This window comes from Cygnus olor, chromosome 5, assembly GCF_009769625.2.
Source record: "Cygnus olor isolate bCygOlo1 chromosome 5, bCygOlo1.pri.v2, whole genome shotgun sequence".
Classification (NCBI taxonomy): Eukaryota; Metazoa; Chordata; class Aves; order Anseriformes; family Anatidae; genus Cygnus; species Cygnus olor.
In genome coordinates, this window is record NC_049173.1 from 3,642,074 (window position 1) to 3,714,162 (window position 72,089).

General features: G+C 46.8%; 1 long non-coding RNA gene across 2 annotated transcripts in view; it reads right to left on the reverse strand.

Moving 5' to 3' along the window:
- LOC121071402 overlaps positions 1 to 214 on the reverse strand; it is an 8,856-nt gene extending 8,642 nt beyond the window's left edge. The window contains exon 1 of one of the 2 annotated variants that reach the window (XR_005820570.1): positions 76 to 211. This is a non-coding gene — a long non-coding RNA (uncharacterized LOC121071402). Of the gene's footprint in view, positions 1 to 75 lie in introns of both variants that reach the window. The other variant, XR_005820571.1, reaches the window with a different exon arrangement.
- Positions 215 to 72,089: the final 71,875 nt, after the last annotated feature.

Genomic DNA, 72,089 nt, shown 5'->3' on the forward strand with positions numbered 1-72,089 from the left:
AACAAATAAAGTTTTGTGCAGAAATAAAGGTGTCCATAGTTATTTTCCCCATCACAGACAAGGCTGTGGACTTACCTGCAAGCCACGTTGCCCCTGAGTCCAGGAGCACCCTGAGGACTTGTGCTGGAGACGATGTCCTGCTGTCACCAGGAGCAGCCCTGTAGGAGTGCATGGGGAGATCCAGAGTGCTCCCTCCTCCTGCTTCTTGCCCCATCGCCCCCCAGGAGTGCTGCCCAAGCCATTGCCTCATCCTGACCCTACCTCCTGGAGGCCTGTCCAGCAGCCAAGGCCCTATTTGCGAGGATCCAGGAGCTTGTTAATCACCCCGAGCTGTGAAGTTCCTCAAGTGGAACCGGAGGCTGGTCAAGAAGCATCTATTTGTTCCCTCGCTCCATCCTCAGATGCCAGAGCATCTCCAGAGGAGGTCAGAGCGGATTCCCAGAAATGTGACCCATCCCCTCAGCAATGTGAGGGTAATTCAGAGCGGGCCGTGGGCTTGCCGGCACCGCCGGAGTTTGCTGCCATGACTTCACGAAGCGCTGCACACCCCCAGGAAGAGCAGGCCAAGGAGGAGGAGTCCGGCGGTGCCTCTGCTGCCCTCGGACAGCAGGGGCTCGCGGTTGTGTAATGTTTACATGACCACAGAGCTCTCCATGGCTACACAGACCTCAGGAACAACAGCTCGAGCCCTTGTGCTCGGAGGAGAGCAGCCCTCTTCCCCTTGAGCAAGAGGAGCCTGGGTGAGTAGCTGAGAGCTGCCTGCGCTGCGGGAAGAGCCAGCAAAGCCCCACACATTGTTGTGTTGGTGTTCTCCATCTCCAAGCCACAACAAGCTTCCAAATGTATTGTTTTCATGGCTGGGATTCCTGCAATGCCCTTGTCCCTCCTACAGTGCACACCATGTAGTCCCCAGATCCCTCACTCACACTTTGGATGTGTTTTGGGAAGGTGTTGGCAGCTGCATGTCCTCCACCCCATCTGCACTGCAACATCACCAGCGGTGACCGGAGGAGGGATGAGCCCTGCCGATCTGCCCACCTGAAAACAGCCAGATGTGGTCCTTCTCAGCTCCAGGGCCCTACTGGATTTTGGCACAATCACTTCACTCCTCTGTCTTGAGGCAAAGTATAGGTCCACTGTACTTCCTCCATCTACTTACCAAGCTTTGTTCCCTGTCCACCCTCTAAGCTCGTCTCGTTTCTCTCATGAAGGTAGCACAACGGTGAGCTAGGAATGCTGCAGGATGGGTTCTACCATCCTGCCTATGGCTCACAGTGATGTGTGATACACATCATTCACAGTGATGTGTGATACACAGTGATACAGGTCAGATTGGCTTCCATCTGAGGATTTGAATCAAAAAAAGATGATACAGGCTTTGTGAAGTGGGTGCTGGGGCATTCATGGCACAGAGGACTAGGTAAAGCCTGGAGAGGTTTGGTTCCTTGCAGAGTTGAGACCTAAACTGCTACATTTTAGGCCTTTTCTTGAATTTTCCATACATTTCTTGATTGCATCTCCTTTGCCTGCCACCATATTCCCAATACCACAATGCATTATCGGCACCAGAAATATGACTGTGTATGACTGTGGTGGCATGAAGTAGCTAGCAGAGGGTACTGAACCCACTGAGCATATGCAGAGGATGAGTGTGCTGACCACCCAAACAGACCAAGCTCTGCACCCAGCAGGATTTGGGCAGCTGCTGGGCTGGCAGCCAGCTCTGGTGCCTGGCAGGCTCAGGATCTCCAGCCAGGAGAGGGCAGTGCTGTGTGCACGCTCCCGAGCCAGAGCATTGCTGGCATTCCTGCAGACAAACCTCTGGCTGATTTTGTACCAATGGAGATTACGGGCTCACCCTGACACAGAACAATTTCCCATGGCAAATCCTGGGGTGGGATGTGTTGGTCACTTGGAAATTGTTTTCTTTAGTTTTTTTGTTGTTGTTTTTAATGGAGATTTTTCCCAGAGTTTTTAGTGATGGTACCTTCTTGACCTCCAAATTTGGGTGAATGAATGTCCTGGTGAACAACACCAAAATCTTTGCCAAACCATGTTGTCTAGGGAAGAAGGAGGTCAGCCACTGAGGCAATATCTGGGCAGCTTCACGGGGACAAGTCATACACAGTACTATTCAGAAGCCTCTTCTTTGCAATTTTCCTAAACTCAAAAACTCACAGGACTGTCCTCTGTCTCAGGGGGACTCTTTTTTACCATCTTGGGGAAGGATTTTTCATCTGGAGTCTTTTGGAGCATTTCAGGCTTTCCCAGCCCCTCATACGTGAAGGCCCAGTGGTCTTCTTAATGCTGCAGGCTGCCTTGTCCGCCTTCCCCTTTGCTCCCAGGGTGGCTCTTTCCCTGCCTCCTCTCAGATGGCTCTCTAGCATCAGGCATTCATTTACTCCCACTGCATGGCCAATCTTCTATTGATCCTTATTTCTGAGGTACAATACACTGTGGTGGCTTCTTTTTGCAAAGATCTGCAAGACCTGGAGGGCTCTTCCAGTCTTGCTGAGCAGCAGTGCACTGAAGGAGCTATTTAACCCTGGTGAACAACCCAGCCCAATCCTGTGGGGGTGATAGGGATGCATGGTCATTCTCCTCCCAGGTAAAACCATGCAATGGTGTAGAGAGAAAAGAACCAGTGAAAAGGTTTCGGAGGTGTTTTCAATAACTGGTGGCCATCACAGTGGAGCACATCTCAAGGTAAGGGCCAGAAGTGGAGTTCAGGGAGAATGAAGGCTTGTTGACATGGCTTTGCCATGATGCTGGGAACCACCCAGTACAGCAAGCCCTGCTACAGGGCTGAAAAACTTGCTAGCTGGGACAGATTAAACCAGTTCCTCTAGTAGAAAAGGCTCTCTCTAGAAGAGAACTTTTTAGGAGGACGCTGTTCAAAGGCTGTGTTGTGTTTTTTGTTTGTTTGTTTGTTTTGTTTTGCATACTTCAAAGTTCCAAATGAGGTTGATAAAGACTCACTCACCAGGAGTCACGGTCACATAGATCCCTGAGTACTGGTACACGACAGCCCCCTAGGTTAAACTCTTTGCCTGGTATTTAAGGCAGGAAAACATAGAGGGAAAACACCAAAAAAAAAAACCATGGGGACCATGCGCCACCCACATGGAGAGCTCCAGACGTTCCCAGCACCAGCCCAGCAGCCACCAGTCTAATACGCACTCATTAGCAAGTGTAGACACTGGCAGCAGCAAATTTTGGGGTCTGCAGTCTGGAAAACTCCCTCTCTCCTCCCTTCCCAGCTCTTTCTTTGAAGATCCCCCAGTCTCCTGTTGACACACATCTTGTGGAGATGCCTCTGGCGAGAAGTTCCTCAGCACCACCCGGTGCAGTGAGGGTATAGCCTCTAAGGATGGATGGTATCCAAATGTTTGGCAGAAATTCCAACTTTCCTTACTTTTAGGCGTATCTGTGGCTTTTTGATACTGTAAACAACTGACATAGGCATGGAAGAATAGTGTATCTGAAACAGTTTATACAAAAGAATTCCATCTGTCAGTCTGTTTACAGTTCACATGTGAAAAGGCAAAAATCTTTAAAAGGAAAACCCCGGGGGAAAAAACATTTATATATATATATGTATATATATACCCCGTACATATATATGGGATATGCTACAAATAATTGTTGAAGTGGAACAGTATCACTATGGATTTTTTTTCACTTAAATAGCAGTATTTTTTTTCCCCTGGTGTAAATTAAATTTTCCCAGTTTGCTTTTTAACTTATTCAAAACAGCACAGAGAAAGCAAAGAAAGCAGACTGGAATTAAGAGGGTGGTTTGGGTCCTTTTTCTTTTTTTTTCTTTTTTAAACACTTTCCAGTTTCAAAATTGTCCTAAAGCTTATTGAAATTGTGCATTAGATCATGGTATTGCAGTGAAGAAGAAATACTGCTATTACGCCCTTGAGAATAACCTTGAAACCTAGCCGCTGTGTTATCTAGAGGGGGATTTTAGAAATTGCTGTGAGAGCTTTAACTTCTGCTTGGACAGCCACCAAGGAAAGCCAGAAATGATCCAGATTTCATGTCTTTTCCCAGGGGAAGAAAAAATCCTGTATAATTATCCACCTCACTCCTAAACGCCAAAGGGCAGAACCCTGGAGACAAGCGCGGTAAATACATGATTTTGTAATGTTTGTGCTGAGCTGAAACAAGCCTGGATAACATACAAGATCATACATAGGTGTCACATAGGTTAGAGGCACAAGCAGCTAGGGATGCTTTTAGTTCTTCCGTTGCTCTCTCAGAACCCAGTCCTGCCAGTGCAAGGTGCATGATGAGTATTAAAACCCTTTGGTGCTCAGCAGCAATGAGGGCCTTCTTGTCCTTGGCTGAGAGGACCCCTGTACTTCTGGTGGTAGAGATGTCCTGAAGAAAAAAGCTCTTGATATAGCACTGGGAAAGGCAGGTTCAGACATGATTCAGAGGTTGGACAAGGGTTTTCCACCTCTGGAGCATGAGTTTTTACATGGGTACTGTGATGGTCTTCCCAACCACATACTCAGTGGGACCCCAAGAAAGCTGGGGTGCCAGAGAGAAGAGGTTCTTCTTTTCACAGAGACACCACCAAGGGTTGATGCAGTTGGCAGACAGGCTCAGGACCACTCCACAAGCATTCTGCTGATCCAAGGGCCAGCAAGTGTCCCAGCTCAGGCTGCCCTCAGCCTCCTGCCCCCACTGGTTTGGCTGCTACTGAAGGCACCAGGGAGACACAGCCTGCATCACGTCTCAGACCTACTCTAACAGCCAGGGTTGAGTTTGGCCGTTTGATTTTAGGAGCTCCACAGATGAAGCAAGATGGCTAACAACACAAATATTTACATGTGGCAACCGTTTGTTTTAATTGCACAGGCTGAAACCAGGGTTTTTTGGTGCCCCCACAGTAATGGGAGGAAGGGGGTGTTTTTCTGCACATACCAGAGCCCAGCCAGCCTTGGGAGCGGAAGGAACGACATTGCCCACCAGCTTGACCAAACATGTGCTCCTCATATTCCTCCACCATGAAACAGATTGCAACTTTTGTGTCTTGGCAGAGAGATGAGCCTGCAATCACACTGCAATAACATCTCACTTCTGGGAAACTCCACGGGGCCAGATTCTGCCCTTATGTCTTACATGGAGCAGCAACAAACTTGAAGCAGTAACCTGTGCTCCCTTTTCTGCAGATGTTATGAGCTCTTGGAGACCCTCTTTCTGCTTTGTGTTTGCACAGTGCATAGCAGAGGGCAGTCCCTAAGACCAGGAGAAATAATAAATACATTGAGGTTTCTAATGGAAGATCGTTGCCTGATGGGTTCATAGAAATGTGTTTGGTAGCATTAAGGGACAGATTGGTTGGGGCTGCAGTTGGCTACAATTATTCCCATTTCAAATTAAAAATTCCAAGCAGCAAAAGGTCACCCTTTTGGAATTTCTTGTATTTCAAATTGCTTCCTATTTCCTTACCCCAAACTGTGTGCTACCAAAACTTTTCAGCTGCTAAGACAGGATGAAAAATTGAATAAAAGATAGTGACTGTTTAACATCACCAAGTAAATAAATAAATAAAAAGGAAGCAAAACAAACACACAAACAACAGCAAAACACACGAAAGCCAGAAACAATATTTTTAGAAAAGTGTTTGTAATAATCTTGTTCCCATTGTTTGCCATCTTGTGTCCTATTTTACATCCCACTGCTGAAATGATATCACTGAATCTCTAAGACCAGGGAGATTTCTCGTAACAAAAAGTACATCTTAGAAATACCAACATTTTTTCTCTCACTGTTCTGGGAGATGCTGACATGATCTTACAGTCTCTGGGACCTGTACTGCTCTGATGGGAGAAGCCAAAGGTAGGGAAATTAAACTGAAATTTAAACTCTTCAAGTGATATTTTCTGGAGAGGTGAGAAAGTAGTTTTCACCAAAGCTATTTTTCCCAGGTAAACTCAGATTATATTTGGGGTGAGGACTAGTTCTGGACTACTCTCTTCTGCCAGATGAGAACGTCTCTGTGAGAGGTAGTTGTGCTGCTGTCCCCAGAGAGGTCTGGCCTGGGTCACAAACATATGGACATCTGTGGTATCAAATGGGTGTCTTTGGGCTCAAAAGATTTTTGCTTCATCAGTACACAGGACATTCCCAAGCCAACCCAGCTTCAGCTGAGGAGATCAGACGGAGCCCAGTCTTGCAGCTCATTAGAGAGTGTTTTAATTTATTTGCTATTCAGGCATGTGAAGGCTGAATTCCTTTTCACCTGCCACACAACCCTTCTTAGAGGGTGTTCTCTGTGCAATTAACGCTATTATTTTTAGGATGGGGTCAGGAGCTGTGACTTATGCATTATTTATTTTTTTTTCTTGTGTTCCTGCTACCTTTAAAGTACCCTCCATCTTTGGGGCACTGTTCTTCTTGCTTAGCTTGTGCAGGCTGAAGGCAGGTGGTAGGCTCCTGCCCAGACCCCTGGAGCTTGAGGCTATGGGAGAGGTGACCAGGGACGAGGACTTCTTCTGACACCAAAGCAAATCACCACAAAGCTCTCCTCAGTCAGGAGGTCTGGAAGAAGCTTATGGGGCTGGAACTAGATGATGAGGTTGGAACTAGATGATTTCTGAGGTCCTTTCCAACCCAAGCCATTCTATGATTCTATGAAATCTGGCTCTGAAAGAGGCTGGTATAGCTATTACTGGATTTCTTTTCAATTTCTTCTCACCAGTCTGTTTCCCTTGCTTCACTCAGCCCATGTCTGGTTGTCTTAGATATTGACTTCAGCTTGGTTCCTCTTCATGTCTCCACCAACCTGTGCGCCAGGCCAGATGTCATGCACAAGTGGAGATGGGGACACACTTCTTAGCTCCAGGTTGTTTTTCTGGGGATGGTTTTGTGAGTGGCTGCCTCAATCCATATTGCAGGCCAGGCGAGAGGGGTGCAGATACTGAGACTGAAGTTGAGGCCAGCCTGTAAAGTCCTTGGTTTTTTTTTGTCACTGCTGTCTGGTGCTGATGGAGAGCTTGAAAAATGATTTGGTCTGATGCAAAAATGATGGATAGAAAAAAATAGCTAGCCAAATCACAAGATTTTGCAGTGAAATGGGGCACAAAATGCCCGTAGCAAAAGAAGACACTTGACCACAATAGGATGCCATATTATTGGTGACTATCTGTCCGATACAGCTATGGAGCAGATGAGGCAAAGCAGGTAGGGAGATTATTTCTTTTCCTTGCAAATTAGAAACATAGTATTTTACAGAATGGAGTAGCCTTGACCAAGGAAAGATAAAAATGCAGGCAAATCCAAAATGTTTTATTTGTTTGCTAGCACACTAGTATGGATTCATCCTATAAAACTGTGAGATGCAGGAGTCAGAAGTGTAGGAGCCCTTCTGATTTGACAATGAAACCTCAGTCAATGGATGATTCAGGTCTGGAATGGTCCTCTGCGCTGTGCAGGTTAGGAAAAATGAATATAACCAAGCTGGCTGTGCTGATACATCTCCTACTTCTCCACTGGTGACGGCAGAAGCCACCTGGCCAGTAAACTTCGTGCCAGTGGTTCCTCACAGTTTTCTAGGCCTGGTTTCCCTCCCAGGCCCCCCATCCCACTCCTGGTGGCAAGCCTGGTGACAGCAGTGGGAGGCCCATGAGCCTCCCAACCCCAGCACCCCTCGGGCTGTCCTCAAGCACAGTGCAGGTGGGATGCTGCGATGGCCCCGCGATGATGGAGTGCACGGAGGATGAAGATGGGGTGGGAGTGTTGAGGAGTGTGGGAGACTTCCAATTTCACTGCCTCGTCGGCGTCCCCTCCCTCCTCGTCACAGAGCAGCCTTGCCATCCTGGCTCGGAGGGCCGGACGCATGCACGCCTTAGCGATCTCGACAAACACAGCCGGCCGGGGCACATTACATCAGTGCTGGGTGGGGTGGCCCGGCCGAAATGGCCTCCAGACAGCGCAGGATGTGACCCGCTCCGCTCGAGTCAGGGCTTTGAGCGGAGAGATCGCACACACACATAGCCCTCACGCCGAAATCCGCCCGCCCGCCCTCCCTCTTTGCTTTTAACCTCTTGTTTCTAAAGTGGTTTCTAAAATAAGCCCAGCTCACAGCAGCTGTGAAAGCCGTTTGCTGTCAGAATTGGCCCCTGCGCAGACGGCCTGGATATTACAGGCGCTTGTTTTGCATTTTAAGCCTAAACATTTTTCCCCCCCTGGCTTTTTCAGTTCAACTCTTAGTTTTTAATAGTCCTTGTCATGATGGAAAGTGCCAGACTCCAGCTGTTCTTCCCAAACCTCTGGGAGAGGCCTGGTTACATCTAGTTCTCATAAATCTTGAATCCAGTTCTAGCGAGTCTCTAAGCCTGACCACCACGCTGCCCAGGCAGCCCATGATTGAAAACAGGAGCAGAGAAGGAAAAGAGGAAAGGGGGGAAATCAAGAAAAGACCATGCACACTTACAGGCTGCTTCGGGAGAAGGCTCCAAGAGGCACAGCATGTGAGGCACGCTGTGATGAGAGTCACGGTGTTCTGTACAGTTCCCAGCTTGCCTTATAAATAGCTCGTGGCATTGGAGGGAGGGTTGGTGGAGAGGGATTGCTTGGAAAAACAAAGGGGAATTCACCTGGTTTGTGCAAGAAAGGACTGGGAGAACATTCTTGTGTCAGGAACTTCGAGGACCTGTATAACCCAGATATGGAGACCCTGGATCCCCCAAAGATCTTCAACTGGGACAAACTGGTCCAAGCTCTAGTGGCTGCTTGGCTGATCTATATCTGTTGTGGATTTGGCCCTTGCGGTTGCAAAAGAGAAAAAGGAAAGAAACAAAATGTAAAAACACATGCTGCTTTAGGAAATATGTACCCGTTAGTGTAGCACATCTGCCCTCATGCTTCATAAGGAGTGAGAGGTTGTTTAAACAGGGCAGAGCACTAGCATGTCTCGGCAGGGTTATGCCTTGAGGGACAGCCCCAAGCTGTGCAACACCAGGCTGGCCAGGGCTTGGGCACCCTGCGTGCTCTTCAGTGGCTTAGATCCAGTTCTCCAAAACCCATGTTGCAGTACGAGGTGGATCCCTTTACATGGCAACTAGCTACTCCTGGGGTGGAACTTCTGTGTAGCTGTACCTGTGTGGCCATGTAGGCTGGCAGGGCATCCAAAATACTAGGGTTTCAAGAGTGGGGGAAAATGTGTTTCTGTTCAGATGAGGAAGCCATTCCGTGGCTTAGAAATCATAGTTGGCTTCTGTGTAAGGTGCACAGGTGTATCTCAGAGAGGATCAGTGCATGAGCTGGCAGCTCCAGGGCAAGGTGGTAAAACACATGGCGTAGGCTTGGGCTCATGTGAGCACATGGGAAATGATGGATGGAGCCCTTCCTGGGCAATGGCTTTTGGTTATGGTTGTTAAACTCTGGCCTTTCAGAAGCAGTGCCAAAAAAAAAACCAAGGCCACCTCAACTTCCAAAGACATTCTGTCCTCCATAGATGAACAAAGTCTTCAGAAGTTTGGTCCTGCTTCTGCCAGCCATATTCCTACAAGAGACAGGATTTACCACTCAACTGGGAAATTTCTGCCTCTCTTTCTGTAAAAATACAGTGCTGGAACAGTTTTCTTGGGGGTTACTGGTGGTAAACAGGTCCTCTTCAGTTTGAAGAAGGAACTTGTTGGGGGGGATCATATTTTCCAGTCACTATGCAGCACTCCGAGAAACTGTTCCCAGACCTCTGCAGTCTTTACTAGAGATGTGTCAAGATGCAGGAGACAATCGGGACATTGCTGTGTGTCCAACCCTCCTCCTGACTTGGAAGAGGAAATGTCTATGTTTCTTAATTGGGAATAAGATAGAGAATAGGAAACTACCCCTCTGGCAAATATGACCAGGGCAGCACTGCACTTGCCTTCATAAACTAAGAAGGACTGAAACCTTGGCCAAATTAATTCTAATTCATTCATGCAAACCTCTGTTGTTTGTGTCCATGTGGGACGCTTCAGGAACCAACATGGAGAGAACCACAAGAAGAAAGGTATATTAAGCTGGAAAAAAGCCCAACCTTCACTCAGTTACAAGACAGAAATCACTTCCAGCAAATAACAGTGAGATTAGCCAGTAGCATTGAAACAGGCACGTGTTTGGAGCACGGAAACCAGTAACTCGGGGGAAATGTGGAAGTCAAGGGCCATGTGATGGATGAATGGACTATGGCTTTTTAAGTATATGCATTTCAAGGGAGCATAAATGTTTGTTTCTCCAAGTGCAATTTAACCTCATCTGACTCTAGGGGCGTCTTTCCATTGACTTCAGTGACTATTGGATGGGGCCTATCAGAAGCACAAATTTCCATGGGTAAGCCATGCACTTAAACAGCTACATATTTAAATACTTAGATGAGCCTCCTTCCTGGATTTCCCAACATCTGTGCCTTCTCTCCTTGGAAGCCATCCCCCTCTTGGATCCGGATGCTCGGATTGTGTGGAAATGAATGAGAGCAGCTAAGGACAAAACTTCGGCTGTAAAGCATTGCTCTCCTTAGCAATATGACAGCACTGCAGCTGGTGGGTGCTCTATAAGAAGATCTGTGACCAGCTATAATTGCCTTATTGCCATTGCCAGGTGAATTGAGGTGTACTCCTGCAGAGCCTGGGGAAAATGGCAGAAAGGACAGTGGAAGAGCATGGAATGAGGCACAGTGTGCTTCTTCTTCTCTTCCTTTTGTCCATAGCCTGTCCCGGGATTGTCTTGCCCCCAAACTCCTAATGAAAAGGCAGGGCAGACAGACTCATGCCAACACAGGCAGAGCAGCAAGGATGGTTTTGCAGTGTATGTGTCCCATTTATTACTATGGACACATTTCTAGCGCTGTTATAAAACTTATCTCCTCCTGTTATTTCCCAATATCAAATAGGAGTAAGAAAACAGATTTCCCTTTGCTTAACACAGGTAGTGTTACGCTAGGGAGTGTTAATGGCTTAAGCAAAGATTTTTCCACCTACAGGCAAGTGACTGATAGTTTATCCATCTGCTGCATAAAACCAATGCTTAAATCCCAGTTTTAATGGGTCGTGTCACCTGTGGTTTCCAAATAACTCTGATTTTCCCCTGAAGTCAGATGCAAAATAATGAAAATTGGTACTCAGAAGTCAAACAGATTTTCTTCAGTTCAACAAACAACCGAGAGCCCATCACTTCTTCAAGTTAAATCATCTTGAGTGATTTTGTTGTAGGTCAGGAGGAGGTCAGACGAGTTAGGCTCGGTCTTGTTCCTGTGTTGTCATCTCTCAGCAGGAGGAGGAAGTGTACCCCAGCAGGTGTCATAAACACCAATTTCCCCAAATTTCATAATCATTTAGATCTAATTACAAGATACACATGGTTTTTGACTTTCCTCAGAAAGACTTTGGGGAGCACCCACTGCTAAATCAAATACAAAGGAGTTTGAGGAGTTTGCTTTCATTTTGCAGCACTGGGTGGATTTGCATTTTTAATCCAGCAGATTCAATTTAATTCCAGAAAATTATTTTAACATAAAGAACATAATAAAGTTCAGGTCAATTCACTTACAGTAGCATTGCAGAGACAAAGAGGGGAAGAACTTTGCTTTGGTGTGTCCAGAATGAAAATAGCAATAATACTGAGCGTGGGACATGGGGTGGCCTCTGTGAAGTTGCTTCCATTTCTTGTCTCTACAACAGAAACTCCCCTCCTCAGTAGCAATTTGATCCAAAGCTAAAAGGCTGAGAGAAACCCCAAAGGTACCAAATATGCGCTCTCAGTTCATTTTAAGAGGGTAAAACATGTCAGGAAACAAAGAAACCCATTTGCTCTGGAGGTCACCAAAAGCTGCATGAGTGATGGTGCCATTTTCAGCAGCAGGTAACTCACAGAAGAGTCCTCATGACCTTGCCTGAGCTGTTTATGGCTTTCAAGGGGTGACGAAGATTAGGTCACTTACTTAAAAGTCCCGTTTTAGGTACTGACTGGCAGCTTTTGTCTCAATTCGCTCCACCCTTCAGAGCTGCAGCACCTCACCAGTGGCATCTCTCCTTTTGAAGGCCACACTGAGGTGACCTCAGTGCTGGTCCTGGTGGGCCCCACGGTCCCTCTCCACCCTTCTGCCAGAAGGAACACTTACCTGCCTGCAGCCCCCAGGTGGGTGCTGGTACCTGAGACTTTTCTCACTTGTAGACAGTGATTTGCCTTAATGGAGAGCCTCAGGGCAGGGACACCCGAGGTGAGGCTAACCAAGATTTACTTCATCTCTGGCTGGCCCTTTGGAGGGAGCTAAGCCACCACAGAGAGGAAATATTGCTAATATGGATGCTACAGTTATCCTTATCTCAGCTTTCTGTCCTTGCTGGTCATTAAATTATCCCACAGCCTTCACAGACAGTGCTGCTATATCCACAGCTCTATTAATAAACCTTCTGCAGCAGTAAATCCCCGTGCCTGACTGCAGACTGTCAGTACCTCCTCTGATTTATTCTCCATTTACCCGCCATTTGCTTTATGGATAAAATGAAGCAGCCGCTGGTTTTACTCCCTTCGTGACCCCGCAGCGATAGCAGTGACAGCCTCTGAGAGAAGGTGCTGAGGCCGCCCAGGGTTTGCAGTTGTAACTTTGTGCCAAAAAAAAAAAAAAAAAACTCCTGAAATGGAGACGCACAAATGCGGGATACCCAGAGAAAGGCAAAACAAAGGACATGGAACAATTGGCCGCTGCTGAATGGGACTCCAGCAGATCCTCATGTATTGCTCAGCACCACTGCTGCAGCTGGAAGGGGCTGAGGGAGCAGGTAGGGCTGGGGGCAATGGGACAGGTGAGGGCCTATACTGCACTGGGGAAGGGGCCATGCTGCTGCACATACCAAGGAGGAAATCCCAAGCCAGGCAGATGTCAGGGCAACTGTTGGCTGTAGGTGTCTATGTCTGTCCCTCCAGGACAATGCTGGAAGATGGCAGAGGAGCTCATTTAGGGTATGTGGAAAGTTAAACAGAATTTACTGAGGGAGGGTCCTGACCCAGAGGTGACTCTAGCTCAAAGCACCAGCCACGCAAGCCAAGGCACCATGCTTCAGAAAGGAAACTGGGCAAGCAGGATGCCTCTGATGTGCTTTGGGGTCCTGTCTGCATTAAGGCAGAACAGCCCCACTTTTGACAGTTCACAGCTGACTTGTTCTGTGTGGGGGAAAGTTTAATAGTCTGTCTTGGCCTGGACAACACTTAAACTCATTTTCTGGACTCCAGAGGGATTGTGGTTGGCCTGTATCAGCCCCAAACACACTTTGATTCATTTTATTTCCTGGACTCCTGAGGGATCCTCTTTTGGCCTGTTTTGGCCCCAAGCCCTCTTTGATTCACTTATTTCCTAGACTCCCAAGGGAGTGTGGTTGGCCTGTTTTGGCCCTGTCTTGCTGTCACTTTTCCACGCTGGTATGTAATGCATCTGCACTCTTTAGATTTCTTCACTCCTTGTGCTGTCACTGTAGGCCAAGCCTGGATGTATTTTGCAATATTTCAGAAAAGATAAATACACTTGGTCTGTCTTCACTCATTCACCTTGCTAAAATTTTTCACCAGCAGGGGCTGGTGACCCCTGCTCAGCACATGTAAAGTGAGAGAGTAAAGCATTACCCACTGTTCCTACCCTAGCACCACTGATGTTCCTGCCCTGTGTTACCTTACACAGCCTATATGTGAATGTCCACGGACAGGTCCCTGCTTGGAGTCCATTATGATGGTGCAGCAGCCCTTCCTCTTCACAAAAATTACAACCCCAATGCGCTGGGCAGGAAGCTGATACGCAGATGGCCTCCACTCCATGAAGAACCTATGAAAAGCAAAGCTCATTAATGCTCTGTCCTAAAAGGAAAGGGGTTTGTGTGACAGTGTCATCTACCTCTACCACACCAGTCCCACACCAGTCTGTCACTGGAAATCAGGGCAGAACAAGCTCAAGGCTGTTGCCATCCTCCCACCCCTCCTACCTCTTTTTGTACACCCTGTGGACTTCCCTGGACACCCTCAGTTGGTATTTGCTCACTGCTGAGATCTATAACTCCACAATAACACTCTGCTCTTTTCTACTAAAATTTCAGAAGAATTTGCCAGGATATAGACAGGCTTCTCCTCCATTAAAGCCCTGAAGTGCAAAGCTGCCTGGGGCAGAATCCCAGTCCAGGCTTGTGCCCTCCAGAGCACACAGAAGAATAAAGTCTCACTTTCAGTAATGAGAATATTTCACACAAGCCACAATAACGGACTTAAGTTATTTCTTTTATAGTTTACAAACATTGCCATAGTGCAAACTCACTGCATATCCCAACAGAAGCACACTGCTCTCCATTCAGGCTGTGGAGATAAATGTTTCAGCACAGAATTTATTGTTTATAGAGCTTACTCATTTACTGTACAACTCAGTTTTATCAAGATCTAGTTTCAGAGCCTAAGCAAGAAAGAAATTCAAAAAAGTCAAGAGACTGTTAACAGTGTGAGGAGAAGGCAGCTCCTCATTGTGTGAGAAAGTTTTATTGTCCAATTGTCCCAGGAAATTTAAAGCAGAATGTGTTTTTGACAGCTTCGTTAATGTGACTTTTTTTCCCCTGCCAGAAATCCAAGCGTAATTGAGACATAGTGTTGAACTTCAAATGTTTCCCTGAGACTCGAATAGAGAACTTGATGAAGCATGTAATATGGCATAACCTCCCAATTATTCACACGTTTAGATAACTATAATCACACAACTCCTATCACAGCAAAAGGGTTATTGTAGGCAGATATTGGCAGGGGCTAATGGACAGCATATTGCAAGGGCAAGGAGGGTTTGAAAGGAAACATTAATCAGAATTTGGTAGCAAAGTCATCAATCACAGCTTAACAAAGCTGTCACTCACTGCTGCAGTCCCAGGACCTCTATCAACTCAGAGTTCAACTCAGCAATCTCAAAGAACAGAATGTATCAAAGAAGAAATGCATTGCTTAAGTGTGACTGTCCCCAGGATACCCAGCCTTTCACGGCATGGTTTCTCTAGCAAGGGAATTCATCACCAGAATTTGTAGTAATTAGGGCATGTACTTTTCAGTCAAATGGCATCACTTTTCATTATTATTATTTGACACTTGCTCTGGGCTTGAGAAATGCAACTGCATTTTGCTGTTGGAAGTTGTTCTAGCCTGGAGCTTTTCTAGTTGCTTGCTGAGGCTCCCATAGCAAATCCTGGCAACTGAAGAAATGAGGACTGTAGAAGAGGAGAATAGGCCACAGATGAGGCACTGTGGTTATTCCGCACACACATTAAAACTTGGCTGGGATGCAGTGTCCGGGTTTGGATCCCCGGTGCACGTGAAATGTTGATAAACTGGGCTGAGTTCAGAAGGCCACCAAGATGAGCTGGAGTACATCCTGCAGGTGGATGGCAGAGGGATCAGGTCTCATTCAGCCTGGAAAGCAGAAGTTCATAAGGGGACCTAACATCAGCCAAGATTTGTACTTCTTGTCCTATACTCTCACATTCAGTTGCAGGAAGGTACCTTTGTTGAGGCTCTCCTCTGGGGCATAGCTACACAGCAACACAGGAGTGGGGCTTTTTTAAAATTCCCTCCATAGCTGGCTTCAACCTGCAATGCTCTTGCACACAAAGAGCAGGAGGTGAGAGGTGTCTGACTGCCTGACTGCAAGAAGAGCCTCTGCAAACAAGTTCCTGAAGTCTCAAACTTTCTGTACCCTCCTGTGCTGGCTAAGATGCTGTTTTTTGATGAAAAAAACATGGAAAAAACATGGAAACCTTGATCCACCCAACGTATTATGCTGAAAAACTTCATGCTTTGGGTGCATAAAGTTTTCCACAAAAACAGGTGGGAGTCTGGCATGGCCAATGTGATTTGAGGCCAGTGCATGGTGTTTTTTAACACTGCGTGGAAAACTTTGGGTGCTGACTGTCTTGTGTGGGGTCAAGTGAGTCATTATTTGCATTGGCTTTCCTCCGGACAGGGTGTCCCAAGGAGCTTTGTACCTCTTGAGCCACCTACTTCCCCCCGAACCTCTGGCACCTGTAGGCCACCAAAACTCCCTTCTGATGCTACTGCACAAACGCCACCAGGGACAATCCCTGCAGAGAGGTCACTCCAGCAGTACCAGTCTCCTCTGCATGCACTTGCAGGAGCTGAAAAAATGCTATCATCTTGGTTGGTTTGCTCTGTCATCAAATTGCCAAGATACGATGTCGCTTATTTCTTTTCTGATACCTGAGTCACTCTAAAAGAAAAAACATGAGTGTGATTGGGCTGTATCTGCCCTGGCTGGGATAAAGGGTGGTTCTGTAGAAGGGAGACATCATTGTTGACACATGGTGTGAAGCAAAAAGAACCCGGGAGTTTAGTCATATCCTCACCCAGTCATGGTTCTCTTGTGCCCCAGAGTTCCCCCTCCCCAATAACAGAAAGTAAAAGTCCTGCTGAAAACCTTCATTAATGATCTGGATGATGGGCAGAGTGCACCCTCAGCAAGTTTGCTGGTGACACCAGACCGGGGGGAGTGGCAGATACACCCAAGGGTCCTGCTGCCATCCAGAGGAACTTGGACAGGCTGGAGAGATGGGCTGTCAGGGACACCATGAGGTTCCACAAGGGGACGTGCAGAGTCCTGCCTCTGGGGAGGAACAGCCCCAGGCACCGGGGCAGGCTGGGGGCACCCAGCTGGGAAGCAGCTCTTTAAGAAAGAGCCTGGGGGTCCTGGGGGAAACCAAGCCAGCAGGTCAGGAGAGGTGATCCTTCTCCCATGCCCACCACTGGGGAGGCCGCACCTGGAGTGCTGGATCTGGTTCTGGGCCCCCTAGTACCAGAGAGACCCAGGCATGATGGGGAGAGCCCAACATAGGGCCCCTGAGGTGCTGAGGGGCCTGGAGCATCTCCCTATGAAGAGAGGCTGAGGGAGCTGGGGCTGCTCGGCCTGGAGAGGGGGAGGCTTGGGGGGATCCCAGCAATGTCCATGACCACCTGCAGGAGGGAGCTGAGAGGCTGGAGCCAGGCCCAGAGGCCGTGGGCCCAGCGCAGAGCCCCGGTGGCTCCCCCTGCCCCTCAGGCAGCACTGCTGGGCTGGGCGGGTGCCGGAGCCCTGGCACATGCAGGGGCTGGGGGCTCCTCGTTGGGGAGCTTCAAAACACGCCTGGATGTGGTCGTGGACACCCTGCTTTCTTTTTCCCTGCTTGAGCAGGAGCTTGGACCAGATGGACCCGGATGTCCCTGCTAACCTCGACCATTTTTCTCATTCTGTGAAAAAACTCCTGAGGAGACTTAACATGTGCTATTATGGACATGATGGACAGGAGACTTCAGGACTTTCTCCAGTGGCCACCTTCATTTTCACAGAACACTTTGGGTGCTCTCTTATACCTGCAGCAATGGGAAAGCTGCCCGAAGAGCCAAATTTGCTCTGGAGACAGAGTCTGCAGCTAATGCCTTTGGTGTGGGGAAGAGTTTTTCATCCAAGGATTTGGGACAGGAGGATCTCCTATCAGCCAGTCATGTTTGTCTGGAGGCCAGAGGATCTCCAGTATGCAAAGAGAGTGAGAAGGCAGAGACAGCTTGGCCAGACTTGCAGTTTGAAAGGCCCACAGCACTGTGGGTACATGGACACCTTTCCCCTCACCATCTGTGGACTGGAAGAGCATGAGACCTACCCCATACTGCTGCTGCAACTGGCCTACCCCAGTTCCTACAAAATCAATGGACAGAGAAAATGAACCATAGATGTCAGGCAGTCTGAAATGCTGCCTGTCACTGTCCTTCCTTGCTCAGGGAGCTCAGTTGGGTGAATCTGCATGAACGACTCACTCATCCTCCTCTTGTATTTCATGGATTTGCAGGCATCTCTGGATGTCTCAGGTAACATCTGGCCTTCCATCCTTCCTAACACAAGCAGAGTCTTTTTGTTCACTGTGGGCAACAGGAGCCTTGAAAAACTGGACACGAATCAACACAAGACAAGTGGACAGTTCTGCACATAATCTGCAACTGTGCAAACACAGGAAACAACCACAAGCCGAGCACAGTCACCAGTGCACACATCCTACCCTGACATATAATTAGCAGTGAAGTCTGTAAGCCAGGCAGGTCCCCCGGACTCCCCCCAGCACGGAAGTAATGTTTGGGCTCTGGGTCCAGGAAAGACAGGAGCACCTGGAGATGCTCCAGAAAGGAAAAACAAGGGTTTGGGACACATCACCCGCAGGGAAAGGTGAAAGGACCTCAGGTGGTATGTGAGCCCAAGTGCCTAAACCTCTTGTTAGAGCTGCAGTGAGGGGCTCAGGCATGGCCCAAAGCCTGCTCTGCACTGTGGTTGGATGGGTGCTGGTGGGACGCCGGGAGAGCCTGGACATGGAGCAACCCTGGTGGCGTGGAGCCATGGAGAGGGCATGGTGAAGGCTTCCCAGCCTGGGGCTTGCCAGCTGGCACAACCAGCAGTGTCCAAGGGAAGGGTCTGGGCATGATCCCATCGGGTCTTCTCTAATGTCCCCAGGCCAAAGGGCCAGATACCACTGACAGCTGGGTCAAGTGGGGACAGCTTTTACCGTGAGCCAAAGCTCCTCCTCACACCTTCTTGAGTGGAAATGAGAGGTTTTGACTGCTCTCCCACCACACCCATGAGGGGAAGGGAGGGGACAGGGTGGGGAATCGTTATTTTAGTCATTAGCTGATGGGGAATTTACTGAGGAATACTGAGCTCAAAATCCCATCACTTTTTTGTTGCAGAAGTAGCTGGTGTGAGGAAAATGGCACGTACTCCAGGACAGTGACAGAGAGGAGAAAACCCTGTTTTGATAACTCTGCCAGTCTGAGCTCCCATGCCCTGCACACATTGCAGCTGGTCCAGCCAGTCTGCGTTCTTGCTCCATGACACCTCCTACCTCCATGGATTTTTGTTATTGTCGTTGGTGTTTTTTTTTCTCATTTTATTTTGGATTTTGTCATCTTCAGGCTGCAAGAAATGAGCTGTTGCTGCAGCCTCTCACTACAGCTAATGGACCAAACCCAGCTCCGCCATGGAGGGAACCCAGACCTGGGCAGGAGGCTGCATCACAAGCTCAGTGGTGCAAAACAAGACTGCTTGCAAAGGCATTTTGGTGATGACCCCTCCATTGTCACAGAAAAACATTAGGCCCCTTTGCCTAATGTCTGCACTCGGAAACCATGCTCACATGTACTTTTTCTTAAAACTTGCTTGGGGCCACAAAATTCCCCCTCCCCAGGCTTTTTGATTTCATGCTTTACAGGTGGTGGCTCTGGAAAACTGCTTTGCTCATCTGGTGGCAGACTGCGAACACGTCCCATCCAACCCGCAGCACGAGCCACCAATGCTCACTGCTCCTTCTGTTTGTTGATATATCCCAGAGAAGTCACGTGAATGCTTCCCGCGCTGTTATTGTTCCAGGGCTCATGATGGAGTATAACATTACATGAAACTGGGACTGTTTATTTAAACAGAGAGGGTCCCATCAGGGTCACAACCTGACGTCTCATTTCCCACCCGCTTGATGGTGCTGTGGGGAGACCAGCAGCTTGCGTTTGGTCTGCTTTCATATCCAACACAGTAGGCAGAGAGGGAAAGCCGATTTGGGGGTACTTCGAAAGAACAAAGTCAAGCCATGCTTCTTGCACCAGGCACATCTTGGGAAATTGACTGCAGATAGGAAAAGTTGCAGATGAAGGCATTTAGAAGAAGAAAGTGAATTTGAAAAGCTTTTAAAACCCTTTCAAAAGCTGTCATAAAAAGCCCTTGGCCAGCTTTCTAACCAATGCAGACTGATCTAGCATCCTAGAGTCTAGGAATACAAGTTGACTTACGCCGAAGGAGGGTCTGCACCATCTCCTGGCCCCAGCATTAAGTGATGACTTCCAATTTCCAAAGCACTCTTAGAGGCTGCCTAGAGTCATGCAAGATATAAGAAAGGGGGCTGGATGTCTTGCAGGGTAGGCTGTGACCCCAAAGCAGAATATTTGCCCTTGGAAATGGAGGAGATTCACCAGTGCGGTTTCCACCACTGGGGCTCTGTGCCCTCTGTGCTTCTGATGGGACAGATGCTCTAGCTCCACCTTGGGTGATCCTACAGCTGCATCCAGCCCCATTGGCGTGCCCTGCCACATTCAGCACATGTGAAAGACCTCCCAGGAGACACCAAAATGTGGGATATTGGTCATCCAAGAGGAGGAAATGCCCATTGGCAGGTGGCCATGGGTCTGACCTCCAGAGCAGGCCCCTGTTTGCCCTCGGCATGCTTGGTGGCCTTGAGCACAAGTCCTTAGGCCCTTCTCTCCCCTCTCCCCCTGCCCTGCCATGGCTGCTTTTGGAGCAACCTTTCTCTCTCTGGGTGTTTGTACAGTGACTTGCATAACTGGATGATTTTAGCTCAGGGTTTTCAGTCTGGTGATAAAGCCTGTAGTAATCGAATGCAGCAAGCGATGCAACGGAAACAAACCAGGAGTGTAAAAAAGAGAGATGCCTGTACAAAAGGAGGAAGGAAAAGCTTGTTGATTTTCTTCTCATAATGAAGTTTGTCCTGAGTTTACTTTAATGTAGAGGAAAGACAGGAAAAAATGAAAAAATTGGAAAAGACCTGTTAGCAGAGGTTGTATTACAGGCTCACGTAATGGGGGGAGAACGCACTGCTTTGTGTGTGTCTGTGTTTAACAAGCAAATAAGGCAAAGATTTCTTTAAAGATACCAAACCCAAGTACACCACAGCTGGGAAGCACATATGAGCAATAGCTTTCACATGCTAACAAATAAAAGATCCTTGCAAAACAGATGCTGAGGTTTGTGGGGCTGGCACAGGCTCGCTGCTGGCAGGGAGTTAACTCACAGAAAACTGAAAGGTTCAGAGATGGAAGAGTATCTAGAGACCGTTTGTTCATAAACACAGCTGAGGGCCAGCAACCTGCTTTATACCCTGCCCGAGCTGCACTGCCGGAGTCATTCCTTGCAGGGTTTCTACAAGAGAGAAGGCAGATATGCAATTCTTCTGCAGCCCACGCTCTAGAGAAATAATTAAACAGTTTTTCTTAACCTCTTGAACTTTTCATTTATTATTGCCATCCATTATGTCTACCTTCTCAAATAGCAGGATCCTGAAAGCCAGCTCCAGGGGTCAAGGGTTTATTGTTTAATGGAGATAGAACATTCTGTAAATTGCACAAAGTCACAATGTTTAGAAGAGAAGCTTCTGGTGTACTGAATCTTTTCCATTTAACAAACAGTGAGCTTTGACATATGTTCTTCCTCCATAGCAGGAAATTTGGGATAAGTGCAGTACTGGCATGGACATGTTACCAAATCCTTCCTGTAAACCAAATGACATCTGCATTCAAATAAAAACATTCCTTGCACCAAATACCAGGAAATACTAAAAGTATCACTATTCTTCTAAGGTCATGCTAAAATGAAGTTTTTGGCTTTTAGAACACAAAGTAAGTTTGTACAGGGCCAAGACGTTTTGTTCAACACACATTTGCTGTTACAAATCCCAAGAGACATCCTTCTGGGTCAAATATGTGCATGTGTCTGTAGAATTTTGCAAGCATTTAATCTTCTTCATATGAAAAAAGAATAAATATTTTAGGAGCGTGGACTTACATTAACAAATATTCCTGTTGCCTTTGTTTTTACTAGTGCTCTGCTTTTCAAAGGCAGAAAAAGGATTTGCTTAAAACAAAGCAAACATCCTCAAAATGCACTGCGCCAAAATAATCAAGGGAATAAATACCTGGGATTTACAAAATATGAATATTCTTCAGTAAATAAACTGAAGCAAGAGCAGGCAGGGGGAGAATGCTGCTGCAGTGATGGGGAGGGAGTGCTGAGTGTAAACACTTTCATCTCATAGATGGCAAATCAAGAACATTTAAAGAAAATAAATGTATGCAGAGCAGATTCTTCCTTCTCATGTTACTTTCAGGGGATTTTACTGCCGATAGTTAACGCCACATAAAACCTTTCGAATATTATGCTAGCAGATGAAAAACTACAATGGCAGAAACAGCTTCCCATGGATAATTAGCATAAATATCTGCTTAAAGCTGAGTAATTTGTTCACTGTACAGGATGTACTTCAGCAGTTTTATGAGCTAAAAAACACAGGGAATGTTTTGAATGACTTACATTTGAAACAGCACAGGCAGATACCAGGAACTTTTCAGGGACTGCCACACAAAAAAGAAAAGGCTGCTCAGAGTGAATGAGCATCCGATTCCGACAAGCTCAGGGCCAGACATCCCTGGGAGGCTTCACCCAGACACATCCTTGAAACTTCCCACTCAAAGGAACATTTTCCCTTACTGGAAGGACTGGGGAATCCAGACACTGAAAATGGAAAGGAAAAAGGAGAATGTAGGAAAGAATAGAAAAAAGAACAAAAAGATAAAAATCAGTGTTTTCTGATGTCCTTTGGGGAAAAAATGCAGTTTCCAAAATGGTCACCTTTTCATAAAGGTCTTTAGAAAAAAATGACATTTATTCCCTCAGATGCTGTGCTTGACAAGTGTGGTTTGAGAAAGTACAAGTCCAGTGGGGCTCCCCATGTACCCGTCACTTCCACCTCCAGACCCAAGGAGGTTTTCTTCAGGCTTCCTTGGTGTATCCCTCTCCTCCAGGGCTCGATTTGGGTTTTGTAAGGTCTGTGTTTCCTGGACTATGGAGTCTCCAGCCTTCCCAGCCTTTGCAGAGGCAAAGGGGTTGGGAGGAGCAAAAGATCCAAGTGGAACTACCTGAAGAGGTGGTGATGGACAGCCCCATAAATCTCATACAATCCAAGTCCTGAAAAAGGGCCTGAAAAGAACCTGATGAAAGCATGGGTTTCCACCCACAGATAACAAAGCCTTGCAGCCCACAGCATAGTACAGCTGAAAACACATAGATATTCAGGTTTTAGAGGAGACTCCCAACCCACTGAGAAGGTTGCACATTTCAGGCAGATTTCCTACCTGGCTTTGGAGTTGTCTGTGGTGCTCCCAGGACCAGCCATAGCTCCCATGAGTGGTACGACTTCACTGAAGTGTCTCAGGCCAGGCACAAACAAAGCAGCAGTGCCTAAAGAGGACTGAAGCAATCAGAAATGCATATACCCTGCTCTTCTACCACATGCACCAAGTTGCTCTGGCCCTGAATGCTGCTGAACACTTCAGGAGCTTTATCTCCTCTTGACATCTGTGCACATATGGGCTGTGATGCCTATGGTCTCCATCTCGGACCCTGCAACAAGACCTGAGGGGATGGACTGCATGTGCACAAATGGAAAAAAAATAACTTATGTTCTCAAGGTTGTATTTTTCTTCTATTTTTAATGATTTTATTTCTTTTTAAACTTTTTGTTGCAATCCAAGCAGTGGGAAGGGAGATGAAAAGAGTCCCTGTGCCCTACTAGAACTACCTGATGTAGGCAATATGACTGCTCCATTCCACTGTATGACTTGGAGCTGCCCATTGGTCTTTTGAAGAAAATTCGTAGGGATGCAGGTAGATATCTTTGGAGTGTGATCAAAATACAGCCAGGATGGGAACCCCAAAGGAGAGGGCTGAGGTCAGCAGTGACTGCCCACCTGTATGCAAGTCCCCTTGGTACCCCGGTCCACCCAGACCCCTCAGCACCCCAACACCTGCCTGCGACCCCATTCCTTATCCCAACAAGAGTCTCCCGCTAGCTTGGACACAGCTTGCTGCCAGCTGCCCACATGCTTCAGCTTCAACAGAGCAGCTCGGCTGGTGGCAGCCTGCAGGGAAAGCCCCCGTCTGGGTTGCGATCTTGAGGTACCGTCAGAGGCAATCATCTCCCTGCTGAGTTAAATCCCAGCTCCGGGTTGCAGCTTTCTTTCCGAGTGAGAGCTTGGAGCTGCTATTCAGACCTTATATTTAGAAAAATGTGGGAAAAGAACTAGATCCATTTCAGGGTTTGTATTTTTGTTGGCAGGATATCTGGTATCATTATGGAGAGCAAACCAAGGGTTTTTCTTTTTCTTTCTCTTTCTCTTTTTTTTCTTTTTTTTTTCTTTTTTTTTTTTTTTTTTTTAAACTATGCATTTTCTTGCCAGAAATGTATAGAAGTGGGATCTGATGGGGAATTTGTGGGTGAGAAGCCTGAAGGAGCAGCAAAATTATTTCATTGTCACATCCTTCATGTGCACAGACTTGTGGGTCTGAGAGCTGGGAGGACTCCAGAGGTCTCTTCTTCCATCCTCTGGCCCCATGGTAGAACCAGCTTGACCTCCTCACCCCAAGCTTTGGTTAATGTCCTCTCAGATCCCTGCAGTGATGGAGACACCACATCCTCCCTAAATGTTCCCATCCTGAGATTGTTATCATCCCTGCTAGACAGTTCCTTGAGTTTGCTGCATGCTGAGTCCAGGATTGCACACTGGATGTAGGGCATGCAACCCCAGCATCAGGCCACTAAATAGCATGGCTGAGAGCTCCTGAGGGACGTGCAGAGCAAGCCAGGCTTGCCCAGCCACTCTGAACACATAAACACATGAGACTGAGGTGGGATTCATTTTGAAGCTAATTTTTGCAAACCCAACACATAGCATAAGGACAAAACCCTGGCAGTCGATTTGACATATGTACTCTGGCAAACCTATTTGCATGTCACTATTAAAAAGCTTGCAAGACATCTGTTCTTCCAGAAGTTTGCTCTTGCAGATGGGTCAGTGGATGGCAAGGATGGAAAAACACAATGACCATGGGAAAATGACACCCACACTTTTCCCCTCCTTAAGAATTAACAAAGTCACCACCAAAATGCTGGATTATGGGCTTAAAAATCAGAGAGGGAGCCTTTGGAGAAAGCCAGCTGGCCTCCAGCAACAGGGACTCATCATGTGTTGCCCACTAAGCTGTCAAGTTAAGGACTTGTGCTGCTATCACTCAGTCCTCAGAAGGTCAATGACTGGATTTGCTTATCGCCCAGATGCACTTTACTCTGGTTAATTGGCACCCCTGGTGACAGGGTGGATTGATAGCCTCCCATCAGAGCCTTTAACAGCAAGCCCAGGAATGACACAAAGCTCTCTCTCACCCTCATCTAACTGGCTTTTACAGCACTTCCCATGAAAACTGGAGAGCCCCAGCATGTGGGACAGGACACACTCATGGGGTATGTGTCCTGGATGGATGGGAGTAATGTCATGGATGTCAAGGGAGCCTGCCATGAGAGCAGGGTGGGAGAGCAACCTTGGACTTGTCCTTCCTTGTGTCCATCCATGGTACATGCTGTGCTGCCTGGAGAAGGGGCATGTTGCCTTCTCCTGGTCCTTCCTATTCACGTTCCCTGGCATGCTGGAGGACAGGCTCCTCTGGACACTTCACCTCTTCCAGAGGAATATTCTTTCTATTGGTGATTACTGAAGAGGACCAGATGTTACCTTTTAGCTCCCTATTGGCTCTAATCTCCTTTCTTCTTTGATCCCAACACCACTTAAAAGAAACCTTGTATTTAGCTCCTCTTGGGTGGTCCTCAGGGAAGGCTTAGCTATTTCTAACCTCTTTTTGCTTTCTCAGGGCTCATTCCCAATGGCATATTCCTACCTCCTGGCATGGTAGGAGCAAAACAAGCCATGACTGCCCCAGGGCTGGGAGCAGGTTTCTATGGCGGGGACTTGGTAAGAGCCTCGTTTCAAGTGACTCCATCAGGGTAGGCAATTCAAACAACCTCTGCCCTCTCCTCTGCTCTCAAAGTGCCAAACATCTCATTTCTGCCTGAAAGTCTCCAAACATCTTCACACTCAAAGCACACTCTCAAAACCAGTTGTTTGTTGGGTAGCACTGGTGGGGCTCCCCAGACCTGGAGGGACCCTTGGAGAAACCTGTCACCCATTCACCTCTTGGGCGTTCATCCTTGCTCACACTGTTACCACTTCATGCATGAGCCCCGATGGCCCGAGCTCACAGCACACACATGGTGTTAGTGACCAAGATCCACCATCTGTGTCGGCAAACTGCCGCAAAACCAAAGACAAAGTCTTGCTTTAAGCAAACAGAAATGTCCGGGACATACCAGACTTTGGGTTGGAAATCAGAGCCATATTCTTCATAACTCTGGCCCTTTGTTCAGACGCCCTTTGGAGACCTCCCGCAAAGACCTCACTTGGACTTCCAGATGCTAGAAATTAATTTTATTTTTTAATTCTGTGCCACAAATCCTTAATTTTGGAATGTGCACATTTCCTGTGCGGTCCCTGGCTCCTAGAGACTACAAATACATGTGAAATTGCAACAGACATTGATAACAAAAGTTTGAGGGCAAACCAAAAGCTTTTCAAAGCCTTCTCTAGATAATTTATCCTAGACTGGCGAGTCGCCACAAACTCAATGGTGGGGAAGGAGGCTGCTTTTGATTTAGCTGATGTTTAGGTGTGAATGAGAAGGAGAGATATGCGATTAATCATTGGGAGCAGGGAGATGGTATTATTTTGATTCATACTTGACAAGTTTTCTAGGAATGCTGAACTCGAGTAGAAAGGCATGGCGGACCCAGCTGTTCAAACAGTGTGATTAATTAAACTGATTCCATGTGAAAAACAACACTGACTCTCACTCTCAAATTGCAAATCATTTTCAATATATTGGGGAAGGGCCAGCCGAGTTTTATTAATTGCTTTGGAGGTGATGAATCAGGGTTGTCTACAGAGACCCACACAAGTGCACATTCCTGAGGACGTACGTGATGATGGACTCGTTTCACATTCGCTTGGATCGGCGAGGGTTGCTTTCCCGGAGATGCTGCCATTTACACACAAGGGGGGGATGAAACCCCGGCATACATGTGCTCAACCAGTGCTCTCCTCCCAACCTTGTGCCGAGACACTCGCAAAATTGCAGCGCACGTGTGCGCCTGCGCGCACACGGAGCCGGCGCTTGTGTTTTGACCAGCGCTAATAATAAAACATCCTCTCCCCGCAGACGTATGCAGCTCGTTCACCTGCCAAACCACGGCTCTCTCAAAATATCAGCAGAACGAGAGCGGGCCTTGCAGCGTATGATTTGCCCAAGACCACACAGGAAGTCTGTGGCCAAGCTGGAAATCGAGCCCACGGCTCCCGGCTCGGGGGCCACAGCCCCACCACGGGCTCAGGGCCATCCTGGGACCTGTCCCCATGCAGCGCTGGGCCAACGCAGGCAGGGAGATGTGGGTTGGATGAGATCACCTTGCTTGCACATATTTGAACCCAGCGGGGTTGCAGGATGCCCTTGAAGCAGGTGCTCGGCAGGACTCGCACACCTCCAGGACAGCATGCTGGGGACCCAGCCTTGCCAAAACGTCCAGTAAAACCCTGCCCTGCAGCAAAGGCTTTTGATTTATATTTTCTCCGTGAGCTTGTCTGTTTTCCTCATGCTGCTGACAAGGAGAGGGATATTTGATACGTGCTGAGGGGCAGATGTTGAACACTGCAGAGCACTGCTTGCAGGAGGCAAGGCTGCTCCTCAGGTGTAAACCGTCTGATGGTCATAAAACGGCAGACGGGGGGGGCAAGGAAAGGGTCTGGGGGAAAGAAATAGATTAATCTGCCCAGTGCTCACAGAAGTGCAAAAACACCCTTGAAAGAGCTCGACTGGATGTTTTTCACCACAGCTGCCAATGCTGGGAGACTGACAGCCCAGCAGCAAGTGCTCAGACACCTTTCGCCTCGACCCAACCCCATGGGGCACCTCGCAGTACCGGGCAGCAACCCCATGCTAACCACTTTCAAATGTAACATTTTGAATACCTTGCAAAATATACATCTGAGCCAAGATTTCCACCCTGAGCCTGGCAGGGAGGCTCTGAGAGTTTATTGCAAGCACCTGTCTGATCTTCAGAAGCCTTGAGCTCCTACTGAGGTCAACGAGAAGAATCGGAGAGGTTGGTGGTAGCCACTCTTTCAGCAAAACCATGATTGTGACCCCAAAATTTACTGCCCAGGAGCCACATTCTGACCCCTCACGTTTGATCCCAGCAGGACAAGTCACGTGCATTGAGATATGTCCCAGATTCCTCACATTGGTGGAGCCCATGTGCTTTCAACCAGCCTTCCCCAGGAGCATGGCAGCAGGCTGGCTCCTGCAAAATGCCAGTTTGTCCATCTTCTTCAGCCCTTGCAGTCTGCTATTTCTCCAAAACAGCTGAGTGATAGTTAAAAAATATTTGCCCTCTTTCCCTTCTCTCTGAAAGTCTCTACAGACCCATTTATATTGCTGCCTCGACTGAAGTTCATAGGAATATTCCCCTTCTTCTCCACAGGGGCCACATTTTTTCCCTCGGGAGATTTGTAGGGCCATTTACTAATTTCCCAGACATCTCAGCAATTCCCCCTCATCAACCTGAGCTTCTTAGAAATGGAGAATATGATCTTCCCTCTGTCTCTGGGTGATGTGACGCCCTTGCGTTCCTGCTTGTGCTGCTCCAAACAACACATTTTCTGAGCACACTGTGTTTGTCTGAAAATACACCAGGAGGGCTGCCCAATTTGGAAATGACTTGAATTACAAAAAAAGCACAGCTGTCTTTAACAGCTCTCGAAGCTCATGCAACTAGTCTGCAATTTATTGACTAGGATTAGATGCTTATTGTCTATGACACTTTAAATACCATTACATTGAAGTTTATACAAGAAAGTCCAAGTTTTCAAACTGGAATCTTAGCAATAACAGCTGGACCATTTGTTTATGTGATAGACAGAAAAGAATGACTTCTGTAATCTGTGTATTTGGCTTCAGGATTTTCTACGACATGGGGAGACAGAAACCTACCCCATCCCTAATTGGGGACTGTTAGACAGAGCGAACACCACTGGCTAATTTGTCCCTGATGTTAAGACTGCTGCCAAAGCTGGGGCTGAATCCTTCCCTCATCCCCTCACACCTGACGGAGAAGCACTTGAAACCCTCTAGCCCACCTCTGACAGTCAGGGCTCAGTCTCCCGTCTCTCTCCCCCAGGCTGCTCACATTCCGCATTTTGTTTCTAGCATGAAAGACTTTGTTTTAAATCATAATAGTAACCAGGCTGTAATCACATTATAGCACACATGGAGAACTTGCAAAAAGTCATGTGCTTTGGATTTGACATTCTGATTTATGGTTGTGCGCTCCAGTTACACAGCTGCAATCTCATTTTCGACAAAGATGTTTTCTATTTTTCTATTACTTTGCTTCACCCTGTCTTTATGTCGAAGAAAATGAAAGCCACCAGGTGAAGCCAGAACAAGAGGACAAATGTTTGCATGTTCTGGATCAAATCCATGATCAAATATTTTATGCTATACTTTCATAAACAGCTTGCTATGGGCACATATGGAGGGGGGTGTAGATTCTTAATTTTAAACCATTTGAAGTTAAAAAAAAAAAAAAAAAAGAAATCCAGGCTTTTATTTATTCAGAAACTAGATCAGCCTATGAAATTTGCATCCCAGCCACTTGATCACGGTGACTTCACTGAAGAGGGAAGAGGCTTGCAGAAGTACTCCTCAGACATTTGAGTAGGCTCGGTGCTTGCTGGGACCCAAGGCTGCTTGCCACCTGCTCTGTCGAGTGAAGCCCAGTGGAGGTGGCAAAGTCTTGCTTTGCTCAGTTAAGAGCAGATTGCAGTCATTAGCCCTTCCCTCTGTCAGTAACCCGTTCGCTTTGCATTCCTATGAAGAGTAGCAGCATTCCAGCTTAATTAAAAAAGCAAGCACTTTTGCAGTAAATTGCATTAATGTTGGAAAGGGGCCAGCGCTTATGTTTTACATGAACCTCTCTTGTCTTTAGCAGAGTAAAGAAAAGAAAATGTCATCAACATTCTTTTCACAATTTAAACACTGATGATCTATCTTTAGGGCTGGTGTTGGCTGAGCATTACATAGAGCACAAAACCACTGCTGTGTCCCTTACCGGGGTAATTTAAGCATTGCAGACTCAAAAACCTTAAAGTACAGTGTAAAATTTTACTAAGACCATCATTTTCATTATGGGTTGGGAAGAGTCTAGATGGAAAACGTATTTATAGTGGTTATGGGGCATGTGTTAAAGAGCTGAAAACACTCGTGAATGGAGTCTGTGTGGGTCAGACCCTGACCTTGAGTCCTCACTGCAGCGTGGCTTTGACTGTAGACTCTTTGGGGCAAGTAACCACGATGGATATAGACCTACAGCAACTTTGTCTCAACAATGAGGAATTTTACCTCTTATAGCAATTCTGCAGGCTCCATACAAGGGAATTTTCCATCTTCAGGACAGGGCTACCTCAAGCTAACAACTAAGTGTAAAGGTGGAGCTGGGACTTGGCAGAGCTGAGCACTGAAATGAGGTGTCAAGTTGTTAAAAATGTTCTGTGGAAATAGCTGGGCACCTCTGCGGAAATGGCTGCATCTCTCTGTGCCATGAGGGGAAACTCCAGAAAAGATGTGTACATTAAGTAAGGTCCAGGAGAAAACGTTCACATTTCTTTCCTAGGCCAGAGGTTCCCATCCCTTGAGTACTCTATTTAACCAAACCACTTCTGCATTGGTGGGAGCTGGGAGGAGATACTGCCCTGAGCCACAGTCTGAAGGTGTCCTCTATAACAATTTCTGCTGTTCAGTTTACCTTCAATCAGCAGATGAGCAGTAGCTCATCTCTGGGTGGAAGGAGGCTTCTTAGTGTTAGACCTGCTGGGTAGAAAGAGAGTAACTCTGCACCCAAAGCCTTGCATTTTTCAGGACAAAACTGCAGAGTGGAAACCTCCCTCCCTGTTCTGCAGACCTTTGATGAACTAATCCAAAATCTGAGAAAAAGACAGTTATTGGTTCTTCACTGCTGGTTAAATCCCAATATTCTGGTTATAGTACCAACGTTAATACTGTGTCTGTTGGTCATAAATCTCTCTATATCTGTGGTTTGTGGGGATAGGACAAGGGGTAACGGCCACAAGATAGAGCACAGGAAGTTCCGCACCAACATGTGAAAGAACTTCTTCACGGTGAGGGCGACAGAGCACTGGAACAGGCTGCCCAGGGAGGTTGTGGAGTCTCCTTCTCTGGAGATATTCAAGGCCCATCTGGACACCTACCTGGGCAGCCTGCTTTAAGGAACCTGCTTTGGCAGGGGGGTTGGACCCGATGATCTTTCGAGGTCCCTTCCAACCCCTTCAATTCTGTGATTCTGTGATTCTATATACAGTGCCTGTAATGGGTAGGTATGCACCAGCATGCAAGATCAGCTGTCCCTGAGCCAAGTAGAGCAGGAGACATCCAGGACTTCTTTTTCCCTATAGACAGGATTATTTTAGAGGATCTCTCTTGAAAACGATTATCATGAGTGTTGGACTTTCAGCAGAGTAAAGAGTGGAGCAGGCCACCGGGACTCCATATCTTTGGTCTAAAGCAAGAAATGATGTGCCCGGCTGTTTGCTGCTGTACATGCTCCTGCTGCCAGCTCCGCTTCTGGCCCAGAGACACCCAGGAAGACAGAGTAAAACCGGGCACAATGCACCAAGGAGAACAGCCACAGTGTTTATTTTTCCTGCAGTTGCCCTCTGTTTCTATCCCTACTAGAGACAGTCAAAACATTTTAGACCAAGAGGTTTTTCCACTGGAAAATGCTATTCTTTCTGAAATCAAGCAGGAACTCATTCAAATATCAGTGACAGTTTTTGGTCTGGAAAAGTCAAAACATTACATTTTGATAGCGCAGTTTCAATTTCTGAAATTTTGACTTCCATATCATAATACAATCCTGTTCTATTAGAGTACAGTATGTAGTACTACATAATCAGTTATACCTAAAAGTTGGATATAATGTAAAAGTCAAAACAAATTTTGTCCTGCAGCATAGCCTAACAAAACATCCCAATATACCCTCTTTCAGAATTTTTATCCTGAAGGCAATAGTGTCTTTTAGCTGTTCATTCTAAGTAGGAATGCTTTGTCATTTTGCAAAACATTTGAAACCTGTAGAAATTTCTGCTTTTGAACAATGCTGAATAACTGCTCAGTGCATGGTACTCCAGGATCATCTTCAAAATGTCATTACTGATGAACATAATTAAGCAGTGTCACTACAACACTCACAGCCACCAGTCCACCTTCTTTGGAGACGTTTAGTCTATATATGATATAGTGTCTCCTAATTTTGTTGTCAATGGCATAGCTGTTTTCACCTGAGCAATTCATATATTCTCAGAATTTTCTTTATATGGAATGGGAAAAAAATAAAAAAGGAAAAAAGATCATTTTTCAGAAGTGATTTTCATGACAGAACGTAGTTATCTACTTTAGGTTGAAGAAGATGGCGCCTGGCCATCCATTTACAGTAACACTCAGAGTGCTAGTGAAGATCAAAGTTGCCTGTGCTCAGTGCAGTGCACATAACAAGATACATTTACCAGAAAGACCTCTTTTCTAAAACAAAGCTACTGAGAAAAAAAAAAAAATCTGACATCACTGAAATTCTATCATTTTTTCCACAAACTATGTAAACAAAATCATAACATGAAATTATGTTTGTAATTCATCATTTCATAGACAGCTGTTTGGCCATGCACTTGCTGAAGACAGGATTCCAAGCACGTGCTAATTAAAAAAAAAAAAATCTTCTATGTATTTTTCAGGAGAAAAACTTTTGTGGAAAAACAGCTAAAAACAATTGTCAGGGAAGTGGGCCCATCCACTCCTTGCAAAGTGGAAACATTTGGGGTATTTTGCATAAAACCCTCTTCCCACTTCCTTAGCCAAGGGTCATTGCAGGTGCAGAGAGAACGGCCCAGGAAGGGGTGATTTGTGGTTCCCTTGGGAAAGTGAGGAGATTCAGTCCCTTACCCTGCAGGTGGGTGGGCTGTGGGAGTGAGACTCTGTGTATGTGGGGGAACACAAACCCATGCCAGGCATCTCCGTTCCCTGCTTGCCACCAAAGGACAGCTCCAGCCTGCTCCATGTGCCTCACACTGTGGTTCTGTAAGGGTTCTGTAAGCATCTTTACCTGCTCAGATATTTGAATAGGGCTTTCCCGTGAGCTGGCAGACACCATCAGAGGGAAGATGCCTCTACAATAGCCGTGCAAGACCAGGCTGGGAGCCAGAGACGATACTTCACAAACAGGAGATACATTTCTTCCTGAGGCTTCACGTAGGCTGTCTGCCATGGGCAAAGGGCTTGTGGAGCTGGTAAACTCCATACCTTGCAAAGAGACCCTGGAAGAGAGATTATGTTTTCACATTGTTTCCCAAATTACTTTCAATGTCAACTTAAAAGGCTTTTAAGGTTTTTATTTCAAGCGGAAGTATTAACTGGAACTGCCAGGGGCAGTTAGCTTGAGAAAAGCAATACCGTGCATCTTAAACAGGGTAGAAATTTTTATGACCCAAATTCTTTATTTATTATACACAGATGGTGGAAGAAGGCTGCTGTCCCCAGTGCCCAGCAATGAAACAGGCCTGGCCACACTCTTCATCAGACAAATGGTGCCTGCTTGGAGCTTTCTTAACACAAAATGATGCTTTTCTTGTCATCCCTTCTGTGCAGAGCAACCTGAAGCACTCACAAGGCTGAGCCTGATTTATAGGGCTGGTGAAACCCATCACAATGCTGACATATTTTAGGCTGAAGGTGTACCAGCATGGGGTATGATGCTTCTCCTTGTGTGCAGATGTTGGCTCTGGCTGACATGTCCCTGGTGGGTGACCACACTCAATAGTCCCCCTCATATTGCCCCCTCTGGTTCTTGGGGCGCTCAGAGGTGCCCATGTGCATGTGTGCTCATGTTGGCTGTCTGAAAGGCCAAAGTCTGTGTAAGCACTCATGCAACCTTGCTATAGAGAGGTGTGGTCAGTCTCTTCACCCAAGCACCAAGTGATAAGACAAGAGGAGATAGTTTTAAGTTGTGCCAGGGGAGGTTTAGGTTGGATGTTAGGAAAAATTTCTTCACTGAAAGGGTTGTGAAGTCTTGGAACCGGCTGCCCTGGAGATAGCTGAGTCACCATCCCTGAAGGTATTCAAAAAGCATGTAGATGTAGAGCTTAAGGACATGGTTTAGTAGTGGACTTGGCAGTGCTAGGTTAAAGGTTGGACCAGATGATCTTAGAGGTCTTTTCCAACCTGAATGAGTCTATAATTCTACACAACTACGCCTTGTACCCACGTTCGCTCATCCTTCCACCATCCATGCTCCTGTATATCAAAACTCCCCTGCTTACTGGCAATCAATGATTTACACAGCAGAAGCCAAATACCAATTCAGGGTGTGCCAGGGTTGAGAAACCAAGTGTGCACATGTGCATTAATAGCAGAATTCAGCCCCCACAGCAAACCGTAGGAGATACAGCCTTCATCATCAATCACATAAGTGGCCCACACGATACCCTCACCTTGTTCCTCAGTCTGGCTCTGACACACCATGAAGCCTTTGGCAGGTCTCTCCTCCATAGCTCTTAGTTACCTCCACAGCTGTGAGCTCCTGCAGGGTCCATCTCTCACTGCATACAGCACACCAGGGTATCAGCTGGAGTCCTTGGCCCTGGTAGAGGAGGGTGTAATCTTAGAAGGAGGACAGAAATATAAGAAACAATTTAATTCCTTTACTGTATTGCCCCAGGAAAGAATCTTTGCCCTTCATAAGGAGCCAAAATGGAGAAGATGACAATCAAACCCTGCTTCTGGGAGAGCGAAAGAGGGCATTGCATAGGAAGAGATCGGGAGAGATCAAACATGGTTCCAAAGACTTGGCACATGCAGTGGAAAAACATATGTCATATGAAGACAGCACTTGGAAGTACACAGTGCCCCAACCTATAGCAAAAGAGGGAATCCCAACTGTAATGCCTATTTGAGTTGAAAGGCAATTTCTGCTTGAGCACAGATCTACCAATGCTTTTACCACAGAGGCAGTGAGCAAAGCTTCCCTGAGACGCATCTTGGTCAGCTCTGGCTTAGACCAGTCACCAAAGCTTTAGAGAAAGGCAAAAAAACAAACACGGGCAGGATTGCACAAGGAGAGGGAGAGGAGCTGTGGTGAGGAAATACTGCCCATCACCCGCAACAGCCAGGAAGTTCCAAAGGCTGTAATTAATTTAATGTCCTGTAAATGCTGCATGACAAACATGGGGATCAGCTGTCTTTCTAAACTCGCTTGGAAATTCCAGCAAGTCCAACACCCAACACTTCATCCCACAAGCTTTCATTTCTACTTCTAGGGTTGTGCCTACTGGTGTGACACAAGGAGCTCCGGGCTCTTCATACTCTGAGGCTGGTGAGGGGTCCAGAGTCCCACAACTCTAAGGGTCAAATTCCTTCTGATTCCCATCCCAAATATGTTCATGGCTTCATGGTGGTTGTCCATATTCAGTCCCCAATGAAACAGTGCCTCCACATCTCCCATCTTCTTCTACATTTCCAAAAGAATGGTTCTAGCTCACACTTCACCTTGCATTTATGTGACAAAGTTTCACTCTACAAAATTACTTTGGCTTTCTCTTTGGCAGTGCTCAGAATTGGCAATATTACCCAACACTGTGTTACCTGCATTTTTCACTAGTACCATATATTTCTTGGGAGTCATGTCCCACAACCAGTCTCCCAGAAATACAAGAATTTTTACTTTAACCTGTTACTCCAGTGATGGTACAAGCTGTTGCAAGTGTAACCCCTACAGCCGCATCCCTGCTCCTTTTTTATTCAAACTCAGTATTAAACTGCTTAGGGTCAGGTTTGGACCATTAGTTCCCCTTGTATAAGAAGACAGTTATCTTATTAAATATCTGATTATATACTACATTAGAGCAACACAATCCATCTTTAGCATAATCACATGGGACTTTCCCCATCTCCCACACTGCTGCTCACCCTTGCTTCAAGCTCTTCTCTCAGACCCTCCATAAAAATTAGGTCAGCTAATGGGCATGTGGCAGCTATGAGCATCCTGCCCTCCTTACCTCACTTGTGTGAATTTAGGCACTACTTTTTCTCTTCTTCAGTCCCAGGACAGTGGCCTCCAGTTGACAGATTCATTATTCTTCCTTGCTACTGGAGGTGCAGTTTCATGTGCTGGTTCTTTTAATACCTCCAGTGTTACCCATTCACTTGAACACCAGTTATTACTGAGTTCAGCACGGGGGTAAGCAGGCAAAATTCTCCAGCTTGCATTATACAGGTCACAGTAGATGATCTAATGATCCCTTTGGCCTTAAGGACTACAAATGTTAAAAGCATTATATGGCACATCCTTTAAAAAGCTCGATGTTTTTGGCAGTGTCCCCTTTCTCACTGCGATCTTATCAGCCCTCACAAGCTGAACATTGTTGAAATTTATTGGTTACTTAACATGAACGGGGGACATCAAGAAAGGCTCTGGGGAGTGTTGTGGATGATTCATACGTGGGAAACCATCCTCCCCAAGCAGTACTGAACCATGCTTGTGCAGGATGTGAGAGAGGAGAAGCACCATTCAAAGACACCAGGAGCCAAGCTCAAAATAAACAGAGGGAGCTATTTCCCCCATGGTGGGAAATGCACCAGTGCAAATCTTTGCCGAGGGTTATCGTGGGTGTGAAACATTTACCTGGAGTCCTGGGGAGATTCGAGCAACCCAACCAGATCATTAAATAGCTGGGTCACATTTGGCTAGGGAAATCCTCCAAGCTGAGGGCAGTGGGGAAGGCACCATATGCATTTACCCTGTTGTGTCTTTTTCCTGTTGGAAACAGATCCTGGACTGGACAGATCTGGTTCAGGTGTCCGTAGGCTGCTGCTTGAGATGCTGCCTCGTAGATGAGGTGGAAACCCAAGGCCTCCTTAACCACATTCCAGCTGAAGGTCCTACACCCTTGTCCACAAGATGAGGGACTGTTCATCTACCAAAGCCAAAATCTGCAGGAGTTCTTCCGAAACTGATGGACTTCCTGTGGCACACCATGTTGGGCAGAGAAGTTGCCCATTGTATAACTTCATTGTTAACACCAGCACAGGGAGTCAGAACACAGAAGGCACTTTCCATGGAGAAAGTCAATAAATGATTTTTATAGGTATATTTTTATTTTGCCAAAGTTAAATCGAGAGAGGAGAGCAGAAAACAGTACAGTTTTCATCAAAAGAGGTCTTTTTCAGTATTTGATATTCAAGCGAGTACATTTCAATTTAAACAAATTTTGAAAATAGCTTTTCATTTAGGGAAACAAAAAGCAAAAAAAAAAAAGATTAATAAAAATAGATTAACTGTATTGGGTTTTGGTTTGGTTTGGGTTGGGTTTTTTGTTGTAGTTGGCTTTTTTTGTTTTGGTATGTGTTTTTGTTGTTGTTGTTGTTTTAAACTAGCTCTACTGATCTAATTCCAGGGTGGATAATTATATTCTGACTGATTGTTGTAGGATTGGAGTTCCAGTTGTGTAGAACATTTTTTTTATTGGAAGGCATTATGTGATGCTGGTTTCCATTAAGGAGGCAACTCTGAGAAGACTGCAATGCAGTCTCCACTTTTCTTGCATTGCTGTGCAACTGAAACATTTTCAAAAATCCACTCTCTGATTAACATACAGGAAAATGGTTAGATTTTTTTTTTTTTAATTGATAAAACATTCTAGGAAAGAAAAAGTTTTCTATGTTGGTCACTTGGGAATTTTGCCTTGCACAGAGATTTCCCTTAGGACCAAATTTTGAAATCTTTATCACTCCTTTTCACAGGCTTACTTACATCAAAACTGACTTATTTTTTCACTCTTTACTTACACTAATTTCCGTCAATGGAAAGACAAATTGAAGACTTCAAGATTTGGCTCTATAATTTTAAGAATACTGTAAATCAATAGCTATGTAAACATACAAGTGCAGGCTCTTTGTTAAGGGTATGCTTATGAAATGTTTTTTTTAAACCACTCTGGCCAAAAAGGATGAGTATATTAAGAGAAAGGTCACAGGTTCTATTTGTTTGTAGTTTTTGATAGTGGAAAAGGAAAAAGAGAGGAAGCCAGTAAAACTTTGATTTTTTTTGTCGTAAAAACAAAATGTATGTTTAAAAGTTTACTTTCCTCGTTCAAGAGTGAACCATTTCAAACAGTTTATTTGTGTATTGCAAAGAACTCCACTTTCATTAAAACATCCTTCTCATTAGAGAAATGAAACCCAATTATTTCTAATCATAAGCAGAGTACAGTCCTCTATACTGTGCATTATAGATAAAATCTTAACAAGCAAAAAACAGCTGTGGAGGACCCTATCAGGCACTGCAGTGAGTGCTACTTGCAAAGCTACCTGATAATTTTTATCAATGCTTTCGGAACTTTAAATGTGATGTGACCAATGTAACTCAGCTTTCCCCTTCCTAAAACTCAGTGGCACTTTATTGGCTGTGATCAGCACCTTGGGGGAAGCTCAGTGATGTAATTCTGTTGAGAAATGACAACGCTACAAATGAAAGGAACAACATTAAAAATCTTCATGGCAGGTCTTCTGGAGCTGTTAAAAGACCAGAGAGCTTGAAATCACTGCAGATACCACCTCCAGACCGAGGCTTTCATTGCTTTCCTTTGAGCACATGTTGCTCTGTCAACAAAAAGCAGCACAGTGCAGTTGCAGGGCATCCCTTAGGTCTCAGTGAGCAAATGCACCATTGCATGTCATTATTGGGGTTATTGGGCAGTCAGGTATTAAATGATGTCTCCGGCACTTATAAGGTACAAATCAAAACAGTTCCCCTCCTTCCCTTTGCCCTGACTAGCTACGGTTGAGGTTCCCCCAGACTTATGACCCCCCAGTGCCCTTTGAGACGAAGATCAAGAACCGGGTTTGCTGTGCAAGAACTGCCTCCTCAGGCAGCAGGAGAGGAGAGATGGTTCATCTAATGTTCACACCTACACCAGTGCTTGCTGAGAGGGTGTTTGCCACCAGGACTCCCTGAAGGACTCTGGAGGGCCCCCATGGCAGAGGCACAGTGACCAGATGGGTGCTGCAGTTTCCTCTGCACTCTCTAAATCCCATGGGTCTACTTCAAAGGAAAAGTTCATTTTCCTGTGCAAGCACCCACTTTTCCATATAGCAACACTGCTGCCCACTGCCAGGTAAAGAAGTCAATCAGCACCAAAAAAAAGAAGACGACGTTCTCCATTATCTTCCAGCAAACACCACATGATGGAGGCTGCTTGCTCATTCTCACAGTACCCTTGGAGGCCTTTTAGAATGAGCCAAAAGCCTGAGGAGGGCTCAGCAGCATTCCCAGGATAGCAGCAAGCTTTCTTGGGAAGCTCCACGTGCCATGCCCTCCCTCCTCCTGCCCCGTGATCCCTGCTTTCACCCGCTCCAGATGAGCCGCGAGCTGCTCCCCTCCCTGCATGCCCAGCCAGGAAGATGTCATGAGTTTAACAGCATTCGTGCCAGCGGTGGGAGCTCTCAGAGCAGCTTCCCGGCTGTGCTCTCCCGGCTCCAGCACACATCTGCGATCGCCGGAGCATCCCGTGGCCCCCATCCGAATCAGGGCCCCTTGGCACCAGGCAAGGCGCAGAGGCATGCGAAGACATGGTTTCCTGCCTCGGAGAAATTCCCTCCCCAGAAACGAGAGCCTGCAGAGTAAAACACAGCTGCAAATGGCACTCGGAGCCTCAGGAGGCCAGGCTTTAAGAATAAGCAGGCACCTTGGGCTGGGAAGGTCCGAGTACATTTTTGCAGCTATGTAAACAACAGTAAACTGCTCCTTTTGGCCGGGCTGGAGAATGATGGCATAACAGGAAATTCTGGTGGATGATTTTCTTTTTTGGAAACCACATGAAAGTTAACCAAACTTTCCCAAAACAGATGAAAGATTGTGACCAGGAGCAATCGGAGGATGAAGCAGAAGTTTTAAAGGCAGTTGTAATCCAGTCTAACCCCAGGCCGCGCCAGCAGCTTCCTGAAGGGGAAAACAAGCTACTGCTCTGGGAGAGGACCTCTCCACCAGCTTCTGTCCCTGGTGGGGTGACACAACCCCAAGTGGGTTACCGGCAGGGAAAGGTGGATGCCTGGAGGGTTACCAGGCTGACGATGGCAGAACAGGCCCTACCTGCCCTGCCCTGGCTCTATCCAGCCCCTGTGGGATATCTCTGTAGGACCTGAGGGGCTGGGGTTTGGAGAACACATGTGGGCCTTCTTTTATAAGCCAGAGGCCTTTTAAGTGACTCAAACCCGGCCCCCAAAGCAGCTGTCAAGGTGAATCAGTCACTAGCTCCATTAACCTTCACCCTGAGCAAAAGCCATCAGTACCTGCCCAGCCCCGAGCGTGCTGACCAGTTTGCTGGTGGCCCCCAGCGCTCCTCCTGGCCTGGTTAGAGAATCAGCGAGGGGAAAAAAATAAAATAAAAATAAAAAATAACTTCCTGCAAAGCCAGTCGTGCCCGGCCAAGAGGCTTCCACACACAAGTGGCTTCTGAAACATGAACCAACCGCAGCAGTCTCAGCTCTTCCCACAGCGCGAGTGCGTGGGCTCAGATGGAGCGCAGGCCCTGCCTGCTGAACGCCGGCCAGCAGGCAGGGGAGCCCGGCGTTAGGAGGCACGCCGCCTCTTCCAGGCCACTTCCCAGAGCCCCATCGCTTCCTATGGGGTCAGGGTGGGCAGGGAAAGGGAAGGGCTGCCTCTGGGAAGGGAGCAGCCATCGCAGCTGTGAGCGAGGACATCCTCTCCAGCTGCAGAGGCCCGTGGACCCAGGAAGTTTCCGTGGGTCAGGACTTCTCAGGCTGCTCTGCAGTGTTTGTTTGGGTTGGCTTGCAAGCTTCCTGGTGCATGTGTTTACTAGGGCGGACACATCACTGCAGGGCTGGAGATGTGCCTTGGATGTCTCTATCCCAGAGGTAGCTCACCACTAGGAAGTAGGGGTCCCCATGATGCATTCGCATTTCATCAACGTTGATTGCAGTCTTAAACGAATCCAGCCACAACCCTGGAAACTTTCTCTTGAGGAGCAGATACCGTCTCCAAAGTGCAGCATTCAGCAAGCTAAAGTGAATGGTCTAGGCTGGGTTGTAAGACATGAGCTAACTGCCAGCTTCTATTTCCATCTGTGAATGCAATGGAGCCAAAATCAATAAATCATCATCATTGCCACCAAGAATTTGGTTTTATTGGATGATAATATATTTCCTACTGGTGAGACCATGCACCAGCATCTGGAAGAGGAACAAATGACTATTTACATTGCAGAGCAGGGAAGACAGAGGAAAGAAATAAGTAAACATATCACATATGTTATATGGAGATTACTGCGGGGTTAGTCTCCGTTATGACATCTATCTCGGAGGGGAGGGGAAGGTGACTCATAAATGTCCCAATACTAAGTGAATTATTCCATCACTTCACTCCCCTGTATCTCTCGTGTACATGGATCCTTCTCCCCTCCTATGCAAGCACAACACATGGGCCAAACGTGCATTTGCCAGGTCTCCAGATGACAGCAGGGGCTCTTCTGAAGCACAGGGCTATTGCACAGCACCTGTGACCCCCACCACAGGGGCATTATGATGCTAAGGGCATTATAAGGTCCCCTTGAGGAGCCAGGTGGTGTTAGGTGGGGAGGATCCTCTTGCCTTCAGGACTCCCTCATTCTCACCCCACAGAAATGAGATGACCCTGTGGTGTCACTGCAAAGCAGGGGGCTGTGGGGAGGTGCCATGGGAATGGCTTCAGAAACACTGAGTCTGCAGGGAGCATCTCTGCTCAGCCCTGTGCTCACCACATGCTCCAGGTCTCCAGACCACCCCTCCTCCTCTGCCAGCCTGAGGTTTCTCCTGCTCTTCTGCTGTCTGCAGGGTCTGTGCTGCCTTCTGCCCCCAGAAGAACAGGCTGGGGGGCACTCAGCAATGAACTATGCCAAAACCGAGCAGTTTCCTGCTGGAATTGAAGGCTGCCTATACTGAAGATTTCCCTGAGACAGGGAATTTTTACTTGACGAAAACTATTGTTTCAAAGAGCTCATTTCAAAAAAGCTCCCTTTTTTTCTATTTTTTTTCCAGAAAACAGAACATAAATACAATGTACAGCCAATACACTTTCAATGATCAGAATGAACTCTCCACCCCCTTTTAATGCGGTGTTGTCCTCCTCTTCCTAGGGGACACTCCTGTGCTCCCCACACACAGCCTGGGCCCCGTGCCCCGAGGTGGACCGGGAGCAGCACTGAGGGCAGCACTCACGGCTCAGCCCTTGCTGCATCAGTGCCATTTCGGTTCCTGCCTCCCCTGCTTCTGACCATTTGGTCTTGGCCTCCTTGATGGGCTTTCATCACCCAATTAGAAACAGAGCAACCTCCCGCTACTTAGTTATATTTGGCAAGGCGAGTGCACACGCAGAAATAATCTATAGCGCTCTCCCCGGATCAGCACGTGCTTCGGAGGAGAGGTTTAGCAGCCCGGCCCTCCAGCCATGTTCCCCTTCTGCCTCTAACTGCCTCCACTGGTCACTGCTGATCCCATTGGGCTGTTAAATGCTGCAGCAAAGCCCGTGCTTGTTCTTCTGGTCAGGGCTGAACTCGATTTGTCCTGCGGGAGAGCCGCTGTCACCGCATCCCATTGTGCTGCTTGGCTTGGGGCTCCCTGCCCGGACCTCATTGGGTGAAACAGGGGCTGGAAAATGATGCATCTCCCACCACGCAGGGCCCTGGAATGAGGAAGATAAGGAGTGAAGTTGTTTTTCTCTGAAAGTCTCTGCTGCTACACATGAAAGATATCCTGAAGGTTGCTGTCCTAGCATTTGGACATCTGAGGTTTCTGCAGAGCTCTTGCAGTTCCATCTGATGCTGCAGGACTTTCTGGGCTGATATGGCTTCCGAGACTTACTTACACCCTGATGGGGACCTGTCCTGATGCAGGAATCCTGCAGCCTTTTCACTGTTAAAACCAGGACATGATGGCATCTGCCCCTCTCCCCAGCAAGGAGACACACACACGGAGGGCCAAGCAGAGCCATCTGAGGGGACAATCCTGCCCCATGCCTGCCCTATGTGAAAATCAGAAGAGAGAAACCAGCTCGGTTCAGCTCCATCTTCCTCCAGCGCTTGGGAAGAGTGTTGGGCCACGTTTATCCCCAAAGGTGCAGTCTCTGGGGGCTGTCACCCACCTGGATGCTGGAGAGCTGCCAGTCGGCTGCATCTCCCATGTCCCCGGGACAGAGGGGGACACGGCCATGCAGTGACAAGGAGACCAATGCCACTTCAGGGCCCCTCTCCAGGTCCCACGCTCCCACATCACCCCATCACCACACTGCCACGTCCCGTCACACCGCCAAGTGCTCAGAGGCCCAGATGTTGCATCTAGAAAAGACTTTTGTGGCCTGGCATTGGGGAATTAAACTTACTCCCTGGTTCAGAGCAGGGACACGAGCTCCGCATGTTTATAAGGTGACAAGCAAAGTGTCCTCACCACTGAGGGGACACTGTGGGCTCAGCAAGAACAGGCTGCCAGGGAGTCACATGAGGGCAAAACTGGGCGTCTGGTTTAGTTTAGTTTGTATGGTTACACCGCAATGCCGCTGCCCCTTTCACTGGAGAGGGATAAGGAGAGCCCTGACTTCTGCCCAGAACCAGGCTGGACTTCCCCGTGGTGTAACACCACCCTGATGGTTTAAATCCAAAATATGGTGCAAAGCAGTGGAGGCAGGCACAGGCTCCATAGCCACATCAGGCACCCGGCTGAGCGCACTGGTTTGTGTTGCTCTGATCACTGGGGAAAAGGAAAATCCTGCGGCAGCAGCAATTATAGAAGCTTCCAGAGAAGGGAGAACACAAGGCTCCAGGGACCGTTTCAGCCTGAAGGACTGCAAGAAGGCAAGCAGTAAAAAAGCAGACCTGGGAATGACTCTTATTAGGTTGAAGCAGGTCCTGTGGAGCGGACCAGCTGCAACACCTCATGGCAGACATGTATCCAGCACCACACGTGCCTTGGGAGTAACGAAGAGCCCCTCTTGGAGGGATTTTTGGAACTCGGGTACAACACTCTGCCTAAATCTGGTTTTAGGCACTTTTCCAGACCTCATTCCCAAAGCAAATGGGACTTAGGAAGTTGTGTGCAGGTGTATATACTTAATATCTATCTACTGCAGGTAGATTTTAACCTCTTGATGATTTCAGTCCAATTTGGCAGATGGGCAACACCCTCAAAGAGAACGCACTGTCTGTAAGTTTTGTGGAAATGGCTGGAGGACAGAGACTTATTCTGGCCTTGGTGAGGGAAAGGCTCAGCCCTTAGGAGACATCAGAGAGTCCATACTGCCACTGCCCAGGGCTGTCGGGCTCTGCAGACTCTCCTCCCCTTCAGACCAACCTGATAGTGACAGAAGCCAGGGAGCAGACACATGGAGGGAACGGCAGCATTGCATGTTAATGAAGTTTGGTAATAATAATTGTTTTATTTATAAGTGCCCCCACCCCTGCTGAATCGCTCAGGGCGCTGCACAACAACCACAAAAACAATTGCTCATTAATTAAAACCACACCGACCTCCCCAAGATTGCAAACAGATGGATGAACACATCATATGATATAATATCTCAGGAACTGAGCATGGGAAGGGGCCACCTGTGCCAGCCAGCCCAGGCGGGCAGGGCTTTATCCCTCGCCTTCCCTCACCCTGGCTTCACAGCTCCCTCCAGCGCACCAGCAAGCACCAGAAGCTCCGTACCACTGGCTGTAGCTTGTCCCCAGAGAAAAAGCAGGAGGGCATTACTCATGCTCTAAAGCCCTGTAACAGCCTGGAAATGCCCAGATGATGTTGGAAGTAGAGTACTCCTTCCCTCATGTATGCTTATTATAGAGCAAGGACAGCTAGAGAGAAAATAAGTGAACTTAATCTTTTCCCAGCCCTTCAGCGCTGCACGTGTTTTTCATTTGAGCATCTCCAGCCCATTGACAGCACAGCGATTTACCTACAGATCACCTCCACTAAACAAGGAAAGCACCATTCATCCGTCCCCCCCAATAAATCGGGGAGCTGGGCTGAGCTATCTGGGCTCAGTTTTTCGAGATTTAATCAACGAGGCAGGAGTGGTGTAAGAAAAGTGACTTTAATAAATCCATCACCCTGATGCCCATGGGCTTAACTTCTCCGCCTGAAGGCTGGCACCTGGGCTGCACCAGGGAGGAACTGAGCTTTCCCCCTGCCTTTCTCCACCGCACCTTTTATGCACTGCAGACCTTATTTGTGAAAATGTTCCTGCAGCCATGCCCCGGGGACCTGCGAGTGGCTGCCAATGTTTTTGGAAAGGTGAGGACGGGCTGAGCCGGCGCTCCTGACTCACGGAGGCAGCTGGCGGCTCTCCCCGGCCAGCTGGAGGGTGGGAACAGCTCGCTGAAGGACGGGGACGCAGGGTGTGGGCTGAGCAGCGCCCGGGGAGCTGCAGCATCTGGGGAGGAGGCTGCGGGGGCCGCCAGCTCGTCCTCGCAGCCCCAGGCACAGAGAGGTGGCAGGTGCCGACCACGCTTCCTGGGGACGGTTCCGCATAGATTTAGACCTTTGCCTCTTTACAGTCCACTCGCCCCCTTCCCACTCTTTTAAGGTTCAGGTTAGCGTGTGTTATTTGGGAAATGAACTTAGCAAGGGTCTGGGAGAGAGGTTGTATGTGCCACCTTGGGTTGTATGTTGCCACCACTGTGCAGTGTGTCAATACCTTGGGTTAAAAACCTGGAAGGGCCCTGGGGATTTGTCTGCAGGAGGAATGGTTCATTTGCCTGACTAACGTCCTCCCAGGATGGTTTGGAAATGGAAAGGACGGGTGTGCTGCCCTTTGCCATTGCACGGGGCCACCTTGCCCCCACCACTTGTCACCCCAGCCCTTCACACCCCAACTGCCCCCAGACAGAGCTCACAATGTTAGGGGCAGTATTCAGGATGCTCCACGCTGAGCAGCACCTCTCACCTGGCAGCAGTGACACCTGGGACATTCTTCATCTAGAAAAACTCCTGTTAATGGGATTGACCTTATTTTCATCTATGTCCATGGGGGAACAAACAGCATGCTTTGCCCAGGATGAAGGACTTTTCTTCTGTCAAGCATAAGTGTCACTGCTCATGAAGTCTGCTCCGTTATGTCACATTGTCACCAAACCCAAGCTGTCCCCCTCGGATTGAGACAGAGCATTGAATCCTAAGACAATCCAAAGATTCTTACTCCACATCCAGGCATATTTCTGAGGCCAGGAGGAAGATGCCCCATGCTCTGCAGGGCAGCACAGCTCTGGGCACCCAGCTTGCTCCCCAGCACCGTGCCCTCCTCTCCACAGGCTGGGAGAAGGACCCAATGTCCCCAGCCCCAGCTAGAGCCCAGGGGACCTGGGCGGTGGGAGGGCTGAGACAAGTTACACAAGCCACCACACAGCCCAACAGGGAGGCCGCTGGAGCTGCCAGGGATATGTGCCGAAATAGCAGAGGTCAGAGTCTGGCCCTGGGTTATTAATTCTTTTTCCTCCGATGACATACACTGTGCTGTGTGGCCACAGCACAGCTGGGGAGCTGCTGTCTTATCAGCTCTCGCTCCTGGAAGGCTTCTCCAGCCCTTCTCCTCAAAGGCTGACTTTCTGACCCAACGCAAAGCTCCATGCAACCGCTGAGGAGCCCGTGGCCTATCTCAGGGCTGGATTTGTCGCCTCAGGAAATTACTGTGGGCCCTGACTGATCTCCAGTGGACCCATCCAAAAAAGAATAATACAGCTTTTCTGCAGACAACTCTATCTTTGCTACATACCAATCCCATGACAAACCAGTTGGCACACGAATGCAAGCACGAAAGCAATTTGGCTTCCCTCCTCCTTATGTTGACAGCTTTAAAGCCGCTCTCTTTAAACTCACCTCCCGTAGGTGGTTCGGCAGCAGAGCCAAAGGCTGTGATTACACTTCCAGAATGTTTGTTAGCTGCAGGTCCCCAGGCACTGAGTTCTGGAAAATATTTTTCAAGCAATGTCCTCAGGGTCAGAGGCAGGTTCTCTGGCTTGTTCCTGGCTGACTTCACATTGGGGTATGCGCGCTGCAGCCAATGTGTTTTTTAGGACTCACAGGCAGACAGGCAGATCTGATAGTCTCTCCGGGTTGCCATCCGCTTAGATCTCGCCCTGCACCCAGCAGCGCTTGTCCCTTCAGGCGACGGTGTGGTGGGATCTGCTGCCCACACCACATCTGAGCGCAAAGCCGTTGGTGAAGCTCTTTGGGCCCATCAGATAAGGCAGATGCGTCTTTCTGAATTTTAGTACTAAGAAAGCACTGGTCTGACCTTTTCTGGCTGGCGATTGCACTGCATGGTGTGAGAGCAGCCGACCAAGAGTCACGGCATTGCCAGTGATGAGAAAAGGACTTGAAAAGTATAGGAAGGTTAACAGAGGGGAACTGTAATAGAAATGAGTGAGAAAGGGGGTGAAACACCCTTCTGGTACCCCTCTGGTAGCCCATCAGCACAGAGTTTGTGAACTGGCCCAGGTCACCCATCTCATACAAAAAAATCCCCACCAAAACAGAGCTTCCAGCCATGACCCCATCCTGGATTGCACAGGTTTGCTTCAGCTAGATGCAAACACCTGCTAAAGCAATTGGGACTTCAGCCTCCTGCCATTTTCGGTCCTATCATCAGCACGCAGAGCACAGCCTCCCCTGCAGGAGTACACAGCTGGACGGAGGGTTGTGATGGGGAACCCAGCTCAGGCGCAATAAGGCTGCCAAGGGTTGGTTCATCCTCCTGATGGAGTTGGGTATTTGTGCAACTTCAGGGCTTCCTTATATGCCTGCTGCTGAAGTTAAAGCTAAAGTGAAAGCTGTCCTTTAGAGATGAAACCTTGTGATCCCACTGGAGGGAAAAAAAAAAAAAAAAAGAAAGAAAAAAAAAAGGGGGGGGGGTTGTTTTCCTTAGAACCTTAGAAAGTAGGTAAAGAGGTGAGGACACAGCAGAGTAGGAAGCAGACAAGCAGTGGCAGAGGTCCGTGGCTCCTGTTCCTGCAGGGACAAGGGGATGCTCCATGACATTTAAAGGTGGCACACTCAAAACCAATAAAAAGAAACACTTTTCCACTTTTCTACCCAGTGAGTGCAGCTAAACTGTTGAATTCCCAGCCTTGAAACTAAACAGCGTCTCATTTTACATACACCACCCAACGAGTCTCAGCGCTACCTCCCAAGTCTTAAGTCATATCACTGGTGACGCTGGAGAGGGGAATGAGAAAAAGGAAACAGGCTGACATATCCGACCCGCTGAAATCACAGTCAAGAATGGCTTAGCCAATTTAAGGCAGAACAGCTCTGCCAGCAGCACGTCATTTTGGCTGTGCTGCCACAAGACCACTGCACCTTTATGAAATGTGGCTGACAGGGGTCCACCTACTCCTTGCCATGGGTACTGGGCCAAACACTGGCCCAAAGGAGCATCCTTGCCATCTGGGTCACTGCAGTTCCAAAATTAGTGCAAGGAGTCTAACATAAAGGGGACTATCCGGTGGGATAAAAGAAGGTCACACAGTTGCAGCTATTTGGGATCAGACCTCTTGGTCTGTCCTTTGCAATACTGAGGCCCATGTACAGAAAAACCCTGCATCACATTTCTCTCCTTTTCCAGTTCTTACACAAATGAAATACAGATTTTTTTTATATTGTTTTATTTGGTCATTTCTGTCCATGTTGTTGTGCAAAGAGGAGCAGAAACTTCTCAGCAAAAATAGTATTTCATTAGGCCACAATGGCATAGCGAAACATATATTCTTCATTTTGCTCTCTGATCTTAGAAAAAAAAATCAAGTCCCTAGCCATATCTATTAAAGTACTGGCATTGTTTTCTCTACAAAATAAGCTCTGAGTAGAACCTGCGCACTGACATGTCACAGGCAGTGCCGGAGCACAAGGGAAATGGTTGTAAATGGGAAAGTTATTGAGACTGTAATTAGACTGCCCAAAGCTAGAAGCAGAAGAGACCCCTGCCAGAAAGGTGGCCTTCCTGCCCCAGAGGCACTGATCCTAACCCCACCGGCCACACACTGCTGCTTCACCTCCTCCGGTTATCCAGTAATTGCAAGGGAGGGGGAGAGGAGGGGAGCTCCCAAAAGCCTTGGGCACCGCGGGCTGCTCCCTGCACATGCTCGCATACCTTGCCTGTGTGATTGACACAAGCACACACACAGAGAAGATGATTTATAAGCAACCTGTGGTCTTCCAAAGACAGCAAACTGCAGCGCCGTGCGGTACGCCGTACCCTCTTTACTCCCTCCTCACTTATTTTCTGCTCGTGTGTTTAATGAACAAAGCAGCTCCACAAAGTGCTTGGGCTTTTATCTGCTGTGTCAGGGGATGCAGCAATCAGGTAGCATGTAGCAGCCTGGAGTCCTCCGTCTCCATCCCGCAGGCCACCAGTGCATGAAAAATACCTTCCGGCTCTCCAGAAGCCACACGAGTGCTTCCCCGTTACTGTAAGTCACGTTCAGAAGTTTTGCCTCCACAAACTTCCCTCTGGAGTCCTTTTCTTAAACACGGATTGCCTGTAATATTCTTGACGTTTATTCATTGCATCTCTAATAACTATTAGTATTCAAGAGGTCACATTAAGAGCCTGGTGGGCTTCCAGCCGCTATTACCCTGCTTTGTTTTATTTAGTTGTCAAAGAGCTGGTCTAGGGGGTTATGTTTGTTCTGCTGAAATAAAGCTTTATGGCATGTTTCAGGGCTGACATTATGACACTAGTAGGCCAGACAATCTGTCGTTGGAAAGAATTTCTGCAAATCCCCAAAGTTTTTCTGCATTTCTATGCTGTCATCTAAAAAGCAGCATCTGCTCTGCAAGGCTGCCAGAAGAAGGTCATATTTTTATTTTTACCAATAAAAGGAAAGGACGAGCCTGCGGTTCAGGCACTGGACGAGCCTTCAGGCAGCCCAGGGTTCACTTCCCGACTCGGCCACGAGCTCCCTGTGTGACTCTGGGCCGCGGGCCCAGCTGGGGTCGGGTACCTTTCCCCATTTAGAAAGCAAGCGAGTGCCTTCCTTCCACCCTTCTGAGTCACGTCCCTTTCTGGCGTGAGGCTGGACAGGAGTTGTCGTACTCTGTGCATACGTAGACCAGGAGGGTGATGTGCTCAGGCATCACAGCACTGCCAGTTCCCACATTTCCCCCAGCTCTCACCTTGCCTGCTCCCTCTGGCCCCTCCGTGCCTACCCCTACCTGCTCCCAAGACGCAGCATTTATTATTATTATTTTTCAGTGTTTGCCTTCCTCCTAAATGAGGTTGTTCCTCTTGGTTTGGCCTAGCCACAGCTCTGAATATAAACAGCTCACATTAAAAACATTTCTAAGGGAAGGTTATTTCCATGCCATCTTTGCTAATGGCATCTCTGTTGGAAACTGTCAGTTGAATGCTGTTTGACACATCCCTGGCTGTCACACACAGAGGAGAGCCAGAAAACGAGAACCTTCTTTCCAAAGGAGATGAGATTTCAATGGAAGTGTCAGTTTTTAACTTAAGTCTTCTCAAATATTACATTCACAAAAAAGAATTCACCAACAGCTGCACTTCTAAGAGACCAAGGGACTGATTACATCTGTCATGCGGATAATGTATTGCCCTTTGAATGATAGGTGTGTACCCGAACTTGCAACATGTCTATGACCAAGGAACTGACTTCAAAGGTGGTGGTGGGTGGCAGTGGCAGTGGTGGGCTGGGCTGGAGGCAGGGGAGAGGCTGGGGTGTACGCCACCTCAGGTGTTTTCAATAAATCTCATGTACTTCACACAAAGATGCTTTAAAGCCCTTTGACAGCTTCAGCATTTTAACACCTATTTTCAATTATGCAATAGCCACTATTTGTAAACAGGTTAAGAAAATGATATAAGTGAGTTGCATTCATATTTTAAACAGAAAGCGCAGCACTTCAAATGCAAATAGGAGACATCCTGTCTACAAGGACATTTAGCCAATTGCTTGATGCATGTGGTTTCAAAGATGGTTGACTTCTATCCAAAAGACACAGATGGGATGACTTAGACACAAACAGCTTTTAATTTACCACTTATGTTGCGTCTTTACTTTACCTGCTGCTATTAAAGCAATAAGGGTGCAAACACAGACCTAGAAAGAGCATTCCTGGCTAGAGCCCCTGGTTAGAGCTGCGCAGAAGCTGTCCTTGAGATGGCCCTTCTGCACTGAAATACCTTCTGAAGTGTCAAAAAAAAAAAAAAAGAAGAAAAAAAACACAGAAAGCAAACTGAGTACAGCAGGTCCCCTATGCAATGGGCAATCCCTCATCTAATTTAAAACAGGTCAAAGGTTTGATATGCTAGTATCTGGGGACAGAGCTGTAGATGAAATACTCTGCAGGATTCAGTGGGATATCCTTCTTCTGCTGTGTTCCCTCAAAACAATGGCACAGCTGTCTTGCCAAACATATTAAGAAATGTGGTGAAGTTTCATATTATATAAGAATTAAGGCAGATGGGTCATTCCTACTCAAGATATCCAGGTACCCTGCGAGGTGATCCAAAGTCTGCTCAGCTCCACAGAAAGGAGACTTTCAGAAACCTCTGTGAGTTCAGGATCAGGCCCAGCAGACATCTACTGGAAAGGGCAAAGAGAGAGAGAGCAGACAAAACAGACAAAATAAAATGTGTGAGTGACCAGTCCACATGTCTACAAGGGGCATCAGTTTCTGTGGACCTCTGTGCCTCAGGGACATGAAATAATTGTGATTCTCGTGTGCCAAAAAAGCCCTGTGTAAATATTGCTCATTGTTAAACAAAACAAAAAGTTGTTTGACCAAATCAGATGTGACAAAATGAAAAGAACACCGCAAGGAAGTAAACATGTGAAGTCCACATTTTCGGAGGGACTCTGAATAATGCTCTAAATGAATATTTTGGAGCTTGGTTTGGTGCAGGTGCTAGGAAGTTTTATGCTCGGAATGCCTGGAATATTTTCTCCACTATGGGGAAATTAATAAATACTAGTGTGCTCGAGTCTTTTGTGCCAATACTAACCATTAACTTTTGGCTTTGAGCCACAGCTGTCTACTTTGCAGTGGATTCTGCCACCAAAGGAAAGGTCATTACAAGCCTGTACTTTCTTCTCATTACTATGTTCCAAAATAATTAACAGAAGTTGTTCAGCAGATGGTTCCCTTTCTGTCAGCAAGTACCTAGAGTTTAATGGGTTATGGTGGATTCCTAGCCATGAGTGGGTGAGGCTGGAAGGAAAATTAAAATGTACGGCCTTTGATCCACCCACTTGTAATTAGTTCTTAGGGTTTTACATAATAGAAAATATAAAGGAGGTGGGAGAAGGGAAATGAAATCATTATAAACCAAGAGATCAGCAGCAGCCATATAAAGCTGTGATTACGTTATCCAACGTATCTCATCGCTGCACAAGCATGGAGTTGTAATTCTTTCAGCTGGGGATTTGAAGATTTACTAATTGTGTGTGTTTCAGTGTCCTAGCCTGGAGATTCAGCAGGAAACCACAAAAAAAATAGGAGATGCCTGTGTTTGTAAACCGAAAATGATGATCCCTTCGTGCCCTTGCAGCAGCCGGAGGCCCAACCAAGAGAGGATGAGCAAGCAGCCAAGCTCTTTGCTGCAATCAGAGAGAAAAAGTACCCTTGCCCCGGGAGTTTACATTGTCAGCAAACAAAGCCTGGTCAGGAACTGGGACTGCTAACTTCATTTACAGAAGGAAAACTAAAAGTCACATCAAGAACATAAAGGCCGTCAAGAGACAAAAAGCCTGAAATGGTTTCTGTCCCACTGAAAGCACTGGATTTAGGCAGCTGCACATTTTCACCCCACTCCATCCCCACTGGGTCCGTCTCACCTGAGCTCACTTGTGTGCCCAGACCCTCTGCTTCGAGGGGAAGAGGGTCCCAGTCACCTTGCAGAGATTCCCTCCTCCAGAAGGGAGACCCTGAGCGAGACATCACACTGATGGAAACACTCCAGTTGCCGTGGAAAAATATTAAGAATCAGCCCAACCTAATTGGTACTATTGGCATTTCTTCTATTATTAGCTCCACTGTCATGGGGTATAGGAGAATTCAATGTGACAGGCCATTGCCCAACCTCTGTGCATTTATTTTTTTTTTTCTTCGCATTATGGCAAGAAACTTTAAAGGAGAGTTTTGGTTACTTTCTCCAGTCATGGGGGAGACTCAAAATCCAGCACAGTGAAAGCAAACATCAGGACCTCTGCTAAGCCTCTTTATAGTACTGAATGGAAAGTGGTAAGAGACATGAGAACAGGACAGGGGACAAAAAGGACTGACACAAATGAAATGAGGAACCACCTAGTGAGTGCATGAAATGGTGAAGAGTTTTCTGGAGGCCAGCAGCACGACAAGGTCACCGTTGCAAAAGGCAGAGATGGCATTGCAGTAATTGGGATGCAAGATGAGGTAAGCTTGAACAAAGTTGTAGCTCCGCCAATGGACAGAAAAAAAAAAAAAAAAAGGAAAAAAAGAAAAGAGAAGAAAAGAGAAGAAAAGAAAAAAAGAGAAGAAAAGAGAAGAGAAGAGAAGAGAAGAGAAGAGAAGAGAAGAGAAGAGAAGAGAAGAGAAGAGAAAAGAAGAGAAGAGAGAAAAAGAAAAGAAAAGAAAAGAAAAGAAAAGAAAAGAAAAGAAAAGAACAGAAAAGAAAAGAAAAGAAAAGAAAAGAAAAGAAAAGACATCTTACAGGTGTGCTGAATAAACCAGCTCTAAGTGATAGCTGTAGGTACAAGGAGAGCTCATAGGTACAAGCAGAGATCATAGGTACTGATGCTCTGAAGCTGCCACATGAGCAACAAACCCAGTGTGAGGCGATGAGACGAGAGATGAGACGCACTGCTGCAAGGAAAGGGTGGCACACAGAGCCAGGAGAAGACAGAGGCACAAGACACCACCATGGGCAATGCTGAAAGAGGAGGATATGTGGGCTGTGGTGATGTATCAAGAGATTGGTGGGTTCAGAGCAGGATTTTTAGAGGATTTGACAACACAGTCTTTGGCCAAGGCTCAGCTTGACTCCCAGCGATGGCCAGTGAATGAGACCAGCAGTGAGCTATGCTAAAAAAGCTATGTTTTTAAAGGTGTGAGTCATCTCACACTGACTCCAGTGTGACCATGCAAAGACTACATAGCTGCTCAAATGCTAGTGATGGGACCAAGTTTTGCAGAGAATCAGAGAAATCCAGAGGGACATTTGGGATCTTTGCACTGAGGACCTAATTAGCTAATGAGCATGTTTTTGGCATTGTTCTCTGTAGCTACAATTTGAAGACAATTCTCTTTTTTTGTTTCTGGGAGAAAAAAAAAATGTCCTCTGGGGATTGTGGTATTGGTAAAAAATTACAAGAATTAAAAAGGCTTTTTTACTGAAAAAAAAAAAAGTAAAATTAATTTAACTCTTGCATTCATGCATTCAGAAGAGAAGATACTGAGAATGAAGCTGGGGATGCTGAGCTTACTGAAGCTGCAGAAATAGCCTCAGCACTTCATTCAGTATAAAAGGAAGAAGCAATCACATATATTTATGTGACTTCATGGAGCTCAGAAATGAGAGACACCAACAAAACCAACAGCACTGGGTAGGCTAAGATAGAGACCAACAAATCAAAGAAGCTCTGGTTTTGAAAAACATGCCTACAAGCCCTTTTGGGGCAGAGTGCTGTCTACAAGAGGCCTGGGAACTGTGAGCAATTCCGTGTACTCAGCCCTGATCCTGGGCTCTCCATACTCGCGAGGAGATCTTGCCTCTACTGATTTCTCCTCCTAAAACAGGAGTTGTTTCTTCTCAAAGCCATCTCACTCTCCAGACAAAAGGGTGTAACAGCATGACAGTTCTTGCAGCAATGTTCCTTGCCAGGCATGAGCCCAGACCCTCTGGATCTCAGGCCACTAGCCTCTGTGGCTGGAGGTGAAGGAATGAGCCATTAGCTCCTATAAGAAGCCAAAGCCACTAGAGGGAGTCGATGTGTTTGCATGGTTCACACATCCATTCATCTCTTTCTTAGTCTCCCACTTGGAAGAGAAAAGGAATAGCGAGGGAGGAAAAAGCACAGGGAAATTGCACAGGGCATTGCTCAACTCCCACTGGTGTATGCTGCAGTAGCTCCACTTACTTCAGTGTTTCCAAGGAGTGGGATTGCTCTGGGTTTCCAGCAGAGTAACTCAGCAGGGAAACGTCTGTTGGAGTCCTTGGGAACATTTATGTATGTCTCAACGTCCCTCAGGAGGAGGAAGGGAAAAATGAGAGTCCAAAAAAAGTTGGATGGTGAAGGTGGTGGAAGGAGTATGCAGAACCTGCAGGGCAGAGCTGGAAGAATCACACTGCTTTGGCTAAGAGAGGAGAAGGCTGCAGTAGGGGATAGGGCAATGACTTGTTACACAGAAAAGGTTGTTTTAAAAGGCTCAGGCCACACTTGTTCTCCACAGCCAATGTGTCAAGGTCGGTTTATGGTTCAGACCCTCCTTCTGCAGCAAGCTGAGGTAGGAAACCCCTTGAGATGGCCCTGCCCCACTTTCCTGTGAGTTGTTGCACTGTGTGACATAACCCAAAGGCAAAAAAGCACATAGCTGAGCTGGGCCATGATTGCCCATACTGCAAAACCTTTGGTATTCCTCCCTTCTGGGAAGAGCACTGTGATTATCAAAGCAGGTCCTTTGGCACTTGGAGTTCATTGAACACCACAGGACCAGTTAACTACATCTCCCACCATGCTTCATGACAGCCCAGCCTTACGCAGCGCACTTGGGCAAACTCAGTCCTCTCCCAAGTGGCATCACTCACCATTTCTTCCAAAATTGCCACTCAAACCCACACAGTGAGCTTCACAGCAGGGAGAAGTTGTTCTGCATCTTCACTGCCACTGCAGTTAGCATCTCTGGGACTAACATGTCCTCCAGAGGGGAAATTTGGCTGCTAGCTTTGAACTAAACAGCTACAACTCTGTAAATTGACCAAAATAATAATAATAATTAGCTTAAGCTTCGCAGGATCAGGCAAGGCTAGCGGGACCCTGAGATGGGAAGAGTTCTTACAGTGCAGTCTGGACAACCGGCACATCCTGTGTGCTTGCAGGTTGTCTAAAACAGATGATATGGAAAATGTGGTGGCTGAAGGTCACATTTATGAGCACCCAAAAAAGGGTCCAGAAGCAGGACTGTGCCTTCCCTTATTATAAATATTAAGTAATTGAATGGCTTTGTTTTCACTATGGGAATTCAAGCCATTCAGGGGAGAGATATCAGGAACATCCTGGTGATGAATGGGGTTTTCATCAGAAAATGATGAGTCCAAGCAAAACTTCCCAGAGGAATGTACCAGTTTTGACCAAACTTTTCCTGAGACAAGTTGCTTAGGTCCAGCTCAGTCTTTCTAGTGAGTTAAAGGCTGTCCTGAAAAGCCCTTCAGAGGGGCTCAGGAAAATGTTCTTTGCCTGACATCTGGGGGGACTACTGCTCCCCTTCCCAAGGTTCAGCTGATGTGCAGTGACTCACAGTAGTCTAAATGTGCATCTGAACTCCTCAAAAACACTGGAAGTCTCTTTGCAAGTCACAGCTTAAGCCCGTTTTCAGACAGACAATAATCAAGATGACAAAAATGCAACCATTAAAAGCAGAGTTAGTAAAAAATAGGGAATGAAATTGCAGTAAACTTTTTTATTATTAATCAAATAAGAAATTTTGTCAAAACTAAGTCTCATAAACACTTTAACACCACTTGTAGCATCACCTGGCTGTTCCCACCAGTGGTCTTGCTCTGTGTGGCTGGGCTATCATGTTTGATCTGAAGTTATACAGTACCTGCTACTCTCAGTTCTTCACCCACGAAGAGTCATTCTAACTTTAATACAAAAGAGTACATTTGAAATGCAAATTCGCCAGTCTTCCTCAGTGGGATCTGTGCTTCCAGTTTGCTCAGGGAGTTTTCCTTCTGCAAGACCTTTCTACAGCTTTATCTTTCTATCTGAAAGCTTCCGCATTTGCCTGGATGCTGGCACGACAGAGCGACTGCGCTCAAGTTCCCCAAATAAAGTCCTGACAAATTTATTGTCTGCAATAATATTTTCCTACCTCTGTGAGGTGGGGTTGAACCTATTCCACTTTCCCCTTAGTAAAAAACAACAGTGATGGCAGTAATTTATGCTTTGGTCAAGGCCAAGAGGACTAATTAGAGCATGTTAAGCTGGACTGTACAGGCAGTTCCTGCTCTTCTCCCTGGTACAGACCCCATATGCCACACGCATCCTCCTGTTGGTGTTCAGGGGCTGCACAGAGCATTTTGTTAACAGATATTTGTGCAGTTCCTTCGTAGGAACTTCCACTGTTTCCGGGATTCCTTAATCATTTCCCTAACAACCATGGATAACAAACGTGACCTTCTCATGAAAAATGAGGCTGGGTCTATAAACATGTTATTAAGAATAAATGAAGCTTTTAGTAGATGAGGTTAGTTGGGGGTCTCTGCTGGTCAGTTAGCCCCTGGAAGCTTGAATGTAAATAGAAAACAATTAAAACCGGAGCCCCAAAGGATACTGCACTCAGCCAGGGAGGCTGTAATTAGGTTTCTGCTGCTGTTAATCGCTTCTAAAGTGAGTGATCATAAATTACAGAATGTGTTCAGAATTCTCCCAGAGCACAGTCTGAAAAGCCTTCCTTTCTGAGTTGGACTGGGAAAGGGAGAAAGGGAGAAAGGGAGGAAGAGAGGAGAAGAGAGGAGAAGGGAAGAGAAGAGAAGAGAGAGAAGAGAAGAGAAGAGAAGAGAAGAGAAGAGAAGAGAAGAGAAGAGAAGAGAAGAGAAGAGGGCAGAAGTGAAGAGAAGAGAAGAGAAAGAAGAGAAGAGAAGAGAAGAGAAGAGAAGAGAAGAAGAGAAGAGAGAGAAAGAGAAGAGAAGAGAAGAGAGAGAAGAGAAAGAGAAGAGAGAGAAGAGAGAAGAGAAGAGAAGAGAAGAGAGAAAGAAGAGAAGAGAAGAGAAACATTTTTCCTTCCCTCACTTTCCTGTTTTTCCACGTGTGTCAGCCAGGCTTCTAAATTAATGGTAGGATGGGAGGCTTAGGCTAAACCAAACCCCAGTAATACTTTTTTTTTTTTTTAATACTTGTGTACACGCACACACACGCACATACACACACATGTATAGTTAGTTAAATGGAGAAAATGTATCTCCAAACATCATACTTAATTTCATTAGCTACTGTTGCTTTCTTGGAATCCACTTATAGCACATGAAGATAAACATTCTCCGAGTGATAAGGGTGTGTTTATAAACTCTGTTTGGGATGAAAGAAGCCCTAGCTGGTGTGTTTTTATAGTAGGGTTAATGGTGCTTTACTAATCCTTTGCCTATGACTAAGAAACACAGACATCTTGACTTTCCTGGGAGACACACATACATTTTCCTTCTTCCCGGGGCCCTCAGCGTGTATCTGGAAGACAATGCACCCCCCCAGGCTCTGCGAGGGTGAATTGCGAAGTGTCGTCGTCACATTCCTGGGACTTCACCACTAGACACTCAGTGTTCCCGGATTGCAGAATTAATTCAACACATTGTTATTTTGCAGTTTGGCTTTGCTTTCTGGGGGCCTTTTCTTAAGAAAACTGCCAAAGCAAATGCTTGGTCCTGCAGCCTCTACTCTCACACTGGTACTGCCTTAGTATCCCACACATCTTTACGGGACCACGAGTGCAGTGTCCTTGGGAGGATTTCAGACAAATGTGGATAGCAAAGGACCCATCCTTGCTTTGGTTGGATCCTCTGCTGCACCTACATCCCCCTTGCCGCTCCTTAACATGCACACAAGTCATCGCCTGTGGCCGTGCTGCCCTTGCTTCCTTAGCCACATCCTTTTGGCTTGCTTCATTTCAGCTCCTAGCTGGTAAACTGAATTGGAGGCTTCCTCCCCCTGCCAGCCCCTCCACGTGTGGCAAAACCCAACCTTCCCCAAAGGTCAAGGCGCTCTGTTTTCCAACCTTCTGTTTCGAATTTGAGAGACAATGGCTCACAGGGAGCTGAGTGGGGGTAATGTGCCGCAGTGCTGAGTCACAGGAGTCCAAGCTGAATCTTCTGTTAACACTGGAACCCGGCCCCAATTATGATATTATACAAAATTACTCTCGACCAGAGAATGCTACAGTGCTGGAAGAAACACAGCTCTCATGCACATCCACCAGCCAGAGGACCACCTGAACCCATGGGCTCAGAAATACTCCAACATCTGCCTCCATGCATAACACGCCTGTTTTCTTTGCAGCTGAGGTTGTATGTTTGTGTCACGTACCAGCAGTGCTTTCAGTCCCGCTCTTTCCCTTGCCTGTGGGGGACTCTCTGGTATCACTTCTTTCCTGGCTTTAAAAAAATAGTCCATACATTGGTTTGGCTGCTGGCAGGAGAACAGAGCAGATACTGGCTCTCACTGCTCCTGTCTCCTCTACCAGCCCTCCAACTGAACATCACAGTTGTGTTCAGAAACTGTTTCCCAGAAAACCAGGGAAGGAGCTGAGGATTCACGTGGATGTCAGAAAGGAGAATAACAAGACAAAAAGCTATGCAAAGTTCATCTCAGGGCATTAATGTCCATCATTAACTGATGGTGTTGGAAAAACTTTTCCATAGGGATAGGTTACTCCAGATTTGCCCTTGTGCAAAGTGTTGTGCTTCCCTTCCACCACCACCACCACCCCCAAACTACTCTCAGCATTTGGATCATATGAAAACAAGTAGTTTTGTAAGTCACAGCTCCTACCTGCCTCTCCCAGTAAGGAAAACCATCTAACCTGAAGAATCCTGGGGTGTTTCCCTATTAAAAAATATCCCCTGGTCTAGCTATAGGCTGCAGTGGTGCAACCATCTCCTCTCTGCAGTAACCCTCTGCCAGACTCGTCTCAGCACACAGCTGTTTCTCAGATCAGCAATGGATGGATAAACCAGGACGAGGCGATTTGTCTGCTTATATGAGGAGAGTGGTGTCCCTCCACAGTCTGTTCAAAGCTACTACCGAAAATATGTCTAATGGGAAACACTCGGGAAAAGAGCTAAATAAACACGAGATGGAAGAAAGCAATGGGCCCCCTTGCCCACACCAGACCTAGCCCCAAGCCTCCACACCTGCAGCATGAACACACTCTCTCTAGGTAGGGGTTAGGCAGGACTGCTTCTGCACAGTGACATTTCCCAGAGGGGTGGGCTCGGGCCACCTCAGTTGCTAAAGCATCTGCCCCTACCTAAGAAATAATTGTCCAACTATATGCTGCTCTGATTTGGTTTCCAGTACTCAACTCGCTGCATCTACTTCTCCAGACTCATTAAGATGTATGCTGCGAAGGCAGAACATCATGTTTCTAGCGGGATGCCTCACACTGCCGGCAGCAAACTCGAGATGATTACCACAGGTATATCCGGCAAATCCAAGTGGTTTGCAGAATGAAGAAGTTTTCAGCCACATGTTACTTTACTTTCATGAGAAAGGTTTGAAGCAAAGCGTGGGATACTGCCATGGCAATCATTTCGTAATGAACATCAGCATGGATTTTTAATGTACCACTTGTTGCTGTGCAGTCAGAGTTTCTCTCTGGAGGCCTCATCCTCCCTGAGGAGCATAATAACCTTCAACTTTCTCACCAGCTGGAGGCAATGCGTGTTCATATCACCATAGGCAGGCAGGGCATCTAAACCTTTTGCTTTGGAGCAACGTCCTGCAGGAACACAGCCAGCCCAGAGGAGACTGTGAGAAATTTTGTCCTCTGGAGAGTCCTGTTTATTTTAAGCAAAACAGCTAGTTTACATGTTGGCCTTTAAGCAAAATACCTCCGGTTCATTCTGCCCTGGATTTAGTTATGTAACCAAATCGCTATGCTTTTTAAATAATCTAATGGAAGTTGTACTGTTGCCTCCCAAGGGAAGAGCCCGATTCTGGTTTCCAAGCTAATGCCTGCACACAGGTGAGACTCCACCAAATTCAGTGTCCTTCTGCTTGAAGACAGAACTATTTGTCTTCTGCCTTGCACTCAGGACAATTGAGGCAGAGAAAATGGAAGTGAGTAGACCAAAACTACTGAGAAAAAGAACGTCAGTACCAGGACCTGATGTAACATCCTGAGCCCTAGGCTGTCTGCTCACGTGGCATCGCCTCCTGCCATGGCAAGGCATCCATAATGATCCAACGTGACTTGGATGCTGCTGGCCTCTGGCAGTATGACGTTCCCGGGGAGATGGTAGAGCCAGCCTTTGACTGACCTGAGTTGCCCTGAGTCCTGCCCATGCATTGCTACACCAGTGCCGAGCCCTGTCCCCAGGCTGTGCTGCCTCGCAAAAGGTAACCTGTGGCTCAGAAATGAGCCACTACTTGTTTAAGCCCCAGGTGTGGAATGTGTGCCTTGGTGTTGAGACATCCTGGGGAATGAGAGTTGGACATGGGTGTCAGCCGAATTAACATCAATCCCAATAGCTGTGGTCAGAAGTTGCACAATGATACAGCAAGGTATGAGTGTCTGGCAGGTTCTCTTTCAAGCTTCACCCCACATTTGTCCCCAGTTCATGTCATCTCCCTCAGAGCTGGGTAGGTCTTGGTGTGCAGGGATGCCTTTCTTCGCAGCTTTCCCACGTGGTGCTGTTGTAGCCCCTTCTCACAGCTCTGGTTCTCCTCCAGATGGTATCAGTCTGAAGAGGACAAACCAATCTTGTTCTCAAGTTCAAAATCAAGAGTTTGCAAGTTTGAAGTACGTTTTTGGTAACCTATTCTGCAGGCACGTGGGCCCTGGATGCGTGCATTATAATCTCCTGCAGTCACCCCTGCAAGCTCATATGGGCGTAGCGCACCATCTGGAGGACGGCACCCTTGAGCTCCTGCCTTGCGTTTGATATGCAGAAGTGGTTGTGAGTCCTCTTTGGGTGTTATCCATTGAATCCACTCTTTTGGTCACAAGCCATTATTTTTGTTTATTACAGGAGACCACTATCATATTTGTCTGCCTCTGTACTGGTATCCAGCACATGCCAAGGTCTGCTGTCACTTGCAATTGCCACTGCCCGGGTTAACCAGAACATAGAATTTCTGGAAAACTTGCTTTTGTGAGAATTCCAAACCAAATTAATGAGTTGTGGAGAAACGCAGCCTTTGATGTATGCACAAATGGCATCAAGCTCTCGGGCCTTCTTGAACTAAACTCCTAATCCTTGATCTCTTCCCTGCAATTAGAGCAAGGGGTTGGTGCTCTCTGCACGCCATATGACCAGTAATGCCGTGTTCTGGCTTGGAAATGTCTACGCTAGCAAAGAGCTGCTGTATAAGTCAGAAGTCCAGCTCCAGCCACGTGCAGTTAGCAGCAGCTCTGAATCTCTGCAGTGCCTATTTATACAATTTGTATTGACTTTGTATTCTACAGCTTAATTTATTTTCTGCCACAGTATTATGCAAAGGAGTGAAGCCCCAGTCTTGTAACTCATCCTTACATTGTCAGTGCAAGATCCAGGGGTAAATTTCTTATAGATATGTATGAGTTCTGACATGGCAGATGGCTCTATTCTGTGTTGAATTATGGAACATGTTGTAACGTACATAGTTGCTTGATAGACCTTAATTATACCACAGGAGGGAGTCTGTATGGGTTAGCCTGAAAACATGCTCCTAACCAACTTCCAGTCTCCAAAATGTATCAAACACCTATTCATTTCACAGTAGAAGCTGATCATTTTAAGTTACTTGGATATAAGGAGGAAATGCATGTAAAATCTTGGGATGGAAAAACTGCCAAGCTGGTTTTGAAGCCCTGCATTCGTCCTCAGTGCACACTTCTTCATTTATAATAACATTAAACATGGATGTCACGGTTCGGTTCTTCTTGGACAACATGGCAGGGTTCTTCCACCTACCCCCCGGGGGCCAGGACGTCACTGAACTCCACACGATGAACCCTTTGCAAGACCTTCCCTCCTTTCCATCTTCTCCCTTCCCTCTCACCCCTCTCTTTTTGCCCTCCCTCTCACACAGGGACACAAGGCAGTTGGCAGGCAAAAGTGGAGTGCCCTCTCCAGCCAACACCACCTTGGTCTTTCTCCTTTCAGATCCCTTTGTGCAAGCGTGCTTGATACCTCTGCCCATGCTTTCATGACAGAGGACTTGTGGAGCAGGGGATTTGGGGTGGCCCTTACAGAGCCTGCTCCTGTAGCAGACCTGTCATCTCCTGTCCTCCTCACAAGTGAGCTTACAACCCAGGTCCGTGCTTCCCTTGCCTTGCTTGGCCTTGTTTCTCGAGACCAGTGTGCCTTGGCTGTCGGTCCCTGAGCTCTCTAGTTCTCAACCCCAGAGTTATTTCAGGCAGTGCTGCACAGTTTCCCTTCCAAGGGCTTATGAAACACTCTTCTGGGATTCTTCACCTGACTCATTGTTTCCTGTGCCACCCCACAGTGGGAAGCACTGCTGTGCCGACGACTTCTTTGGGAAGCTCCTGAGGAGAAGAGAGCCATTAACCCACAGGTTTATCTCCACGGGCTCAGAAGAGTAGTTTTTTGAGGTGGTGGTGTGTTTGTTTTTTTTGTTTGTTTGTTTGTTTTGTTTTCCCTTTTTCCAGAAATCCTTCTGCTCTAGCTCCTTCTCTCTTTGAGGAGGTTTGCCTTCACTTAGCTGACACCCGAACTCATACTTTGGACAACTCGCATCCCAGACAACAGCGCTACAATAAGGACCGCTCCATACTTAGCAGGACACGCCAAATTGCTAAATGCCATATAACCACACCCATCATCAAAGGCCCATACGCTCCCATTTCATCCGCTCAATTGCAAACCACAGAATGACTTTGTTTTAGTCAATGGCAAGCAGTCTGACACGGAAGCCACCCACCTTCAAAGCTCCTTTGTTTGTTTGCTTGCTATCTTACTCGGGCTGGCTTGTCCCGCCACCTTCTCACTCCTCATGTCCGAGTGGCCATTTATAATTGCAGACGCACTTTTTGTTTCACGTATTTTTCCTGAAATTGCGATTTCTATCTCACTCTTTTCAGCTGGAAGCTAGGAAATGGCTGTCTGGATGCACACAGAATTAACCCTTTTCTTCCCTCCCTGATGGTCTGCATCCTTTCCCCTAACTGCTATTTTTATTTTAAGAAACCGTTCTTGCCCCTACAAAATATTTTTTTTTCTCAGCCTTGAAGTAACTTATTTCAGACTATGAACAAGTATGGTCGTAAATCCACAAACTTTTCCCTGTCTAACATATGCTTCCTTCTCCATTGCTCCTCTTTTTAGAAATCACAGCACCTCTGATAAAGAGAACAAATTCTTCTGCTGAAAGGCAGGCAGGGACCCATCACATTAACAGAAACAGGCTTCCCATAGATTTCTTATGACCTCCATCTACTCTCTTTTAGCCTGGCTTCTTACAGAAACAAGGCTCTGTTTGATCAGATTATGTGTCCATCTGCCTGTCACTCCTCACCAATTACTGTGGAATTCTCTGGCCATTTTCTCTTGGGTTTGATGAGGTCTTCAAGATGTTAAGTTCCTACAAGGTCAGTGAAAAAATAAAGGGTGGCCAGAGAGAACAGTTGAAGCAGGAGATCAGCTCTTATGAAACATCAAATCCACATGGGTACTCACATTCAAGTCTCAAACCCATAGGAAACTGAGACTTATTAATCCCATCACTGGTGGAACAGCTCAGACTTTCTTTCTGTTTCTGTTTTTGTTTGTTTGCTTGCTTGTTTGTACATTTGCTAGAACAAATAATTCACTCTGGTGGAGTGCTACAAACTTCACAGATCCAACCCAAACACAGTTCTGGCTACAAACACTCAGGAATCTGGGAGCCTTCCATCCAGATCCACAGCCAAACTATCCCAGCTGAGACCCATAAGGAGCAACACGGGCAAGGAACAACTGTGGCAGGGAGTTTGCTCTGACTTGTGGTGTCTCCTCTCCATGGAGATCCTGGATACATCCCACTCCTGCTTTTCTGGTAGATCCAGCAAGAGCCAGTAGTTCAGCACTGGTGAGGGTACACCTGGAGTATTGTGTCCAGTTTGGGCATTCCTGCAACTTATGAGGGATGTTGAAAACTGGGAAGGCTACCACCACAGCCTTATCAGTGCATCATCTTAGTAAAGGTAGACACTTTGACAAGAGACTCGAGGCGTTCAGATTCAACATTAGGAGAAATGCCTTCACTGGAAACTGATGCAGCTCTGTGACAGGTCACCTGGGAGGGATGGCAATCTCCATCCTTGGAGGTTTTCAAGGCTCAGCTAGAATAGAGTCATGGTTGACCTGATCCCATTCCAAGCAGAACCTATGGACCTCCAGAGACACCTTCACACCAATATTTCTGTGATCCTTGGAACACAGTTTGTTCCTTTTCCTGGGTTTTGTTGTTGCTGTTGTTGTCGTCGCTTTAGTGTTTTAGTTTTTTAACCCACTCTGCCTTCAAAGGGGTGAAAAGGTCTGGCTTCATGGACTTAGTGAAACTCCCTCTGCATCCAATCTGGATGGATTTTTCAGGTTCCTTGGATAAAGAAGACACCAGAGACCAATTTTATGCCTGATGATAGCCAAGAATATCACTGTTCTTTTTTTTTTTTCTTTTCTGTTCTTCATCCTACCCATTTGTATGTTTTCACAGCTTCTTTTATAGGTGTGCACTCAGAGGTCACAGTGTCCCAACTTGCAGCACTCAAGAGCTGAGTGCATCACCTATGTTAACTCTCAAGATTCATGAGTTCGAGAGCAAGAACAGGACTGGTGGGGTTCCTGGTACTTCCCCTGACACAGGTTGGTCCCTAACACTGAATCTGAGAGGGAGAAAAAGTGCCAAAATCATCTGTCAGCTCAGAAGAGCATTTTCAGTTCATTCAGTTCATTGTCGGCATGGGACAATGTTTAACAGAAATCTTTATGCAGAATAGCAATGAGATCTTGAAATGCCCCAAAGCAACCATAGACAAAATAGCCAAAAGTGCCCATAATGACTGAGTTTCCCTTCCATTTCAGTCAGTATGACACCAAAGCAGTCTAGGAATGTGGAAACTGAATACCCCAATTTGCACATCCATGTCCATCAGTGCCTCATCTTGGAGAGCCTGTTCCTAGCTCCATTCTGGAAAAGCTTTCCCGTATCAGTAAGTCAAAGGAATAGTACAGAATTGCTGATTCAAGGAGCTATCTTGGAGGGAACAGAAACAGCTAACATATACCCACATCTGTTTGCTACATGAGAACAGAGGCCTCTGGTTCTGATGAAGAATCACAACGTTATACCTCACCTTTACCTTTTACCTTTTCTACCTCACAAAATAATCAAACAGCCCTAGGGTCTCCTATGCCACTTACTCTACACACACCTGTGATTTTCAAGGCAGACAGACAGAAAACTTAAAGTTAGAAGGGACTAAATATTCTCAGACTCAGAATATAAATTTCATTTAAAGTCAGTTTGCGATTGCTAAAGTCTCAAATTCATTAACCAGCTTGTCTGAAAATTGTCGTGAAAATCTGAGCTTTATTGAGTGCTAAAAGCCTAAGAAAGATGGAAACATATGAAAATAACAGGATAAATTCCCAGCCACCACCACCACTCCAAGTGCAAAAGAGAACTAAACCAAAACAATAGGCTCATTACAAATGCTCCATCATTTTGTAATAACCAAGCACTTAAAATGTTCTTGGTAGCTGCTCTGAGGATGCCATTTTTTCATTACAACTTGTATTTAGTACATAATTTATAGCTGGCAGGACGGGGATAATCCCACAGTGTGAATGCACTGCAAGACTGCTATAATTACACCAGCGCTGTGGTTATGGCCTTGTGGAACTGATACTTCTTTTTAATTGTGGAAATGATAAGATCAAATCCAACACCGTGTTTCTCAGTGGCAGGTTTGTGGCTGTAACTGTAGCTGCCAGCTGCCTTCCTGCTCATCTGCTTTCCCTCTAGGAGCCTGCAGACAATGTGACAATTTACAGAAATGAGGACTGCAAGCTCAAAGCTGACCTGTTGGTGCAGGTTGTTGGAAATACAGATACCTGTAGGATGTATCTCTCAGTATCAAGAACATTGTAGGAACTATTATGCAAGATAACCAGCTTTGTTGGGGAGATAGACTGAAAGCAGAGGAATCCTCCCCTGGACCCACCAAGTCCATCCACCATCCACCTACCTACCACATCCCATGTCCATGGGCACAGAGCATCCCCCAAGGCACAGCAGGGTCACTGACCCCAAATCCACTTTTCCCACGTCCTGTGTCCCCCAAACCATCAAACAGTTAGAGCTTGGCATCACTGGAAACAAAAATACAGCACAAGCAATTTAAATGAATGAGCAGATGGGACAAAAACCAAGTAAAACATCGAGATGTTTCTTTTCTGTCACTTCTGGTTTGTACTTCGTATTCTCCAGTAAGTCACTAAAATACTTTGATGTGAGAATTTAATATTGGTGGTGGATTTGCATCAGCCAAGTCACCAGACAATAATCCATTGGTGTCAACGCTAATTGGCTTTGTCATGTTCTTAGGACAAAGGAAAAAAATCCTTAAACTGTTCTCTACCAGAAATAAATTTAGAAAATAAATATATTGGCCCCAACTTGCAAAAAGTCAGTGTGACATTTAGAGGGAGCTAAGAAAAGGAGTCTTTCCTGCCTTAGGAAGAAACTCAGCTTAACTTGTGTCCTGTTAACTTCGTCATACTATTACTCGGGCACTGTTTGGTATTAGTCACTAACTGCTCCCTCTCAGCTTTATCCAATTTAATTTCAAATATAGTGCAAACAGATGCCTTTATGTTTCATTTTTAAATCATTTATTGTTCTACATGTAGCAAAGAAGCTTAAAAAAGAATGTGAAAGAATTGCCAGAAAAGGTTTTTTGTGTGTGTGTTTTTTTTAAAGATATATATATAATTGCAGTTGTGGTTACTGTGGTTTCTTTGGGTGGATCAGAAAAAAAAAAATCAAGTCTTCCTTCCTCGGGTTATAAGGGGAAAAAAGATGGAGAGGAAAAGTCATTCCCATGTCTAGTGCTTTTTATCAGTACTGCAATGAAGCAATCAGGTTTAAGGGCTCGTCTAGACGGAGGACTCTGGCACTGATGTAGCTCCCGCAGTGTAGTAGAGTTTGTGCAAGTCCCAAACTCTGCTCAGCAGCAAGAGAAGCTGCAGAGATGCAAAGCCACCGTGCAAAGTCAGGGGCTCCATGTCCTGCAAAATCCTAGCTCAGACAAGGTGGTGCAGCTTGCTCGTCAAGACAAAAAATTTGAGAAATTGATTTTTTTTTTCTGAAATACCCCAAAGCAGCCTTACCAGCACAACAGAGCTTTTGATCAAATGAAGTATATTTAACAACTGCTTCTTTTGGAGGGGATGGGTTTGTAAATGAGGAAGTTTGAAAAATTGCTCAGCCCATTCAACAAGTCCAGTTTTTAAGAGGCCTAATTTAATTAGAAACACAACTAGCAAACGAATGAGCAATTTTAAAAAAAATAATTCTTCTTTCTGAGATACTTAATAATACAAGGATACCTTGGTGCTACATTACTGTGTTTGTCTACAGATCTTAAAGCTCATGGTGACCTGCTCTGTGTCATTATCCCCATTTAATTGGCAGGGACACTGAGCGACTTCCCAAGGCCTTGTTCATGGCAGCATCAGAAGGAGCGAGCACATCTCCTAAACTTGGTCCCAACTTCAGTCCGTATGTGCATGTTTGTAACAGGTTAAGCCCCCATCCATGGAATTTTCTTTCATTTATCTCCAGTGAGGTGTCTCCTTCGGTGGTTGTGGTGGAACGTTTTTTTTTCTGAGTTATGGGAACATTGACCAGTCCTGGAGAGCCCTAAATCCCACCCTCTGTATATAAATAGTCCAGGAGAGATGGTGAGAGCCTGCTTTGTCCATACACCTGAGGGACCAGAGGCCAAAAGTTGCTCTCAGCTTGCCTTGTGTGACTCTGACAGAGCTTCACAGACAGCAAGCTGTCGACATTTTAGCAAGCAGGATCTTGGGGCAAAACACTTAAGAAAGATGCACGAGCGATTGGGACATCACCCTCCTGGGTCCCACGTCCCTCACAGGACAGGGATTTTGAGCCAGTTCATTCCCACCACGTGAACTCTCCTTGTCCCTGCAATGGGGCACTTGGGAAGGGAAAAGAGCTGTATTACACCAAGACCTTCCCTTTCCCCTCATGGGGCTGTCCCAGCGTGGTCTTAAATTAGGGCAGGTAAAGTCTGGTAGCCCCAAAACACACTAAAATCCATCTAAAGGTTTCAATTTATCAGCTGGGACCAGTGGAAGGTCAGACATGGCTCAGAGCAGCCATCCTCTTTGCAATCTTTAACAGGAGAAAGAACATCCCTCTTCCAAAAAAAAATTAATAGATAAAATACAGATACAATAAAATACAAAATAAAAAACAATACAGAAAACCCCACACAGAGTCAGAGCAGACCTCAGGGAAGTACAGATGGCAAAATGTAGGGCCATAGGAAATAGCTGGCCAGCCAGCACCATCCTGGACAGGCTAATATTTGCGTAATACTAAAAAGCTTTTTGCCTTTCGGATCCTTCCATGAGAAAAGGCTAAAATATTTGGTGTACACATTTTTCAAAATGAGAACATACCATACATAGTTAAAGTAATGACTAGTGCTCTTAATCCCAGACACAAACTTTTCACTGAAGCTTTTTTGGGCTGGGTCATGTGATTTATTCGGTTTTCAGTATCTTATATAAATCTACTTTTTTTTTTTTTTTCCTGGTTCATCCTTACCCATATTCCAAAACCTGCACACTTCATAAGCTATTTTGGTTTACCACATGGCTTGGCACTTGGTATTTTCCTATGATGTGAAAACAAAACTTCAACTTGGCTGTTGGTGGCCATTATCTGAGATGCAAATCTTCTCGCTCGATTGCCGGGGCTCTAGCAGGCGGCTAATTGCCCTTTTTGGCAGCCAGGCAACCCTATTACTCAGAGACCTTATATGGGGTTATCCCAAACCCCAGAGTGGGAGCTGGGTCCCCAGGGACCTCCACCTTCCCTCACGGAGGGTCCCTTGATTTTAGTGCCAAAAGTTTGGGCAAAAAGCCTCAGGGCCAGCTGGAGAAGAGCAAGCCTGAGCCCGTTGGCATGTGATCTGCTCCACCGCATTGCCCATATTCTGGCCCCAAAGCATTTATTTGCTGTGAATAAATTAATACTAAATACATCCTCCAGCCTCACTCACCCAGTTGGAAAACTACTCTGCTCAGCCACACACATGACATCATCATAAATTTTAGTCGCAGGAAAATGAAACCAGGATTACCTGCATTTTTAGCACTAGGAGATGGGGAAAAAAAAAATAAATGAGGCCTCCTCTGGGGGTTGGTTGTTGAGTTCGTTTTTTTTTTCATCTTTCTTTAGTTCTGACTTCATGGTTTTTTTTTGCCATTAGAGATGCCACTTGAGGTGAGGAGAGAGTCAGAACGGAGAAGAGAAAGACCTTTCAATGGGGAGTGCATCAACCTGGGGTTCTCAGTGTTGTCTCTGACAGATCACATGAGGTCTTCTCCTGTGCATGAAGGACCTGGTAAAGCCTGTGACTATCACTGCTGGTGCTTGGAGGTGGGCTTAGGACCAGGAACCTATCCGGGATAGTCCTCCACAGGATCCTGCCTCTTCTTTCCCTCCAACAACGTGGGGATCCCTTGGAAGCAGAACATATATTTTCTTGGTTCCTTTTGCTAGCACAATGCTTTCATCTTGGAGCACATGTCCCCATCTCTGCCTGACCCGGTTCTGTGCCATTTCCTAGGCTCCAGAGAGGCGCGAGCACCCGGCTGCTGGCTCCCAGCGCTCGCACGCACTTCCCCGCGCTCAGCGCCAGCTGCCAGCCCCGTTGTTCTGCCCCCTGCCAAGCCCCTATTGTTCGTGTCCCTTGCTGGTGGCATCGCATCTCACTCAGCCAAACTCCTCCTGAGTGGGGGCCCAGGCTCTGGGTTTGCTTTTTTTTTTTTTTTTTTTTTTTTTTTTTTCCTTTTTAACAGGAGTGATGCTGAATGATCAGTTTTAGACGGCCAGTTTTAGGCACTCCAAATGGAGATGGTTTGCAAAAGGAGGGTATTTGGGAGGCTTCAATAATCCAGGCACTTTGGCAACATGGAGAAATGGGAGCAAAGACCAAGAATCCAAATGCGCACATAGGCTCTGAAAAGCTTGCAGCCCAATTTTCCTCTTTCTCATCTCCAGCAGGTGCTGTCCTGCTCATCACAAGGTGGGGAGGAGCAACGAGAAGAAGGGAAGCATCAGCCCCAGCACAGACACGCTGCTGTCGGCAAAGCTCTTGCACTGGCAAGACGCAAACCTCTGTTCTGGTGCTGGGCTGTTACAGGGCCTCGTTTTAGGGCTGTGCCATTCTCAGAGCAGAGGGAAACGGGTCGTCAGTCAGGACTGTCATCTTGCTGACAAGCATCATGGCTTGGGGTATGTCCGAACAGCATGGGAGCACGCTCGTTTCCATCGGGAACTGCACCGGGTCGGCAGTCGGCATCCTGTTTATGTTACATCGTTGGCGGCCTTTTTTATAGGGAAGCTGGGGGAACAGTGCAGCTGGGGTTTCTCTGAAGTGTCACCAATTAAGTCACTTTTCAGCTGGATGATCAATGCTTCCGTAGGCTCAGAGGTTCCCAGCTCTAGTTTCCAAACCGATCTCCTGGCTAGCAGATGTTGGCCAAAGCACAGCACCTCTCCAAGCATCCTGAGATACCCATCTCCTGCTCACACACCTTTATCAGGTCCTCATTGGCATGGATGAAAAATAGCACACACCTCCTACCTTCCCCATGCATTTTAGGGAGAAAATGAGGAGGCAAGGCACAGGCTGTTATGATTACAGCAGCACCACTTGGATCCCATGGTAACACAACTTCTGTGCTGTTTTATTTCCCTGCTGTATAAATGAGAAAGGCAAGATCCTGACCCTGTATAGCTCTTGGGCAGTTGTGTTGCTCAGGTCATGGGACACGAAAGGGTCATGCTTATGGGGGCTTGGTCCGGAGAAGAGATTGAGCAGCCCCACGTGGGGTCAGACATGTGCCCTTGTCATAATCAGAGCCTGGGGCACTGCCAGCACACACAGGCGGAGTCCGTGGGACAGCTTTTTGCTACTGACCCCCCTTGGGAAGTGGTTTCTGCAGCCATGCAGAGCTGAGGTGGCTCTGCAGAAGCTCTCCAGGGCT